General features: G+C 51.5%; 2 long non-coding RNA genes across 3 annotated transcripts; one reads left to right on the forward strand and one right to left on the reverse strand.

Moving 5' to 3' along the window:
• Positions 1–29,730: 29,730 nt before the first annotated feature.
• Positions 29,731–49,364, reverse strand: LOC306816340. Of its 2 annotated transcripts, XR_013777643.1 has the most exons (4): positions 49,274–49,364; positions 40,652–40,785; positions 33,628–33,724; positions 29,731–30,854 (listed from the first exon to the last, which is right to left on the reverse strand). It is a non-coding gene; the product is annotated as an uncharacterized lncRNA (long non-coding RNA). The 2 variants fall into 2 exon arrangements; XR_013777644.1 differs by lacking the exons at positions 40,652–40,785; positions 49,274–49,364 and adding an exon at positions 35,371–35,456.
• Positions 49,365–50,875: 1,511 nt separating this feature from the next.
• Positions 50,876–54,263, forward strand: LOC306816341. Its single transcript, XR_013777645.1, has 3 exons — positions 50,876–50,998; positions 51,981–52,083; positions 53,182–54,263. It is a non-coding gene; the product is annotated as an uncharacterized lncRNA (long non-coding RNA).
• The last annotated feature ends 9,682 nt before the right edge of the window (positions 54,264–63,945 follow it).

Genomic DNA, 63,945 nt, shown 5'->3' on the forward strand with positions numbered 1-63,945 from the left:
GGGCAGATCCTGTCCCTCCCTCATTGCTCAGGGCTCTTCCCGGGGCAGGTGCCAATATTTCTTTTTTAGGCTGTTTTATACAATGAAGAAAAGCTCCACCATGTGTAGACCCTCCCCTCAATCCCTCTCAGGCTACTCCTGTTCTGTCGTCAGTCTCCACTGAGCCCAGGACCCTCAGCCTCTGCCTGAGGCTGATGTGATGAGGCCTCCAAACCCAGTCTTGGGAGATTTTTGGGTCCTCTCCAAGGTCTTTGTAAATGGAAACATAGTGGTCAAAGTCCAAGAAATGTAGAGTGTTATTCTCTCCCAAAACTTGCAGTGACAGAACAAGGGTCTATATCCTGAAACTGAATCAGAGCAAATGTGCATTTGTTAGAAGAAGGAAATATTTTACAATGAGAGTGGCACAAAACTGCAAGTGCTTTTCCAGAGAAGTGGATGCCCCATGCCAGGAATGCTCCAAGAGCAGGAGCTTTGTGAAAGCTGACATGGTGAAACCCCTGCCCTCCCCAAGGATAGAATTTCTCTTGTGTGGGTTCTCTGATGTGCTGGGAGGCCTCACAGCACTTGTGGCCAGAATGTCTGCTGAGGGCCAGCCAGGCTGCTGCAGTGGCAGTGACCTCACAGCCATCACCATTGCAGCCATGTCCCTGGGTCTGGCTCTTCCCTTTCCTCTGTCCCTGTCCTGTCTCTGCAGGGATGAACAGTTTTGACATTAATATCTTGACCCCAGGGTGCTGGGGCCAATTGCTTCCCAGTCAGGTTCCTGGAGCACAAGTGGCTTTGCAGAGCCCAGCCAGAAATGCCCCTGAGGCAGCAGCTCTGCACTGGTGGCCACCAGGCCAGCTTGCCAAGGGAGGCTTCTGGCCATGCCCTGGAAGCAGCTGCTGCTGCCAAGGTGCCTTTGCTGTCTCAGGCTCTCCCTGGCACAGCTCCCACCCTGGTACTCTGTATTTGTGTTCTTCCCTGTGCTGGGGCTGCCTGGGGCTTTTCCTGCAGTGGGACCTGGCCTGGCCATGTGTCACGATCCGCCCAACCCGAGCGGGAGTCGTGACGGGTTCTTTTATGGATCTCAGAGCACAAAAGACACAGCAGGGGACAAAACCAGTTTACTTTTACAGAAATGCACTTTATTTAGTGCCAACCAAAATGTGATAGTGGGACAGAGAGAGAGAGAGAGAAAGGGGGGTCAGGATTATAGCTACCAAGACGGGCAGACGAATCCTCGTGGAGCAGCCAATAGATGTCTGTTGCCGTCTGGGGAGATCTCGGGGGTCTCCTCTGAGAAAGTCACTTTTATAGTCCTTTCCCAAAGCGAGTGGCTTCTGGCCAAAAGGTGGGAAGATTTATGGACTATTTTATGTGGAGCTCGTTACCCTGAGGAACAGGTGGAAACAGGACGCTTCAAGGCACACCAAACCATCTTTGTTGTTATGAACACATGCAGGGCAGCCCATACTGACCAGTCCATTGTTCTTCCATCTGTGGGAGCTTTGTTGAGTCAGCGCCCCGTGACTAGTTGTCATGAGAAACCAGTCCTGGTAGGCATCACCTGCGGAACAGTCACTTGGCATTCCTCCCATCCCTGGCCAGCGCAGGCCTCAGGCGAGGGTCGCTGGGCAGAAACAGACGAGAGGCTCAGACGGACTCTCACAGTCAGATAAGTGTATAAGTGGAAGATCTTTGTACCAAGTTACTGCTAGGTGAAGCTCCAAAGCTGGGATAAGGTTAAAAGGCATTGAGAGAAAAAGAATCTTCAGTATGGAGGCAAGTGAAAGCAAAGAGGTTCCTAAAGGTAGTCCTTTGGGATATGTTTTGGCATATTGGAAAGAGCTGGTGGACCATAGGGATACAGAAACTAAAAGAGAGCTTATTAAGTTATACACACAGTGGTGGCCACTTTATAAACTTGAGGAGGGGATGGAGTGGTCCCCATCAGGGACGTTGGACTATAACACTTTGGTACATCTGATGCTTTTCCTTAGGCATGAGCAGAAGTGACATGAAGTTACTTATGCTGACATGTTTTTCACCATTAGAAATCACCCTGAGTGGCAAATGGCTTGTGGAATTAGACCACCCTCTGACCCTTTAGTGTTGGCTCTTGAAAAAGATAATAAAGCTAATAAGAAAAAACCCAGGAGGTGTTGCAGCACATGCTCAATAAATCAAAGGTGTACACATCCTGACAAGGCATATTGTATGGTGTAGATGTTGTTACACTCCCTAAAGCATACCCCTGGGATGCCATCCCATGAAACAAAGAAATTCCTTCAAACGTAACTCCCCCCTCCCCTACTGAAAACCCCGTTCATTATCTCTTATGATTTCTATTGGCTCTTAAAGTTACAAGTCAATTGGTTCTTTTCTCACTTAGAATTTTAAGATAATTGGTTAGTTTGTACGTTGTAGTTTTTATTGGTTAGAAACTCAGTCCTCTGGAAACCTATAGAAAGAGTTTTCTTATCTGATATAATTAGACCATTGCTAGCATTTCCCTTCAAGGACAATAAAGTTATCCTTGGAACTTTGCAGCACGGTCTCAAGCCTTTTGTTCTTCGCTAGTGAGTAGCTCAGGGCTCTGCATCCAGGGTTCAGAAGTACCTGGACTCAAGGCTGCAGACCCTGGGGTTAGAAAACACCAACTCTAAAAGAAAAAACAGCTACAGTATGGAGACTCAGGAAGAGGAGACAGAAAAGTGCTCAGACCACCCCCTAAAAGACAAGGAAGAGAGAGGGTGGTAGGGGAAGTAGATTTGGAATTGCCATCAACTTCAGGTTTTACCTCTGCTTCATCCCCTGCTTCATCCTCACTTGAGAGAACAGTAATTAATATGGGAGTCCCTTCCCAATTCCTGAGTCACAAGAGCCAACCCAACAGTATCCACCCTATTTTATGTTATGCTGTTTTATGTTTATGTTATTAAACAGAATTCCGCTCAAACTGCTTCTGAATATCTAGACCAGTTGCGAGGAGCAATGTGTCAACACACCACTCTGGATCCTGAATTTGATAAGAGAATACAACAATTGGAAAACTTGTTTTTAGGGCAATCTACAGGTGACATCAAGTGAAAGCTCCAGAAGATGTGGGGCCTAGCAAGTTGGAACTTGGAGACTTTGCTAGATGAGGCCTGGAGAGTTTTCAGCTATTGAGGAGTGTAAACCAGAGACAAAAAAAAAAAAAAAAAAAAAAAAAAAAAAAAAAAAAAAAAACTACTAGCAATAATAAAGGAAAATGTAAAAGGCTACTGGTTGACCTGAAAAACCATATTTTTGTAAACCATAAAAGTATAAAGTGGGAAAAGACTGGGGAATTCACCGATTTTTGCATATGCCTAAAGCTCCATCTGCACTTTTAGGCAGGGATCTGCTAGAGCAGCTGGAAGCAAAAATAATATTTAAAAATGGGAAAATTAGTTTGGAGGTAAAAGATCAACAATATATGGAATTGTTAAGTTGAAAATGAAGAAGAAATTATTAAAATAAAATAAAATAAAATATAAAATAAAATAAAATAAAATAAAATAAAATAAAATAAAATAAAATAAAATAAAATAAAATAAAATAAAATAAAATAAAATAAAAATAGAATAAAATAAATAAATAATATAAATAAATAAAATAAAATAAGAGATCAGGTGTTCTCTGAAGCCTGGGCCTCTAATATAGCAGGGAAAGCAAAGAATGCTCTACCAGTACAAATCTGGCTTAAAGAAGGAGAACAATCAGTAAGGGTCAAACAATATCCCTTAAAAAGGGAAGACAGAGAAGGAATTAGCCTAATCGTTGAAAACTTTTTGCAAATAGGACTATTGAAAGAGTGCCAGTGCCCCTAAAAAAAGCCTGATTAATCATACAGGTTAGTACAAGACTTAAGAGCTGTTAATAAGATAACTGAAGATTTATGCCCAGTGTTGCTAACCCCTACACCTTGTTAACTTTTCTAACACCTGAACTAACCTGGTTTACGGTTTTAGATTTGAAAGATGTTTTGTTTTGCCTCCCTCTCCATAAAGCCAGCCAGAAAATTTTTGCATTTGAATGGGGAGAATCCCAAAACTGGACGTAAAACTCAGCTCACATGGTGTGTACTGTCCCAGGGGTTCAAGAACTCCCCTACTATATTTGGAGAACAGCTGGCAAAAGATTTGGAGTTTTGGGAACCCCCACCAGGAGAAGGACAGCTGCTTCAATATGTGGATGAACTCTTAACAGCCACCCGGACCCAGGAGGCATGTGTGGATTGGACGGTGAGCCTCCTAAACTTTTTGGGTTAGCAGGGGTACCGGGTATCCCAAAAGAAAGCCCAGATGGTGAAACAAACAGTGATTTACCTGGGCTATGAAGTCAGTGCTTGGACAAAGAACCTTAAGGCAAGACCATAAGGAAGCAATATGCCAAACCCCAAAACCCCAGACAGTGAAAGAACTGAGAACCTTTCTGGGCATGACGGGGTGGTGCAGACTTTGGATTTATAATTACGGATTGTTCATTAAACCCCTATATGCCTTAATCACGGAAGGGAGCAGGGATATTCAGTGGACAACAGAAGCAACACGAGCCTTCAACCATCTGAAGAAAGCTCTTATGTCAGCTCCAGCCCTGGGACTTCCAGATGTGAATAAACCATTCTTTCATCCATTCTCACGAAAAACAAGGGATTGCTCTGGGAGTACTAGCACAAGACCTGGGGCTGTACCAGAGGGCAGTCGCCTCCTCTCCAAACAGCTGGACACGGCAGCCAAGGGGTGGCCAGGGTGCCTCAGAGCTGTTGCAGCAGTAGCAGTGAGCATCCAAGAGACACACAAATTCACCCTAGGCCAGAAGATGACCGTGCTAGTATCCCACACACTGTCTGCAGTCCTGGAGGCAAAAGGGGGACATTGGCTTTCGCCACAAAGATTTCTAAAGTACCAGGCCATACTGGTAGAACAAGATGATGTTGAAATTGTGGTAACTAGCATTGTGAACCCAGCTTCTTTTCTCAACAGGAATGTGGGAGAACCAGTGATCCACGACTGCCTGGAGACTATCGAAGCCACCTACTGCAGTCACCTGGATCTGAAGGACACCCCTCTCAAGGACACTGAGAGCTGGTTCACTGATGGGAGCAACTATATCATCAGTGGAAAAAAACATGCTGGGTATGCAGTTACCACAAGCAGAGAGGTAATAGAATCTGGACCATTGCCCACAAACATCTCTGCACAAAAAGCTAAAATAATTGCCTTAACCCAGGTCTTAGAGCTGGCAAAAGGAAAAGAAATCAACATTTATACAGACTCAAGGTATGCATTTGGAGTGGTACAAGCACACAAAGCTATTTGGAAAGAAAGAGGACTGCTGAACTCACAAGGGAAAAATATTAAACACACACAAGAAATACTAAAACTATTAGATGCAGTTCAGTTAGCTGAAAAGGTAGCTATTATGCACATCAGGGCACACCAAAAAGTGAGCTCAGAATTGGAAGAAGGAAATATCCTGGTGGACAGAGAGGCAAAAGACGCAGCCAAAGGTGAGGTACCCAATGAAATAGTTGAGGCAGCATTAATTCCAGATGGAAAGATCTCTATTGAAGGAAGGTAAGCCACTATATAAGAAAAAGGAAAAATATCTTATTAAGGAAGAAGCAACTTACTGCCAGGAAGGCTGGGCTGTAACCAAAGAAGGAAAAGTTGTAGTACCTTCTTGCTTGTTGTGTTCATTAGTGCTAAGAGAACATGAGAAAACACATTGGAGAATAAATGCCCTATACAACTATTTAAAGGATAGAATTCTGGCTAGAAAATTACAAGGCACAGTAACAGAAGTAACTCGTCAGTGTGGTCTTTGCCTCCGAACTAATCCTAAAAACTTTCCAGAGCCTAAAGTTGGACAATTGCAAAAGGTTGTATTATAATAATTCAATTATATTATAATTTTGCTAATTGGATTAATTATTATACTTAAATAATATGATAAATGGGAAAGCCTGGGCAGCAATGGCAAATTAATTTTACGGAATTGCCCAGGAAAGGGGGGTATCATTACCAATTAGTTTTAGCAGATACCTTTTCAGGATGGCCAGAAACTTTCTCTACCCAGACAGCTAAGAGGTTACCAAGGCATTATTACAAGAAATAATACCACATTTTGGAGTCCCAGCTGCTATATCATCTATAGAGAGCCACATTTTATCTCCAAAATTGTACAGCAAATTAGTCACCACCTGGGGATAGACTGGGAATTGCATACCCCATATCACCGTCAATCCAATGGCCAAGTGGAGAAAATGAACCATTTGATCAAACAACAAATAGTTAGGCTGGGGCAAGAGGCAAATTTGCCTTGGCCCCAGGCTCTTCCTCTGGCATTAGTATAGATTAGAACAAAATCAAGAACAAAAGGGAAATTAAGCTCTTTTGAAATATTTTATAGGAGACCATATACAGTTTAAGACGGAATAACACCCATTCAAGTAGAGGAAGAAACTCTACACAAATACATGGTGGGCCTAAATAAACAACTTGGAGAAATCAGAAAATATGTGGCTGGGGCTCAAAGCAGAGAAATAGATGGGCTAATACATGATGTACAACCTGGGGATTATGTATATGTTAAGTCTTTTGCAAAGAAGACTTTGGAACCACAGTGGGAAAGACCATTCCAGGTACTCCTCACCACCTTCAAGGCAGTGAAGATCAAAGAACAGAAGGCGTGCATCCATCACTCCCAAGTGAAGAAGTCTCCTGAAGAAATTTGGAAAACTACACCAGGTGACGGAGACCTGAAGCTGAAATTCACCGAGAACAGTGAGTAATGGACTTATAGCTATCATGGACATAATGCAAATAGTTGTGACCCTTGTGGTCATTGTCACGACTATAATAAGAGTCAAAGCAACACCACGTCAGTACAATGTAACCAAGATTTATTAATGCCAAGGGAAAGCTTACGATCCCTACTCTCATAGGGCTTTGAGCAAAATGTTAGGGGTCACAAATGCAAATATGTGGGAAGGGAGAAATGTTTGGGGATGTGAATATGCATTTGTGCAAGATGGGTTCCATGAGGCTTACCATCCACCCATGGAACTCATCCAAGTTAGTCCTGGATGCTGTGACAAGTGCTTGACCGCTTGTCCTGAGTTTAGACTTAAAGTTGAAGGATGTGCAGCCAAAGGGATTGATCTTGATTTTAATGTTACTCATTACTGCATAGTTTCACAAAATGAAAGCCAAATCAACCCCACCAGTGTCAGAGAGGGCTGTAGCAATCCAGACTCCGAGTTATTCAGAGAAAAAGAAACAACCTATTATTCCCACAATTACTAAAATTAGACCATATGCTATCAAGAAAACAAGAATTCAGAGACTGCTAACTAACCCAAGAAAATCTCTGAAGTGAGTAGAAATGGGAATGCGCGTAAATGCTTCTGGCATTCGGCCAGAATGTGCCCCATTTCTCAAAACTCCGTTTATGGAATGGACTACTTGGCTTCAAAACCATATGCTGTCTAATTTTTAGAAAAAAGAGTGACCTCACTGAGATATTAGGAACAGGATTGGGAGTTTTAAACACAATGGATTCGGAGGTGTTAATGAACAAATTGACTGTGATAGGAAGTGATTCAGTTAAATTAGAGCAGCCTTGCAATCTTCATTGTTAGCACTAGGTAACAATCATTGGAAACTCATTAAAATATTACCAAAATGGGAAAATATAGAAGAGCAAGACCATGAGGTAAAATTAAAGCCCTAGGCACACCTAGTGCGAACGTTTGTCTGGCTCCTGGATGTATTCAAGCACAAATGTGGATGCAGTCAGTGGCTGCTGAAATTCACAAAATTGTTTGGGATAATGCCTCTGAAATGAAAAGAGAGCTTCAATCTTGGTGGTTTTTTGTTAATTTTGCCAATTACCCTGACACAAATAGACTGACAGCTTTTAACTATACATAGTGCATCTGTGAGCTTAATATATCCAATAGTTTCTCTAGGACTAAATCATGAAGGGACTGTATTGTATCCTTCTGAACATAGAATGTGGGCACAAGAAGTTGAAGGAAAATGGCAGACCATTAACTTAGAGCCCTGATCTATAAGACAACAACTGGGATATATATGTGAGGGAACTTTAGAAGATGACAAAGATACTTGCCTGGACACGGACCAAAGCATTTGCCACTATGAAATGCATCTAACCAACCAGACAACTTCACTTGTGTATATAGGACAAGGTTGTGTCTGTCTCAGAACAGCGTGTCTCACCATAATAATAGACAATCAAATTGTGGATAAGACTCAATTCAATTGATGTGTTTGCAATTTTGCTGAAATCAAAGGATGTGACTTTTCTTATTAGGCACCTGTAATATCATACCAGTACATAAAAGCAAACCTGGTTACTGTGCAAGAAATATTGCCTGTATCTATAGGAATGAATTTAACCCTGTGAGAGTCCGTCTGAGCCTCTCGTCTGTTTCTGCCCAACGACCCTCGCCTGAGGCCTGCGCTGGCCAGGGATGGGAGGGACGCCAAGTGACTGTTCCGCAGGTGATTCCTACCAGGACTGGTTTCTCATGACAACTAGTCACGGGGCGCTGACTCAACAAAGCTCCCACAGATGGAAGAACAATGGACTGGTCAGTATGGGCTACCCTGAGTGTGTTCATAACAACAAAGATGGTTTGGTGTGCCTTGAAGCGTCCTGTTTCCACCTGTTCCTCAGCGTAACGAGCTCCATATACAATAGCCCATAAATCTTCCCACCTTTTGGCCAGAAGCCACTCGCTTTGGGAAAGGACTATAAAAGTGACTTTCTCAGAGGAGACCCCCGAGATCTCCCCAGATGGCAACAGACATCAATTGGCTGCTCCACGAGGATTCGTCTGCCCATCTTGGTAGCTATAATCCCAAGTCCCCTTTCTGTCTGTCTGTCTCTCTCTCTCTCTCTGTCCCACTATCGCATTTTGGTTGGCACTAAATAAAGTGCATTTCTCTAATTTCTGTAGAAGTAAACTGGTTTTGTACCCTGCTGTGTCTTTTGTGCTCTGAGGTCACTAAAAGAACCAGTCACAACTCAACCTGGTGTACCGCGCCATTATTTGGCATAGTCGGCAATTGGATTCCCGACACTGGAGGAGTCGTGGTTTCTGTGCACTTTGTACCAGGGTAAGACCTGTGCCATTTCAGCTGCACCTAGCCTGTCAGTGCCATAAGGACTGAACAGTGTTAGAAAGCAAGGGAGGTGGTTTTGGGTTCTTCCTGCAATCTGCACACAGATCCAGGTGGATAATCAACTCCATTCCAGTTATTAGAAAATTTTTTAAAAGGATCTCAACTGAGCAAAAGACGGGACTTGTGTTTTTTGTTGTTTGCTGCTTGGTGTAGTTGAAGAGACAACCATTGTACAACTAAAGAGAAACCTCCCAAGCGCTTTGGTACCCTCAGCCACCCAGGGAAGAGAGAGGGTTGTCCCCAGCAGAAGTCTGGGTGTTAAGTCTTGACCTCCCTGAACTGATTTTTCCCCCTCGCACATAATCGTAACTCACAGAATATTGTTATTGTTGTTATTTAGTTGTTGTATTTGACTGCTTGGGATCGTGAAGAGACAAGTGGTTTTTGTAGTTAAGTTTGTACCTCCCAAGTAGTGTGTCTCTTCACCCGCTCCAGGGACGAGAAGGGATTCACAGTTTCAGCTGTGCTTTTTGCGTAACTTTAAGTGTGTCTCCCTGAGAGTGGTTTTAGGCCCTTCGTAAAAATGTCTGAAAATGATAAAGCTGCATTTTACGCTTTACTAGCTAAGTATAATGCCAGACCCTCCCAAAGGGGGGAAGACTGGGCACAAAGTAATTGGTTTAATTTAGAAAATGTGATTGATTGGATACATTGTTTGCAACATGAAACAAAATTCAAACTGAGCAAGAAAAATAAAACTACACTTTGCTCAGTTCTAGGCACTTGTCTTTCAGCTGCTGTAGAATCTCATTTTAAACGAGTGAGTGAGGAAAATGCAGTGATAGACTCCTTGCAAAACCTGGTGGAAGCTTTGCAAAAACTATTACAGGAGAAAACGAATCAGATAGAAACTCTGGAAAACCAACTAGAACAGAAAGAAAATCAGGTAGAAACTCTACAAAACCAACTAGAGCAGGAAAGAAATCACAACTCTTTGCTACAACTATCACATGCCTCACAACATGCAGATACACCTAATGAAAAAGAAGAAAAGGAAACATATCACATAAAGCAGATATACCCACAGAGAGAACTAGTACATGTACAAAACAGTGGGGAAAATTGCTGCTCTAAAATGAGACCTCTCATTAAAACGGAATATAGATACCTGAACGAGGACGATTTTGACCCCCACATAACCTCCAAAGAAATGACATACACTGCTACTGAATTGGCCAAATTAAAGAAAGAATGCTCACGTCTCCCTCAAGAGTCTGAGACCGAGTATGTTTTTAGAGTTTCACTCACTGGAGGAGATCAAATTAAATTAAGTGAACAAGAAGCCAGTGGGTACTGGGGGCCTGGAGTTTTCTTAACAACTGGGAACACTCGTGTCCCATGGTCTCTGACACAGCGTGCAGCCTACTGGGCTGGGGGACTTAGCCCCCTAGAGACAGGTGATCCTCTAGCCATAACTGGCACCCCAGACCAACTCTTAGAAAACATTTAAAAACCTGCCTGCTTGCAAATTATACATGAAATAAAATTCACTGCAGGCCGTAAATCACCCATGCAATTACCTGTAAATCTAAAACAATACCCTCTTCTCTCTGGTGCCAAAGAAGAGATCAAACCGGTTATACAGGATTTGCAAAACTTCCCTGTATGGCAAATCCAAAAACCCAAACTTGACACTGTAGCTGTGTACCAATACATAGATGATGCATTGATAGGAGGAGAAGAAAAAGAGGAAGTGAGGGATGTGCAACAGAAAATAATTTCACACCTAGAAAGCCCTAACTTGCAAATTGCCTCAGAGAAAATTCAAAACCCTTCTCAGGAAGTGAAGTTTTTGAAGACAGCCACTACTGGGACTGCCCCACCCCTGACGGGGTGGCCCAGAAATTCTCAGTAACAGAAGGAACTGTAAAAAGTCTGGCAATAACAGAAACTGAGAACTTGGGCAACAGCGATGACAAACCTCCCTTGGTAATTAAAGTAGCCTCTGCTTTCTCCCCCAAACAATCTTTGTTCACTAATTCTTTGTTCACTAAAGCTTCTGCTGAACAAATTATTGTTGGGGGACAGGGTGACTCTTGGGTTGGGGCGCTGATGGTTATTTGGGGTGTTTTCCAGCTTGAAGTGCAGAGTGCCTCCTTTGTTTGCAACTACACTGACTCTTATGCTGTGTTTAAAGGAGGTACAGAGTGGCTTCCTTCTGGGCAGCAAAATGATTGGGAAGTTAATAGAATTTCTGTCTGCATAGATCCATCATTTTAACTTCCTGCCTCTTTGTGGCAGATTCTGTTGTGTTTACTTTTCACAGAATAATACCATGGAATGTGAAGATTAATTGCTGAATCCCTCATCGAACCTGTATACAGTTACAGCACAGACCTTACAGTTGTGTTTTATTTTGTGAAAATTAAAAATCAAAATTGAACTGTTGTATAATTTTCCCATAAAATTATGTGTGGTGAGAGCAACACTAAAAACAGGGGAACTCAATATTATGTTGTAACACCTACTACCCAACCACTGGCTATACTGAGCCTGAAAATTTTTGAAATTGGACCTTCGGTAATTCAGAAAACTGGCCAACAGCAAATATTGTTTAATTCAGCGTGGTCTTTTAAACAAGTCAAATTGCCAAGGCAAAACAATCTCTCAGTAATTCAGCCAGCTTGTTTACCTTTTCTTGGTGTGGACAAACAACCTGGTTGCAAAACCAGGAGGATCCTTTCAAGAAACAAACAAAAGACATAACCGGTGTTGTGGGAACAGGACTGGGAATTTTAAATAGCATTGATTCAGAGGTATTAATGAACAAATTGGTTGCCACCACCAGAAACCTGACCAAATTGAAACAACCTCTGCAGTCCTCTTTAACAGTCCTGGGGACGCAACAGTGGTTATTATCAAACATTTTACCAAATTGAGAAAAGGCAAATGTAAATGATCACAAATTGATAATTGATGCTCTTGGTACTGCTCAAAACCACATCTCCTTAGCCCTCAGCTGTATCCAGGCACAGCTTTGAATGCAAACAGTTGTTGCCTCAATTATAAGGGAAGGGGAAGAAGGCATCTTCCCTACTGAAATCCGGACAATAATTTGGGACAATGCTAATGATTTTGAAAGGAGGTTACAGTGCTGGTGGAATTTGGTAAACTTTACCTACAACCCCAGCACAAACACAGCCACAGCCTTTGTGTTGACAATACGCAACGCTTCAGTGCATTTGATACACCCCATCATTGCATTAGGATTGAATCACGATGGAACTATTCTCTATCATTTCGAGCATAGAGAATGGGCCCGTCAAATTGGTAAAAAATGGCAAACTGTTAATTTGGAATCTTGTGTTGTTCGGGAGCAACAGGGTTTCATTTGTGAAAGCAATGCCATTGTGGCCCAAGACATCAGTTTAGACACAGAGCAAAATATTTGTCATTTTGAAATACACCTCGATGAGACTCCTGCAACAGTGCTGGTGTACATAGGAAATGGATGTGTGTGTGTAAGAACTGCTTGCAACTCAGTGTTTGTAGAAAATGTAACAGTGAATCTAAAAAATCATTTAAATTTTTGTGTTTGTAATTTTACCACAATCATAGGCTGTGACTTTTCTTATACTGTTCCAGTTATGTCTCATCACCTTTTGCAATCCAATTTTACACTGATTCATCAGTTAGTGCCTGCTCCCATCGGGATGAACCTCACTTTGATTAAACAATTGTTGCTTCACCAGGACTTAATTGGGATCTTGGAAAAAATCAAGAAAAATGGGCAAAAGACCCTGGTGACAGTTCATCACGATGTGAGAGAAATTAATTGGGTTTTAGAAAGGGTAAAAGGGGATGCTGAACTCAGGTGGTGGGATACTCTTCTTGGGTGGTCACCTACTGCTACCGGCATCCTAAACAAATTGTGTCATCCCATCGTTGTGCTTTTGATTTTGGTTTTAATCAGTTTTGTTTTGTCAGTCATTTTATACATCCTGAATTGGAGAATGGTAAAACGGCTGACACAATTGGCATCAACAATGGAAGCGCATAATTTGATCACTACTCCATCTGCTAAAGATACCCCTGAAGTTATTGATACCAGACAAATTACACGAGCAGTGAAAGTCAGGCCTTTAACAACAAACTGATTAAAATTGTTTGTTACTGGTTATAATTGGTATAATCAGTTTTAGTAATGTTAAGCTTCTGATTAAGATGGTTTTGGAAAATAATTGTTTTAATCATAAAAACATTTTATAATAGATACTAATTTGTTTTAATTGTTTAAATGTTATTTTATTAATTAATTTTGATTCTAATTGTTAGAATTTTTTAATTGTTTGAATGTCATTTTATTGATTTGGTTTTGATCCTAATTGTTTGAATTTTAATTGTTTAAATATCATTTCATTGATTTTGTTTTAATTGTTTGAATTTTAATTGTTTAAATATTATTTCATTGATTAATTTTGATTGTTTAAAGCTAGTATCATTGTGATTTGTTTGAAAATTTATTATAATCAATTTTGTAGTTTTCCTGTTCATTTTCCTTTTCCTTTTCCTTTTCCCTTTCCTTCTTATCCCCGGTTTTTTGTTTTCCCTTTTCCTATTCCTGGGATGTGCTACCAAGGGCGGGTCCTGAAGATGCTGCAAGATCACAACATCATGCTGATGGAGTTTCTCAGCGACGCTCGTTGGTCAGGGGTGAGTCCGTCTGAGCCTCTCGTCTGTTTCTGCCCAACGACCCTCGCCTGAGGCCTGCGCTGGCCAGGGATGGGAGGAACACCAAGTGACTGTTCCGCAGGTGATGCCTACCAGGGCTGATTTCACATGACAACTAGTCACGGGGAGTTTACACAACAAGCTCCCACAGATGAGAGACAATGGACTGGTCAGTATGGGCTGACCCGTGTGTGTTCATGACGACAAAGGTGGTCTGAGCGTCCTGTTTCTACCTGTTCCCCCGCGTAATGAGCTCCACATACAATAGTCCATAAATCTTCCCACCTTTTGGCTAGAAGCCACTCGCTTTGGGAAAGGACTATAAAAGTGACTTTCGCAAAAGAGACCCCCGAGATCTCCCCAGACGGCAACGGACACCTACCAGCTGGCTCCACGAGGATTCATCTGCCCGTCTTGGTAGCTATAATCCCGACTCCCCTTTCTCTCTCTCTCTCTCTCTCTCTCTCTCTGTCCCACTATCGCATTTTTTGGTTGGCACTAAATAAATTGCATTTCTGTAGAAGTAAACTGGTTTTGTCCCCTGCTGTGTCTTTTGCGCTCCAAGATCTATAAAAGAACCAGTCGCAACTCGCTCTTGATTTGGGCGGACCGTGACAGGTGTTTCTAAGGCTGTTCTTGAAATGGGTCCTGTTGTCTGACGATTCTCTCAGGGGTGCTGTGTCTTTATAGGACTTGCTTTTTTGGGCTTCAGACGGTGTTTTGAGTAGTAGTGTGAGGTACAGTGTGGGTTTCTAATGATCTAGTGGTGGCTTCTACAATTGTGATCACGTAGCACTTGCCTTGGGGGGTTTGAGGCAGTGTGATGTAGTTCATTTGCTGGGCTTCTTTATACTTATATTTGGAATACTGCCCCCCATATGAGAGACGCCTTATGAGCTTGGCTTGTTTGATTTTACCAGGTCTTACAGTTATGGATAACTTGAGAAATGCAATTTATAGTAAAATCTGCTTTTCAGTTTTGTGCCTACTTATAGGTGGCATTTTTGCCTTGATGGCTTGAGGCAGTGTGGGCCTGTTGAGCTAGGAACAGCTCTCCCTTATGTTGCTAATTTAAATTTATTGGTAACATCTCTATTTTTGCAGCTCGATCTAGTTGCTCCTAGTTTTAGTGTTCTTTATTAACCTGACTTTTGGGGAAGTGACCATCTACATGATGGACTTTTGCAGATAGTTTGTCTGAGTGGCAATGTTTTTGCACTCATCAGCAGCCTCAATTAGTTTTCCTTTATGTTGCTAGCTGGCCTTTTTCTTCTCAGAGCCTTGGTCACTATTTATGATTCAGTATAAAGGTAGAGCTGTGGCCAGTTCTCTGTTTCAGCAGTGTCCAGGGCCAGCTGAATGGCTTTGAGTTCAACAAGTGCACTTGATTCACCTTCTCCTTCAGTAGCTTGTGTGACTCGTCGTGTGGGGCTCCCTGCAGCCACTTTCCACTTCTGGTTCATCTCAACCATGAGACAGAAACTGTCAGTGACAAGAGCACAGCGTGTTTCTTGTGCTGGTAGTTGGTTGTATGGTGGAGCTTTTTAGCCTGGGTTACTTGTTTCTGCTCCTTTTTGTTAGTGAGACTAAAGTTTTTATCTTGTGGCCGGTTTTAAGTGTTTTTAAGATTTCAGGGTGATTTGTGTTTCTAATCTGGCCGTGCTGTGTGATGAGAGCAATCCATGGGCTCCATGTGGTGTGGGTGGCGTGGTGGGTAGAGGAGCCTTTTCTTTAAACATCCACCCCAGCACCGAGAGTCAGGGTGCCAGGAGGAGTTGTGCTTTTGTGATAATTTCTTTTGAGGTGGCTTCAACTTTCCTATAATAGGCAGATAAGATTTTGTTAGGTTTTTGGGTTGTTTTTTTTTTTTTGAGTGTATTATGCTTTAGACTCTCTGTAACTTTGGCTCTAGATTTCCAGGGCTTGTCCTCGAGTCTCCCCAGGCACCTTCTCCTAAAGGCTCCAGGACAAGCCATTGTTCTTGGCTGCAGAGTAAAGCACATTCCTTACCTCTGGTCCCGTCCTGACTGGGCCAAGGGCACTGCATGAGCAATTTTCTGCTTGGTCTGGGTGAAGGTTTGTTGTTGTTCAGGGCCACAGCTGGAATTGTTCTTCTTAGGGTAACCAGGCAGAGAGGGCTCACAATGTGGCTGCACTCAGGAATGCATTCTCTACAAAGCTATGGCCCCTAGGAAAGCTTGTGTTTCCTTCTTGCTGGTTGGTGGAGACACTGTGATGATCTCATTGATCATTTCAGTGGGGATCTGGCTCTGTCCATCTTGCTACTCTACTCCCAGGAACTGGATCTCTCAGGCAGGTCCCTTGACTTTGCCCTTCTCGATGGCAAAACCTCCTTCCAGCAGAATCTGGATGATCCTCTCTCCTTTCTCAAATACTTTTATTGCCGTGTTCATCCACACAATGATGTTATTGATGTATTGCAGATGTTTTGGAGCTTTACCCTTTTCCAGTGCAGCCTGGATCAGCCCGTGGCAGATGGTGGGGCTGTGTTTCCACCCCTGGGGCAGTCGGTTCCAGGTGTGCTGCACGTCCCTCCAGGTGAAAGCAAAGTGAAGCCTGCACTCTGCTGCCAAAGGAATGGAGAAAAATGCATTGGCAATGTCAATGGAGCCACTTTGCTGCCTTGGACTCCAGCTCCTCCTGGAGATCCAGCGTGTCCGGCATGGCAGCGCTCAGCACTGGAGAATCAGCGACTGGGAGAGAGAGGGGGTCTACTGACTGCTGATCAGAATCCAAATTTACTCTCAGCTACATGTGCTTATATTCCATTTCTAGGAAAGCTGGTAATTTTTTACCGCATTCATTGGGTTAAACATCATGCAATCAAGCTTACACATTTGCAACATTTGTACTTGATTCATTCTTCTTTCCTGTCACCAGTCTTGGTCCAATCTTCATGGAGTCTTCAAAGCTCTGTTTGCTCTTGCCAGGGCATCTTGGTTATCAAGCTGCTTATGCTCATTAAATCCACAGCACTCTGTCTTAGCTCCCACAGTGGAGTCCCTTCATTCAAGGCACAATAGCCTGCAGTCAATTTCTATTGTCTGTCAGACTTGCCCACAGGCAAACTGGGGCTGTTGAAGGGAGAGTGGGTTTTACTGAGCACCCTTTGACTTTCTAGCCAAAATTTTATGGGTGGGGATAATGGCACCTTGATTCATCTGATGCTGCTGGCTGTGTGCTGTTGAGGTGGCAGTTGGTGATTGTTGCATTTTCACCTGCAGGTACCTACTGTAGATGGGTTTTCTGATAGTCTAGGCAAGGTATTTAATTTCTCAATGCCCTCTGCCTCTACAGCAGCTGTTTCAAAAGCCCACCTGAGTCCCTTTGGGTCTTTGTAATAGCCATTCCAGAGGAAGAGTATGCCCAGAATTCATGGAGCCTCTGGGCCAGTCACACTGGGATGTTTCTGCCACCCCTTCCCAGTCAGGCTCATTTCAGCCTCCAGCAGAGTCAATTCCTGTGATCCCCCATCACCCCAGCAATGGAAACAGGTTCTGCCCCCACATGTCCCAGTGGCATTAGGGTACACTGTGCACCAGGATCAACTAAAGGCTCTGATGTGCCAGGCCATTGGATCTGCTCCATCCAAAAGACCTGGCTGTCCTGTGCCTCTCCCTGGCTAGAGGCAGGGCCCCTCTAACCCTGGTTATCATTTCCTTCCTGGGCACTAAAGTGAAGCACTTCCCACACTGGGAGCACTCACAGGGCCTCTCCCCAGTGTGGATGCGCAGGTGGGAGACAAGGCAGCAGTTGTATTTGAAGCCTGAGCAGGTGCCGACACCCAAAAGCAGCCGCGCTGTGCCCTGAGGGGTTCCCAAGTGGCTGCGCCCCGCGCGGCGCTGGGACCGATCCTGGGAGCACTGGGAGCGATCCTGGGAGCACTGGGAGCGATTCTGAGAGCACCTGGAAGCAACTGGGAGTGCTTTTCCTCCCAGTTCGGCTCTCGCTGGGAGGAAACAGAGCCCAGACCCGGCTGCAGCCGCTGGTGGGCGGGACCAAGCTCGAGGGCGTGGTTATGCAAATCTAGGAGCGGTCGCGCGCTATGATTGGTGCGCGAGAGGAACGCGATGTTTCCCTGTCACGTGAGGGCCGCTGAGGTCCGGAGCGATGGCGGCGGCGGCTGGTGAGAGGGGAGAGGGACGGGAATAGGGACAGGGGCTGGGAATACGGGCCGGGGATAGGGACAGGGACCGAGAATGGGGACGGGGACTGAGATAGGGACAGGGTCAGGGCTGTCGCACCTGATCTTGCTGACTGGGAGCTCGGGGAGGGGGAGGTCTCATTTTCGGAGCTCCCCGCCCCAATCCGGGGGTTCCTCGTCCTGTTCTAGGGGGGAGCAGTCAGCACCCCCAGTACCCCTCCAATAGCTCCCAGTACTGCCAGACCAGACAAGGGGCTTTATCTTCATCCTGGTTTGGTGTCCAGCTCCAATCCCAGTGCCAGTGTCCACTCCCAGTGCCCAGCCTCAGTCCCAGTGTCCATTGTCCAGTCCCAATCCCCACCCGGTGTCCAGCTGCTGTGCCATGATGCCAAGCACTGTCCCAGGTGGCTTCCACAGGTAATCCCCAAACCCTCCAAAAATCCCACCCAGGGACATTTCCCATCCCTAAAATCCCAGTCTGGGATTTGCAGTCCTATTTCCAAATTGCTGTGTGGGATTTTGGAGTGGAATTTTCCCTTTTCTAGGATTCCCTTTACCCTTTCCCAGGATTTTTAGGGGGATTTTGTGGCCCAGTTTTCCCTTTCCTTTTGTTTTTTTTGGAGATTTTGGTGGTAGTATTTTTCCTTTTCTAGGGTTTTTTGGGGGATTTTGGGAACTCCTGGGGCTTTCAGGGATTTCAAGTGAAATTTTCCATTCCCGTTGGACTTTTGAGATTTTGGTGTGGAAATTTTCCTTTTCACCTTGTTTTTTTAGGATTTTGGGGTGGAATTCTAATTCTTGGGGGATTTTGGGGTTGAATTTTTCCTTTTCCAAGTGTTTCTTTGGGACTTCAGGAACTCATGAGGTTTTTGGGGCTTTTTGGAGCAGATTTGTTCCCTTTCCTGTTTTTTTTGGGGGGGATTTTTTGGGGCAGAGTTTTCCCTTTTTCATTGGTTTCTTTGGGATTTTGAGGTGGATTTTTTTCCTTTCGTTTGGTGATTTTGAGGCCTCTTGCAGTGTTTTTGTCCCCTCAGACTGATCAATGTCATTGTGATGTTCCCAGCTCAAGGCCATCAACATCAAAATGCTGCTGAACCACGAAATCCCCGACTGCTACACCTTCAGTGATACTCTGAGTGTCCCTAAATGTCCCAAAGGGTCCCCAGTGTCCCCTGAGTGTCCTTCTTGTATCCTCTCCTGTCCCTTTTGTGTACTTCATGTCTCTCCTGGTGTCCAATTCATGTCCCCCTTGTGTTCCTCTTGAGTATCCTTCAGTCCCTTATCTGTCCCTCTGTCCCTTGGCTGTTCCCTGGTACCCCTGCATTCCCTGGGGGGCAGCCAGTGAGTGCTTGGACAGTGACTGTGATGATGGCAGTGACAGTGACAGTGATGGTGGCAATGATGGTGACAGTGACATACCAGTGACAGTGCCATCCAGTGTCCCCAGGTCACATTTGACAACTGCTCCCATGGCAGGCGAATGCAGATCCACCTGGTCACCCATCTGGGAGTGCCACCATCCCTCCTGCCCAGCAGAGGAGACAGTGGGTTACAGTGGATGACCAGAGACAGGGTGACAGGGGACAAGGCAACAGAGGAACACAGTGACAGAGTAAGAGGTGCCCTGCCACCCCCGTGCTCTGGGCACAGGCTGGATTGGAGGCATTTCTGTCGAGCCCCAACCACACTTCCCCACCAAACCCACTCCCCTCTCACCTTGGGAACACCCCTGACCCCCCCTTTGTCACCCTAGGGTGCCCCTCAGTTGGAGGGGAACTTGCTGGCACCACAGGACCCCTTCTCTGTACTATCCCCAAGGTGGCACCTGTGCTTTTTGTCACCTCCACCTGCCAATTTGTCACCTACTGTGGGTCATTCCTCAGAGGGACTGTGTGATCACGGTGGCTCCTGGAGTCCCCCCAGTGTGACAGCTGGGGTTCTCAAGATGCTGCAGTGACAATTTGAGGGTGTGAATGCTTGTTTTGGTCTCCAGGATGGGTCCTGAGGTCCCTCCCATCACCACAAAGTCACCTCTCCAGCTCGTGCCTCAGTTTCCCACTCACTCTGCAGGAATCACCCAGAGCTGATCTTCTGGAACTGGGTTTATTTTGGGCAGTTTTGGGGTTAGGGCTACTGGGATGGGCTGGTGGGCCAGTGGGCCGGGCCAGGGTGTGTCCAGACTGGTGGTCATCTGGGCTGGGAGCTGCCTGGGCCGGGGGACTGCAGGGCCAAGGGCTGTCCAGACCAGTGTCCAGCTGAGATCTGTGACTCTGGTGTCTCTCCAGACCAGTGTCCATCCAGAGTGGGATCCACGGCTCTGGTGTCCATCTGGACCAGTGTCCAACCTCTCCTGCCCCCATCCATCCCAGGCTCCCTGGCCCTGGCTGCTCTTCACTGCAGAGTAGACAAGACCCACAGTCAGTCCCAAGATGACCCGAAACCCTCCCACCAACCTCACCAGGCCACTTACCTGGAGTCCCGGGGCCACCAGTGTCTCCTGGCAGCTGGGCCAGCTCTGGATCACCTGGAAGAGGAGGTCCACAGCCCCGGGCTGGGGTCTCAAGGGCATCCAGGATGGCAAGAACCGAGTCCATGTAGCATGGGAGGATAATTGGGGACACAGCTGGGGAAACATCTGTGGGGAAGGGGGCTGGGGTGGAGGGGAACAAGGGCGGCTAAGGGGTGCGGAGGGGGTTGGAGGGGAGGGGTGCACCCAAAAATGTGCCAAAGTCAAGGGGAGGATGCCCATAACAGGGGGAAAGGATGGAAAGGATCCAAACAAGCACAGAAAAGGCCAAAACCAGGGGGCAATGAACCCAAAAGAGGGGGAAAGAACCTAAAATCAGAGGACAAAGGATATTGTGGGGTGTTATAGGGTGTCACAGGGTTTCCCTACCTGTGCCATGGTGTGCCCCTGCCTGTGCCGGGGCAAGTGCAGATGCTCAGAGCCAGGAGCAGCCGTGAGAACATCCTGAGGGACACAGGAACACCCTGCATGACATAGGGGCACCTTGAGGGACATGGGGACACTCTGCAGGACATGGGGACACTGCAGGATGACTCCCCTCGGAGAGCCCAGGACCTCAGGGACTTTGGCTGCAGGAACAAACTGGACTTTGAACAGCACATCAATATGATTTTGCAGAAGCCAATTTATTGTTTACAATTCACCCCAATTATACATTTCTGCAACCATCACCCACGTGGGGATACACTTCACAATTGGTAATTTTAGGATATTGATCCACCCCTTCAACCCCTCAAAAGTCTGTCATTGGTGGTCTTCAAGATCCTTGCTGTCCCCTGCTGTCTTGAATCTTCTAATCTTGGTATTCGATGTTTTCAACATCTTCTCTCCCAATTTAACATAGTTTATGTTCCAGGGGCCTTGGGGTGTTTCAAACAAGTTATCGAAAAACTCCTTAAATTTTTTCATGCTGTGCACCTGTTGTCAATACTAGTCTAAACAATGAAATACACAGAAACAGCTAGTGTGTGAAAGAAGCATGTGAACGAACAGCAAAACACAGCAACTAAATATAGTTTTTGGCTGGTGCACACACAGAAGGCCCAGATTTGTATGGAGATTCCATTGGGGTCCCAACCCCGTTCAGCCTTATAACATTTGGCCCTGCTGGGGGCTGGGGACAGGGACATAGAGGGAGGGCCGGGGACACATGGAAGGGGACAGGGAGACATGGCAGGGGATGGGGACATACAGAGGGGAGGCAACACAATGCCACCAAGACACACAGCAGGGGACGATGTCACCACACCTGTGGGGACGCTGCCACCAGGACACATCTCCCCATCCATGCATTACTTCAACATCTTTATTTTTACTCTAATTTCAGGACTTACAAAGGGATGAACAGAAACCTTTTTGTTTCAAGGCCAAAACAAAAGATTTACGTGTCCCTGCTGGCAGAGCATCCACATGCTTGGCTGGGTGGGAAGAACCCTTTTTGGAGGGGTTTCCACCCCACTGTCTCCAAAATCATGGGATTTGCCCCAGTCTGTTCCCATTTGGATGTGGAAGATGTGCATTGGCCAGAGAGGATTAAAACGATTTTTTTTTAATTGTAGAAGACCTCCAAGGCCACCCAGTGTTGCTTGATGCCACCAGAAGATGCAACAAATGATATTTTTCTGGGGTCAGAAGTCGACAAATGTGCTCTCCACAATGGATTTGTGATGTTGGTCTGTGGATGTATCCAGGTACCCAAGGGAAGCCAGGAGAATGTGGAGCCCCCCCAGCCAGGTGTCTTCCCAACACAGACCACTGGGGCTCTGCCCACTGGGAGACACTGGGATCATCCAGCACGGATCCTGTAACGGAGAACGGAGCTGGAGCGGCACATGAAGCTCTTCCCACATTCAAGGCACTCACAGGGCTTCCCTTAGTGGTACCTCCGTTGGTGCATGGTCAAGTGTGAGCTCTGTGAGAAGCTCTTCCCACACTCAGAACACTCATAAGGCCTCTCCCTGGTGTGGATGCGCCGGTGGGTGACGAGGTTGGACTTGTACCTGAAGCCCTTCCCACACTGGGGACAACAGAAGGGCTTCTCCTCTATGTGAATGTGCTGGTGCTGGAGGAGACTGGAGCTGGTTGGAAACCTCTTGCTGCATTTATCACACTCGTAGGGCTGTTCACCCGTGTGGCTCCTTTGGTGGACAATCAGATCAGAGCTGGTCCTGAAGCACTTGCCACACTGGGAGCACTCATAGGGCCTCTCCCCAGTGTGGATACGCAGGTGGGAGACAAGGCAGCAGTTGTATTTGAAGCCCTTCCCACAGCTGGGGCAGCGGAAGGGCCTCTCCTCTGTGTGAATGCGCTGATGCCTGAGGAGATTGGAGCTGGTCTGAAACCTCATCCTGCATTTGTCACACTCGTAGGGCCTCTCCCCAGTGTGGATCATCTGGTGGCGGATCAGTTTGTATCTCGTACTGAAGCCCTTCCCACACGCTCCACACTCGTAGGGCCGTTCCCCCACATGGACTCTGCAGTGGCAGATCAGGGAGGATCTCTTGCTGAAGCCCTTCCCACAATTCGAACACTCGTGGGGCTTCTTCTCATCATGATGCTGCTCATGGACCCCAAACTCTGAGCTCTGGCTGCAGCTCTGCGCACTTCTCTGGCCCAGGCTGGATCTTTCCTCCTCAGATACCCAAGATCTGTGTTTGCAGCCCACCCTCGTGAGGGATCTCCGGGGCTTTTCCTCCTCATTGGTTTCCTGTGCTGTGGAGCCACTCCAAATGGCCTCTTCCACAGTGTTCTGGAAACAGCGATTTTTGGAGGAGTTTCTACCCACTGTCTCCAAAGTCATGGGATTTCCCCCAATCTCTTCCCAATTGGGTGTGGAAGATGCACATGGGCCAGAGAGCATTAAAACAATGGATTTATGTTGGAGAAGACCTCCAAGGCAGGTGCCTGTGCAGGCGCTGCCGCAGCAGGGCGGCCGGCAGGTAGGGCGTGAGGAACAGCACCTGGCTCAGGGCCCTCTGTGGGGACAAGAGAGCACCTGGGACACGCCCAGCCCCTCCCAAAACAGCCTGGGAGCCCTTCAGGTACTTCCACCAAGCCTGGTAGCACCTGAAGGGTTCCAGGGATAGGGAAATCCCTCCTCCACCCGCTGCCTTCACACCTGCACAGGTGGAAATTGCTGCCCCAAACCCTCCCTGGGGTCATTCACACCCTCCAGGTGTTGGGGGGGCACAGCTGGAGGCAGCACTGCAGGTGGGGTCTTACCTGAGCCCCCCTCAGCTGCTGCCACAGTGTGGGGATGGGCCCAGGGCTTCTCTGCAGCTTTTTACCTGCACCTGGGCTGGTTTGGGGCTCACCTGGGCTGAGCTGAACTCACCACGTGATGCACACGGAGCCTGTTGAGCGCCAGCACAGAGCCAGAGAACAAAGCCCTGAGAGCCAAGAGCTGGGCCAGCTGGGGCTGGGCACCCCCCTGCACCTGGGGACAGCCAGCAGGGCAGGTGACAGCCCTGGCAGGGGACAGCAGCTCCCACTGCCCCCAGGGGTGGGGAGGGGCACAGAGCTGAGGGGGGGTGATGCTGGGGGCACACACCTGGGCACACACCTGGGCAGGGCAGGGGGAATTCAGGGCAGGGCAGGGGGCTCCAGGGGGGACTCAGGCAAGGCTGGAGAGGGGTGGGCAAGGAAAGGAGAATCAGAGGAAGAGAAGGCAAGGCAAAGCAAAGCCGGGGGAAATGGAGTGGGGAGCCAAGGTGGTGAGAAAGGCAATGCAGGGCATGGAGTCAAAGGAAGGGGGTTGGTAAAATAGCACAAGGGGGGTTGGGAAAGGCCAGGCAAGGCACAGGAGGGGCAGGAAAAGTCCCGTGGAGCCGCCCACCCGCCCTGGGATCTGCATTTCCTCCTCAGCTCCGTGAGCCCTCACGAGCCTTCGGTCACACGGAACCAGGATCCGAAGCGAGCGGCACCAGGGACACTCCCAACTAAAGGGACCAGGAGAAAAAGCTCGACAGCCCCAGGTGTCGAATTCCCACTGCAGCAGTTCCACAGCTGATGGAGCTGCCGATCGGGAAAAGCCACGACATTCACCAACGTGTGGATCCCAAAGTTTCTTTGCCAAAGAGAGGAACTCTGAGCCCATCTCAATAGGAGGGCACTAAAGCAGGAGTGGGGCTGGGGGCAGCGGGCTCAGGGAGACCCCTGGGGAGGGCAGGGGGGCTCATGGGCGGTGGGGGATTCCCCTTACAAACCTCTGACTGTGATCTTGTGATTTCAACAAGGACACATCCCAATAATCCTTTAATTCGAGCTCTGCCAGTCCCCCCTCTCCCTCACCTTTACCCTCAGGGTTGGGGGGGGTCACAGGTGTCAGAATCGGGTGGGGGCACAAGGAGCAGCCGAAGGGGGGGCAGGACGGAGCCTTCGGGGCTGCTGGTGCTGGCTGCAGCCCAAGCTCTGAGCTCTGGGGGTCCCCCCGCACCCCCGAGCTCCATCCGCGGCTCTGGGGGTCCCCGGGCTCCATCCGCGGCTCTGGGGGTCCCGGGGGGCGGCGGGACGGGGCGAGCCGTGATCTCCGCCGTGCTCTTGCCCCTCTTTCTTTTCCACGCGTTGCTTTTTCATCTTTTCTGCGCTCCTGCTCTTCCAAAATCCTCTCATCTGTCTCTCTCCTGAGCCGCACAAGCTGCGACTCCTGCACGGGCTGGGGGCTTCGAGGAGTGAGGGATGCCGGGGGCTGGGCGCTGCCCCCCGCACACCCCCCCGCTCCAAAGGAGCCCGTTTGGCGCCCGTTCGAGGAAATGCCCGTTCGTGGCACTGGCGACCCGCGCGCCCCCCGCCCCAAACGGCGGCGTCCCCCGCGCGCCCGGGGTTCCGCAGTTCTCGCCGCCACCGCCGGGCCAGCGGCTGCTCTCCGCCCGCTCTGCCCCTCTCTTGGCGTCTCTCCTTCTCTCTCTCCTGCCTCAAAAGCCACCAGCCCGCACCCGAGCCAGCCCCGCATCCCCCGCCCGGCGCTGCCCAGAGCCCGGAGCTGCCGGCTCGCCTGGAGACGCGCCGCGCTTGGGGCGCTGCCGGCGCTCGCCGCTGCTGCAGGTTGGTTTTGGGGGCCGGGGGAAGGGAGGAATGGCCAACAAACAGCATCGAAGCGAAGGAAGTTGGTGGCAGGGATGGGATAGGGATGGACGAGTGTTTTAGAGTCTTTAGGGGTGATGGGCTCTGAGTTCCCGTCCTCAGTCCCGGGGCAGGTGCGAGAAACAGCTTTGCTTGGTGGCTGCAGGACTGGATTTGTGTTGTTTAAGCGCGGGGAGGGGATGCTGATTGATTTCTTTCATTCTCTCTGTGGCTAAACCCTCGCTGGGCAGTGCCAGCCCCAGGCAGTGCCAGCCCCGCACGGGGCACGGGGGTTGGAGGGAATGTCCCCGCGGCTCGGGGCTGCTGCAGCCCCCGGGGGCACCGGGAACACCCGGGCTGGCCCTGCCGGTGCCGGGCACTGAACTGAGCGTGGAAAATTTATCTAGCGCGAGATATTTAGCATTTAGATGGATGCTGTGTTCCGGGCAGAAAGGTCCCTTTCCAGGCGATGACCAGACGGGCTTTTCTTTTCACCCCTGCAAGCTATTCTAGGGAGAATCCCGGGTTGACCCATTCTTGAGACGCTGGTGCCGAGTAAAATGGGTCTAACACGTTGGGAAGTTGTAATAGAATAGATTGCGGGTGGAAAGAAAGTTGAGTCTGGTAGGCCTGGGAAAGGAAACTTTGTCTGCACCTGCGTAATCATCATATGATAAATACTAAATATCTCGAAATAAATATATATAATAATAAATTATAATATATAGGATATAAATATATTATAATCAAATATATAACATATAATAAAATATAATATAAAATATAATATAAAATATAATATAATATATAAATTGAATTATTGTTTAACCGTAACAAGAATCATGAGAAAGGATATTTGCGGGTCCTGATGAAAATTACAATACATACTCGGATAAGATCAATGTATACAATAGAACAATATGGGTTTAATAATTAATATACAGTTATGTAATGAAAAGGGTATAAAAACAATTCCATCTCGAATCCATGTCGGGGTCAGATTTGGGGTTGTGCCCCTGATTCCCAGAGCTCTTCAATACAAACCCCTGCATTTAATGCCCCTGTGCTGATGCGTTTCCACGCTCAGTTCAGTGCCCGGCACCGGCAGGGCCAGCCCCGGGTGTTCCCGGTGCCCCCGGGGGCTGCAGCAGCCCCGAGCCGCGGGGACATTCCCTCCAACCCCCGTGCCCCGTGCGGGGCTGGCACTGCCTGGGGCTGGCACTGCCCAGCGAGGGTTTAGCCACAGAGAGAATGAAAGAAATCAATCAGCATCCCCTCCCCGCGCTTAAACAACACAAATCCAGTCCTGCAGCCACCAAGCAAAGCTGTTTCTCGCACCTGCCCCGGGATTGAGGACGGGAACTCAGAGCCCATCACCCCTAAAGACTCTAAAACACTCGTCCATCCCTATCCCATCCCTGCCACCAACTTCCTTCGCTTCGATGCTGTTTGTTGGCCATTCCTCCCTTCCCCCGGCCCCCAAAACCAACCTGCAGCAGCGGCGAGCGCCGGCAGCGCCCCAAGCGCGGCGCGTCTCCAGGCGAGCCGGCAGCTCCGGGCTCTGGGCAGCGCCGGGCGGGGGATGCGGGGCTGGCTCGGGTGCGGGCTGGTGGCTTTTGAGGCAGGAGAGAGAGAAGGAGAGACGCCAAGAGAGGGGCAGAGCGGGCGGAGAGCAGCCGCTGGCCCGGCGGTGGCGGCGAGAACTGCGGAACCCCGGGCGCGCGGGGGACGCCGCCGTTTGGGGCGGGGGGCGCGCGGGTCGCCAGTGCCACGAACGGGCATTTCCTCGAACGGGCGCCAAACGGGCTCCTTTGGAGCGGGGGGTGTGCGGGGGGCAGCGCCCAGCCCCCGGCATCCCTCACTCCTCGAAGCCCCCAGCCCGTGCAGGAGTCGCAGCTTGTGCGGCTCAGGAGAGAGAGAGATGAGTGGATTTTGGAAGAGCAGGAGCGCAGAAAAGATGAAAAAGCAACGCGTGGAAAAGAAGAAGGGGCAAGAGCAGGGCGGAGATCACGGCTCGCCCCGTCCTGCCGCCCTCCGGGACCCCCAGAGCCGCGGATGGAGCCCGGGGACCCCCAGAGCCGCGGATGGAGCCCGGGGGTGCGGGGGGACCCCCAGAGCTCAGAGCTTGGGCTGCAGCCAGCACCAGCAGCCCCGAAGGCTCCGTCCTGCCCCCCCTTCGGCTGCTCCTTGTGCCCCCACCCGATTCTGACACCTGTGACCCCCCCCAGCCCTGAGGGTAAAGGTGAGGGAGAGGGGGGACTGGCAGAGCACGAATTAAAGGATTAAAGGGATGTGTCCTTGTTGAAATCACAAGATCACAGTCAGAGGTTTGTAAGGGGAATCCCCCACCGCCCCTGAGCCCCCCTGCCCTCCCCAGGGGTCTCCCTGAGCCCGCTGCCCCCAGCCCCAATCCTGCTTTAGTGCCCTCCTATTGAGATGGGCTCAGAGTTCCTCTCTTTGGCAAAGAAACTTTGGGATCCACACGTTGGTGAATGTCGTGGCTTTTCCCGATCGGCAGCTCCATCAGCTGTGGAACTGCTGCAGTGGGAATTCGACACCTGGGGCTGTCGAGCTTTTTCTCCTGGTCCCTTTAGTTGGGAGTGTCCCTGGTGCCGCTCGCTTCGGATCCTGGTTCCGTGTGACCGAAGGCTCGTGAGGGCGCACGGAGCTGAGGAGGAAATGCAGATCCCAGGGTGGGTGGGCGGCTCCACGGGACTTTTCCTGCCCCTCCTGTGCCTTGCCTGGCCTTTCCCAACCCCCCTTGTGCTATTTTACCGACCCCCTTCCTTCGACTCCATGCCCTGCATTGCCTTTCTCACCACCTTGGCTCCCCACTCCATTTCCCCCGGCTTTGCTTTGCCTTGCCTTCTCTTCCTCTGATTCTCCTTTCCTTGCCCACCCCTCTCCAGCCTTGCCTGAGTCCCCCCTGGAGCCCCCTGCCCTGCCCTGAATTCCCCCTGCCCTGCCCAGGTGTGTGCCCAGGTGTGTGCCCCCAGCATCACCCCCCCTCAGCTCTGTGCCCCTCCCCACCCCTGGGGGCAGTGGGAGCTGCTGTCCCCTGCCAGGGCTGTCACCTGCCCTGCTGGCTGTCCCCAGGTGCAGGGGGGTGCCCAGCCCCAGCTGGCCCAGCTCTTGGCTCTCAGGGCTTTGTTCTCTGGCTCTGTGCTGGCGCTCAACAGGCTCCGTGTGGATCACGTGGTGAGTTCAGCTCAGCCCAGGTGAGCCCCAAACCAGCCCAGGTGCAGGTAAAAAGCTGCAGAGAAGCCCTGGGCCCATCCCCACACTGTGGCAGCAGCTGAGGGGGGCTCAGGTAAGACCCCACCTGCAGTGCTGCCTCCAGCTGTGACCCCCCAACACCTGGAGGGTGTGAATGACCCCAGGGAGGGTTTGGGGCAGCAATTTCCACCTGTGCAGGTGTGAAGGCAGCAGGTGGGAGAGGGATTTCCCCATCCCTGGAACCCTTCAGGTGCTACCAGGCTTGGTGGAAGTACCTGAAGGGCTCCCAGGCTGTTTTGGGAGGGGCTGGGCGTGTCCCAGGTGCTCTCTTGTCCCCACAGAGGGCCCTGAGCCAGGTGCTGTTCCTCACGCCCTACCTGCCGGCCGCCCTGCTGCGGCAGCGCCTGCACAGGCACCTGCCTTGGAGGTCTTCTCCAACATAAATCCATTGTTTTAATGCTCTCTGGCCCATGTGCATCTTCCACACCCAATTGGGAAGAGATTGGGGGAAATCCCATGACTTTGGAGACAGTGGGTAGAAACTCCTCCAAAAATCGCTGTTTCCAGAACACCGTGGAAGAGGCCATTTGGAGTGGCTCCACAGCACAGGAAACCAATGAGGAGGAAAAGCCCCTGAGATCCCTCACGAGGGTGGGCTGCAAACACAGATCTTGGGTATCTGAGGAGGAAAGATCCAGCCTGGGCCAGAGAAGTGCACAGAGCTGCAGCCAGAGCTCAGAGTTTGGGGTCCATGAGCAGCATCATGATGAGAAGAAGCCCCACGAGTGTTCGAATTGTGGGAAGAGCTTCAGCAAGAGATCCTCCCTGATCTGCCACTGCAGAGTCCATGTGGGGGAAGAGCCCTACGAGTGTGGAGCGTGTGGGAAGGGCTTCAGTACGAGATACAAACTGATCCGCCACCAGATGATCCACACTGGGGAGAGGCCCTACGAGTGTGACAAATGCAGGATGAGGTTTCAGACCAGCTCCAATCTCCTCAGGCATCAGCGCATTCACACAGAGGAGAGGCCCTTCCGCTGCCCCAGCTGTGGGAAGGGCTTCAAATACAACTGCTGCCTTGTCTCCCACCTGCGTATCCACACTGGGGAGAGGCCCTATGAGTGCTCCCAGTGTGGCAAGTGCTTCAGGACCAGCTCTGATCTGATTGTCCACCAAAGGAGCCACACGGCTGAACAGCCCTACGAGTGTGATAAATGCAGCAAGAGGTTTCCAACCAGCTCCAGTCTCCTCCAGCACCAGCACATTCACATAGAGGAGAAGCCCTTCTGTTGTCCCGAATGTGGGAAGGGCTTCAGGTACAAGTCCAACCTCGTCACCCACCGGCGCATCCACACCAGGGAGAGGCCTTATGAGTGTTCTGAGTGTGGGAAGAGCTTCTCACAGAGCTCACACTTGACCACGCACCAACGGAGGTACCACTAAGGGAAGCCCTGTGAGTGCCTTGAATGTGGGAAGAGCTTCATGTGCCGCTCCAGCTCCGTTCTCCGTTACAGGATCCGTGCTGGATGATCCCAGTGTCTCCCAGTGGGCAGAGCCCCAGTGATCTGTGTTGGGAAGACACCTGGCTGGGGGGGCTCCACATTCTCCTGGCTTCCCTTGGGTACCTGGATACATCCACAGACCAACATCACAAATCCATTGTGGAGAGCACATTTGTCGACTTCTGACCCCAGAAAAATATCATTTGTTGCATCTTCTGGTGGCATCAAGCAACACTGGGTGGCCTTGGAGGTCTTCTACAATAAAAAAAAAATCGTTTTAATCCTCTCTGGCCAATGCACATCTTCCACATCCAAATGGGAACAGACTGGGGCAAATCCCATGATTTTGGAGACAGTGGGGTGGAAACCCCTCCAAAAAGGGTTCTTCCCACCCAGCCAAGCATGTGGATGCTCTGCCAGCAGGGACACGTAAATCTTTTTGTTTTGGCCTTGAAACAAAAAGGTTTCTGTTCATCCCTTTGTAAGTCCTGAAATTAGAGTAAAAATAAAGATGTTGAAGTAATGCATGGATGGGGAGATGTGTCCTGGTGGCAGCGTCCCCACAGGTGTGGTGACATCGTCCCCTGCTGTGTGTCTTGGTGGCATTGTGTTGCCTCCCCTCTGTATGTCCCCATCCCCTGCCATGTCTCCCTGTCCCCTTCCATGTGTCCCCGGCCCTCCCTCTATGTCCCTGTCCCCAGCCCCCAGCAGGGCCAAATGTTGTAAGGCTGAACGGGGTTGGGACCCCAATGGAATCTCCATACAAATCTGGGCCTTCTGTGTGTGCACCAGCCAAAAACTATATTTAGTTGCTGTGTTTTGCTGTTCGTTCACATGCTTCTTTCACACACTAGCTGTTTCTGTGTATTTCATTGTTTAGACTAGTATTGACAACAGGTGCACAGCATGAAAAAATTTAAGGAGTTTTTCGATAACTTGTTTGAAACACCCCAAGGCCCCTGGAACATAAACTATGTTAAATTGGGAGAGAAGATGTTGAAAACATCGAATACCAAGATTAGAAGATTCAAGACAGCAGGGGACAGCAAGGATCTTGAAGACCACCAATGACAGACTTTTGAGGGGTTGAAGGGGTGGATCAATATCCTAAAATTACCAATTGTGAAGTGTATCCCCACGTGGGTGATGGTTGCAGAAATGTATAATTGGGGTGAATTGTAAACAATAAATTGGCTTCCGCAAAATCATATTGATGTGCTGTTCAAAGTCCAGTTTGTTCCTGCAGCCAAAGTCCCTGAGGTCCTGGGCTCTCCGAGGGGAGTCATCCTGCAGTGTCCCCATGTCCTGCAGAGTGTCCCCATGTCCCTCAAGGTGCCCCTATGTCATGCAGGGTGTTCCTGTGTCCCTCAGGATGTTCTCATGGCTGCTCCTGGCTCTGAGCATCTGCACTTGCCCTGGCACAGGCAGGGGCACACCATGGCACAGGTAGGGAAACCCTGTGACACCCTATAACACCCCACAATATCCTTTGTCCTCTGATTTTAGGTTCTTTCCCCCTCTTTTGGGTTCATTGCCCCCTGGTTTTGGCCTTTTCTGTGCTTGTTTGGATCCTTTCCATCCTTTCCCCCTGTTATGGGCATCCTCCCCTTGACTTTGGCACATTTTTGGGTGCACCCCTCCCCTCCAACCCCCTCCGCACCTCTTAGCCGCCCTTGTTCCCCTCCACCCCAGCCCCCTTCCCCACAGATGTTTCCCCAGCTGTGTCCCCAATTATCCTCCCATGCTACATGGACTCGGTTCTTGCCATCCTGGATGCCCTTGAGACCCCAGCCCGGGGCTGTGGACCTCCTCTTCCAGTGATCCAGAGCTGGCCCAGCCGCCAGGGGACACTGGTGGCCCCGGGACTCCAGGTGAGTGGCCTGGTGAGGTTGGTGGGAGGGTTTCGGGTCATCTTGGGACTGACTGTGGGTCTTGTCCACTCTGCAGTGAAGAGCAGCCAGGGCCAGGGAGCCTGGGATGGATGGGGGCAGGAGAGGTTGGACACTGGTCCAGATGGACACCAGAGCCGTGGATCCCACTCTGGATGGACACTGGTCTGGAGAGACACCAGAGTCACAGATCTCAGCTGGACACTGGTCTGGACAGCCCTTGGCCCTGCAGCCCCCCGGCCTAGGCAGCTCCCAGCCCAGATGACCACCAGTCTGGACACACCCTGGCCCAGCCCACTGGCCCACCAGCCCATCCCAGTAGCCCTAACCCCAAAACTGCCCAAAATAAACCCAGTTCCAGAAGATTAGCTCTGGGCGATTCCTGCAGAGTGAGTGGGAAACTGAGGCACGAGCTGGAGAGGTGACTTTGTGGTGACGGGAGGGACCTCAGGACCCATCCTGGAGACCAAAACAAGCATTCACACCCTCAAATTGTCACTGCAGCATCTTGAGAACCCCAGCTGTCACACTGGGGGGACTCCAGGAGCCACCATGACCACACAGTCCCTTCGAGGAATGACCCGCAGTAGGTGACAAATTGGCAGGTGGAGGTGACAAAAAGCACAGGTGCCACCTTGGGGATAGTACAGAGAAGGGGTCCTGTGGTGCCAGCAAGTTCCCCTCCAACTGAGGGGCACCCTAGGGTGACAAAGGGGGGGTCAGGGGTGTTCCCAAGGTGAGAGGGGAGTGGGTTTGGTGGGGAAGTGTGGTTGGGGCTCGACAGAAATGCCTCCAGTCCAGTCTGTGCCCAGAGCACGGGGGTGGCAGGGCACCTCTTACTCTGTCACTGTGTTCCCCTGTTACCTTGTCCCCTGTCACCCTGTCTCTGGTCATCCACTGTAACCCACTGTCTCCTCTGCTGGGCAGGAGGGATGGTGGCACTCCCAGATGGGTGACCAGGTGGATCTGCACTCGCCTGCCATGGGAGCAGTTGTCAAATGTGACCTGGGGACACTGGATGGCACTGTCATTGGTATGTCACTGTCACCATCATTGCCACCATCACTGTCATTGTCACTGTCATTAGCACTCTCACTGCCACCATCACTGTCACTGTCACTGCCATCATCACAGTCACTGTCCAAGCACTCACTGGCTGCCCCCCAGGGAATGCAGGGGTACCAGGGAACAGCCAAGGGACAGAGGGACAGATAAGGGACTGAAGGATACTCAAGAGGAACACAAGGGGGACATGAATTGGACACCAGGAGAGACATGAAGTACACAAAAGGGACAGGAGAGGATACAAGAAGGACACTCAGGGGACACTGGGGACACTTTGGGACATTTAGGGACACTCAGGGACACTCACAGTATCAGTGAAGGTGTAGCAGTCGGGGATTTTGTGGTTCAGCAGCATTTTGATGTTGATGGCCTTGAGTGGGAACATCACAATGACATTGATCAGTCTGAGGGGATAAAAACACTGCAAGAGGCCTCAAAATCACCAAACAAAAGGAAAAAAATCCACCTCAAAATCCCAAAGAAACCAATGAAAAAGGGAAAACTCTGCCCCAAAAAATCCCCCAAAAAAACAACAGGAAAGGGAACAAATCTGCTCCAAAAAGTCCCAAAAACCTCGTGAGTTCCTGAAGTCCCAAAAAAACACTTGGAAAAGGAAAAATTCGACACCAAAATCCCCCAAGAATTAGAATTCCACCCCAAAATCCTTACAAAACAAGATGAAAAGGAAAATTGCCACACCAAAATCTCAAAAGTCCAACGAGAATGGAAAATTTCACTTGAAATCCCTAAAAGCCCCAGGAGTCCCCAAAATCCCCCCAAAAACCCTAGAAAAGGAAAAATACTGCCCCAAAATCTCCAAAAAAACAAAAGGAAAGGGAAAACTGGGCCACAAAATCCCCCTAAAAAATCCTGCGAAAGGGTAAAGGGAATCCTAGGAAAGGGAAAATTCCACTCCAAAATCCCACACAAGAATTTGGAAATAGGACTGCAAATCTCACACTGGGATTTTAGGGATGGGAAATGTCCCTGGGTGGGATTTTTGGAGGGTTTGGGGATTACCTGTGGAAGCCACCTGGGACAGTGCTTGGCATCATGGCACAGCAGCTGGACACCGGGTGGGGATTGGGACTGGACAATGGACACTGGGACTGAGGCTGGACACTGGGAGTGGACACTGGCACTGGGATTGGAGCTGGACACCAAACCAGGATGAAGATAAAGCCCCTTGCCTGGTACTGGGAGCTATTGGAGGGGTACTGGGGGTGCTGACTGCTCCCCCCTAGAACAGGACGAGGAACCCCCGGATTGGGGCGGGGAGCTCCGAAAATGAGACCTCCCCCTCCCCGAGCTCCCAGTCAGCAAGATCAGGTGCGACAGCCCTGACCCTGTCCCTATCTCAGTCCCCGTCCCCATTCTCGGTCCCTGTCCCTATCCCGGGCCCGTATTCCCAGCCCCTGTCCCTATTCCCGTCCCTCTCCCCTCTCACCAGACGCCGCCGCCATCGCTCCGGACCTCAGCGGCCCTCACGTGACAGGGAAACATCGCGTTCCTCTCGCGCACCAATCATAGCGCGCGACCGCTCCTAGATTTGCATAACCACGCCCTCGAGCTTGGTCCCGCCCACCAGCGGCTGCAGCCGGATCTGGGCTCTGTTTCCTCCCAGTGAGAGCCGAACTGGGAGGAAAAGCACTCCCAGTTGCTTCCAGGTGCTCCCAGGATCGCTCCCAGTGCTCCCAGTATCGGTCCCAGCGCCGCGCGGGGCGCAGCCACTTGGGAACCCCTCAGGGCACAGCGCGGCTGCTTTTGGGTGTCGGCACCTGCTCGGGCCGAGCTGGGAGCGGAGGAGGAGCGAGAGGAAGAGGAGGAGCGGGAGGAAGAGCAGCAGCAGCAGCAGCGCGGCTCCCCCGCCCGCCCGCTCAGGCTCCCCCGGCTCCGTCGGCATCACCCTCCCCCTGGAAGCCGCAGGTGAGCTGGCAGGGGGAGCTCGCCCCATATCAGTTGGGGGAAGGGGGAATCCAGGAAGGGTTTTTTGCGGGGCAGGGGATGTTTGAGCCGGAAATGGCCCGGGAGGGATCGTGCCGGGTCCCACGTTGCGATCGCCCGGTACCGGCGGGGAAGGGGCGATATTGGGTCTGGAGATACCCGGGAGAGCTGCGGGGGAAGGCGGGAGCCCCGAGCAGGGAGAGCACAGAGGGGCGATCCCGGAGCCGAGGGACCCAGTGGCCATCCGGAGGGGTGGGGGAGGTTGGTGATGAGCGGGCTCCGGGTGCCCGAGGCTGAAAGGGACTTCTCCAGCTCCACTCGGGTAGCGGGAACATCAAAACCAACGCGCACAGCCCTTGTTTTCGCCCAAAACTGGATTTCCGCTTCCCAAACATTGCCCTGATGGAGGAGGAGGAGGCCGTGAGGAAGGGGAACCTGCCACCGGAGCCTCAGGCAGGTGAGGAGGAAGTCACTGCCCCTTTCCCCTCTGTCCTGCTCCATCTCCCAGCCCAGCATGGCCCCTGGCTGCAGGACAGCCCCACTGCTGATGCTGTCCTTCCCCTTCCCTCTGGCACGGAGGCAAATCTCACCCTCTCCTTGTCCTTCCTCGCCCAGAGAAGGAGCTGAGCACAGAGACCAGCGAGGACACATCCCTGTGCCAGAACCCCATGGAAGAGGCCATTTGGAGTGGCTCCACAGCACAGGAAACCAATGAGGAAGAAAAGCCCCGGAGATCCCTCACGAGGGTGGGCTGCAAACACAGATCTTGGGTATCCGAGGAGGAAAGATCCAGCCTGGGCCAGAGAAGTGCACAGCGCTCGGGCTTCAAACACAACTGCTGCCTTGTCTCCCACCTGCGCATCCACACTGGGGAGAGGCCCTGTGAGTGCTCCCAGTGTGGCAAGTGCTTCAGGACCAGCTCTGATCTGATTGTCCACCAAAGGAGCCACACGGCTGAACAGCCCTACGAGTGTGATAAATGCAGCAAGAGGTTTCCAACCAGCTCCAGTCTCCTCCAGCACCAGCGCATTCACATAGAGGAGAAGCCCTTCTGCTGTCCCGAGTGTGGGAAGGGCTTCAGGTACAAGTCCAACCTCGTCACCCACCGGCGCATCCACACCAGGGAGAGGCCTTATGAGTGTTCTGAGTGTGGCAAGAGCTTCTCACAGAGCTCTCACTTGACCACGCACCAACGGAGGTACCACTAAGGGAAGCCCTGTGAGTGCCTTGAATGTGGGAAGAGCTTCATGTGCTGCTCCAGCTCCGTTCTCCGTTACAGGTTCTGTGCTGGATGATCCCAGTGTCTCCCAGTGGGCAGAGCCCCAGTGATCTGTGTTGGGAAGACACCTGGCTGGGGGGGCTCCATATTCTCCTGGCTTCCCTTGGGTACCTGGATACATCCACAGACCAACATCACAAATCCATTGTGGAGAGCACTTTTGTCGACTTCTGACCCCAGAAAAATATCATTTGTTGCATCTTCTGGTGGCATCAAGAAACACTGGGTGGCCTTGGAGCAATTTCCAGCTGTGCAGGTGTGAAGGCAGCAGCGGGGAGGGAAGAATTTCCCCATCCCTGGAACCCTTCAGGTGCTACCAGGCTTGGTGAAAGTACCTAAAGGGCTCCCAGGCTGTTTTGGGAGGGGCTGGGCGTGTCCCAGGTGCTCTCTTGTCCCCACAGAGGGCCCTGAGCCAGGTGCTGTTCCTCACGCCCTACCTGCCGGCCGCCCTGCTGCGGCAGCGCCTGCACAGGCACCTGCTGGAGATGCAGCAGCTGGACAGAGCCCTGCTGCACCTGGGGCTGGGGCAGCTCTCTGGGGAGGAGCTGCGAGGGTGAGGGCACCCCCACACCTGTGCAGGGCACCCCCACACCTGTTCAGGGCAGCTGGCTCACCTGGCACCTGCACGGCCTGGGGCCACCAGGCTGGCACCTGGCAAAGGGGTTTCTGCTCCTTGGGGGGGGGTGGGGTTCTGTGTGTTCCTGACTTTGTTGAGTGTGGGAAGAGCTTCTCACAGAGCTCACACTTGACCACGCACCAACGGAGGTACCACTAAGGGAAGCCCTGTGAGTGCCTTGAATGTGGGAAGAGCTTCATGTGCCGCTCCAGCTCCGTTCTCCGTTACAGGATCCGTGCTGGATGATCCCAGTGTCTCCCAGTGGGCAGAGCCCCAGTGATCTGTGTTGGGAAGACACCTGGCTGGGGGGGCTCCACATTCTCCTGGCTTCCCTTGGGTACCTGGATACATCCACAGACCAACATCACAAATCCATTGTGGAGAGCACATTTGTCGACTTCTGACCCCAGAAAAATATCATTTGTTGCATCTTCTGGTGGCATCAAGCAACACTGGGTGGCCTTGGAGGTCTTCTCCAATAAAAAACCATCGTTTTAATCCTCTCTGGCCAATGCACATCTTCCACATCCAAATGGGAACAGACTGGGGCAAATCCCATGATTTTGGAGACAGTGGGGTGGAAACCCCTCCAGAAAGGGTTCTTCCCACCCAGCCAAGCATGTGGATGCTCTGCCAGCAGGGACACGTAAATCTTTTTGTTTTGGCCTTGAAACAAAAAGGTTTCTGTTCATCCCTTTGAAAGTCCTGAAATTAGAGTAAAAATAAAGATGTTGAAGTAATGCATGGATGGGGAGATGTGGTAGACAATGACACAGGTGAGGTCATGGATGGGGACATGAGGGGACACAGCCTTTCATGGGGACATAGACATGGATGGAGACACAGGCCTAGCTGTGGACATAAGGGGACGTGGACATGGGTGGGGACATGAACTGCAACAGCATCAATGCCACAACCTGTGCCACCACAGTGTCACCTGCACCTCATCTCAGCCATGGCTAAGATGGTTGCCCAATGCACCACATCCCCACTGTCACTACTGCAATATCCCAGCCAAATGTCACCACCCACCAGGGTGGGAGGGTTGTTGACAAGTTGTTGTCAGGGCTTGTTCAGCTGGTGAAAAGCAGTGTGGAAGCAAGTGACAGCCACCAGGGTGTCCCAGGGCCACCACGTTCAGGGGACCCCTGGGGGACAGGGCAAGGATCAGTGCCACGCGGGGTGTCACTAGAGGTGTCCTAGTGGCAGTGTCCCCACAGGTGTGGCGACATTGTCCCCTGCTGTGTGTCCTGGTAGCATTGTGTCCCCTCCCCTCTGTCCCCATCCTCCACCATGGTTCCCTGTCACCCCTCTGTGTGTCTCAGTCCCCTTCCATGTGCCCCTGTCTCTCGTCCTGTGTTCCTGTCCCCCACCCCCAGCGTGGCCTAAGTACCTGAGGTCCCAGGCCCGTGTCCTTCAGGGTGTCCCCATGTCCCTCAGGATGTTTCTGTGGCTGCTCCTGGCACTGAGTGTCTGCACTTGCCCCAGCACAGGTAGGGACAAGCCGTGACACCCTGTGACACCCCATGAAAACCTTTCTCCTCTGATTTTGGGTCTTTTCCCCCTATTCTGGATACTTGCTCCCCTATTTTGTGTCTTCCCCTCTTTTGGGTCTTTCCCACTTATTTTGTTTCCTTTCCCCTTATTTTGGTTCCCTTCCTCTTTTTTTGGATCATTTCCTCCCTTTTCCACCCTTTCCCCCATATTCAGGCACCTTCCTGCTTCTGGTACTTTTGTGGATGCCTTTCCCCTCCTCCAGTCCTCTCCCCACCCCTTAGTCCTCCTCACCCCCCCACTGGTTGCCCCCCAGTTGTTGCCCCACACCACATGGACTCGGTGCTCACCATCCTGGACACACTTGAGACTCAGGCCTGGGGCAACTCCCCCAGCACCGCCACGGCCTTGGGGAGGGGGTTGGGGGTCTGCAGCACCCCGGGGTGCTGAGCGGTGCTGGGTGAACGCCCCCCGGCTCTCACTGCAGACCAGTGGCAGCTCCTGGCCGAGCTCCTCCGCCACGACCCGGTGACCCCGGAACTGGGGGCGGTGCTGGCCCCCGACAGCTGCCCAGCTGTTGGTGTCCCAGTGTTCTGCCCTCCTCCGGGAATAAACAACCTCCTGGGACACCCCCCCAAATCTCCCCAAAGGGCATTTGTGGCTTAGCTTTGGAGTCCTTCAAGCTCCAAAAATCTTCCCCTACACCCTCAAAAACTCCCTCTGATGGAGACCCCAGGGGCGAGCTGCCCCTCTGCGGTCACTGTGAGATGGGGGGACAATGTCCCAGGGGCGGGAGGGCTGCGGACACAGCGAGGGCTGGACTGCGTGGTCCCTCTGCTTCCAGTTCCTGCTCCTCATCCTCTATCCCAGCTCTTCCTCCCACTCCTCCTCCTCTTCCTCCTCATCTTAATCCCTCCACCTCTTCTCCCGCTGTTTCTCCATCACCGCTCCCCCATCCCCACTGCTCCTGCCCCGTTCCCGAGCCCTTGCAGCCCGTGGCAGGAGCAGGGATGGAGCCGGGACAGGTCGGGATGGGCAGCGCGGAGCTCTCGGCTGCTCCCACCCACTGGGGGTGGGGGAAACCCGGCCTGGGGAAAAGGAGAGGGAAACTGGGAAAACTGGGGGACAGCAGATCCAAAGTGGGGCTTGCTGGGGACCCTGGGTGGGAAATTCCATCCCTTTGGACTCTTCCCAGACACCTGGAGATGCTGGAGCAGGGACTGCAGAGATGGGTGAGGGATCCCAAGAGTGGGATTTTGGGGACAGGATCTGTGGGAATGGGAATGTCCTGCTCCTTTCCCAGGGCAGGGTCACACCTGAGCCAGGTGTGCAGGGCAGGACCTTGCCCTGAGCCTTAGCACTGTCCCACCTGCAGTATCTGCTTCCCCTCGGCCTCTTCCTCCTGTGGCCACAAGCCCAGCTTGGTGTTGAACAAAGGGGCTGGGGTCATCCCATGGTGGGGGCTGCCCACCCCCTCTGCCCCCTCTCCAAATTCCCTCCCGGGGGCTGCAGGAGCTGGGGCAGGAGCCCTGTGGGGAGGGAAAAGGGGGTGACACCAGGATTGGGTTATAGTGGAGTTGTAACTGTGGCCAGGGAAGAGCAGGGTGAGAACATGTGAGAGGAACAATTGTGCACACAGGCAGGGCAGGGCAGGAGGAGGGGCAGGAGCTGCTCCAGGGGCTGGAGCTGATTGCCCTGACATTCCATGGTGCAGCCCGTGCTGAGGCAGCCGGGCCCCTGCAGCCCATGGAGGGCACGGAGTGCAGAGATGCACCTGCAGCGCCTGGAGGAGCCCGTGCCGGAGCAGGGGGATGCCTGAGAGGAGACTGGGACCCCATGAGAAACCTGTGCTGGAGCAGGGACCTGGCAGGGACCTGCAAACCCGTGCAGAGAGGAGCCCACGCTGGAGCAGGGTCCTGGCAGGACTTGTGAGCCCATGCAAGTGTGACCCACGCTGCAGCAGTTAGTGAAGAACTGCTGTCTGTGAGATGAACTCACCTTGGGGAAGTTCATGGAGAAGCATCTCCAGAAGGAACCTCATGGTGCAGCAGAGCAACCACTCCTCTCCCCGAGCAGCAGGAGAAACAACACATCATGAACTGACCCTGCACCCACTGAGGCAGGAGGTAGAGCTGGGAAGGAGGGAGAGATGGGCAGAAGGTGTTTTTAAAGCTTCATTTTACTTCTCACTATGCTGCTCTGATTCAATTCATTTAAATTCAATTAATATCTCTAATTTCAAACCTGTTTTTCCCATTATGGCATTTGCTGCGTGATCTGTTCCAGTCCTTATCTCAACCCATGAAGCCATCATTATGTTTTCTCTCTCCTGTCTATCTCTGGAGGGGAGTGAGAGAGCAGCTTTGGTGGGTGTCTGGCATCCAGCCAGGGTCATCTGACAACACTTCCTTTCTCTCATTCTTTCTTTCTTTCCAGAGGTCACAGTGCAGAGGCTGAGTGGGGCTTTGATGGGGGCAGTGAAGGTGTTGGGGAGCAGCAGGGACAGGAGCCCCAGGGATGTGGGACAGGCATGAGAGGGGCCCAGGCAGCTGGCAGGGGGCAAGGCCTGTCCCCCTGGGCCAGCAGCAGCCCCGTGCCCTGCCCAAGGCGCTGCCACCAGGGGCTGGGCCCAGAGGCAGGGGGAGACCCCAGTCCCGGGGGCGGCGTTTCTGCCCCGAGCCCCGTCCAGCCCAGCCTGCCCCGAGTGCGCAGTGACCGCTGGCACGGCTGCACTGGACAGCGTGACCTGCTGGGGACACTGAGAGCTGCCCTGGGACACTGCCCTGGGGATGGCACAGGCACCAAACAAACCACAGCCAGCCCCCTCCTTGGGATGGCACAGGCACCAGAGCACAGCACAGCCCCGCTCCTTGGGATGGCTCAGCCCTGTGAGTGTCCCAAGTGTGGGAAGAGCTTCTCACAGAGCTCTCATTGCACCAGATACCAACGGAGGCACCACTGAGGGAAGCCCTGGGAGTGCCCTGAGTGTGGGAAGAGCTTTGTGCCAGTCTTAGGTTGCAATGCAAGATGTAACCAGAAGTATATATTCTATCACCATCTGTTAAAACCAGGTAGAGCAGTGTTCCTTATCTTTTCCATGACTCATCCCTCATAACTGTGGGGGGGATGGGATGTGGGGGAGGGGGGGAATATCCTCTGTTAATAGGCCAGCTGTTAAAGCCAGGTGCAGCTGTTTTCTTTACCTCTTCCAGGACCCATGCTCTGTCTATGAAGATATCTTTGGCTAATAAGCCACTAAATCTCACTGCAGGACTGATCAAATTACATCCTCAATTTGAGATGCCACCCTCATCCATGAGGAAGTGCCAAAAAAAGTCTGAAAATTTGAAACATCAGAGAAGCCTTTTTCCATTAAATTTCCAGAGGAAGACCAAGTCCATCTTCATCACCACTAGACTTAAAAAAGAAACTACACCTTTCTCCAAAATCATTGTTTCAACAAAACCACATCTGTCACTCCAAGAAAACTATAGTCAGCATTTAATCACACTGCTAACAACACCCTGACCAACAGGGCGTCAGGCTGTATTCTGACTCTATCAGGGTTCTGGTTTTTATACTACTATATTTTTATTTTAATTTTCCTAGAAAACACTGTTATTCCTATTCCCATATGCTGAAGGAAAGCACTGCTTCAGCTAGTGAGAAACCCTCCCCTGCCTCACACAGGGACAGTCTGATGATGCAGCAGTGGAACACACAACGTTACAACCCTCCAGGCTCCAGCTGAGCTGCAGGGGCAGGCACAGCCAGCAGCAGTCACCCTTGTAAAAACTAAAAAGTCTAAGATGAAATGAGAGCACCCAGTTAATAAAGATAAGAAAGGAGGGTCCTCACAACCTGTAGGGGAGTCAGAGGTTGAGATTATCACTGATTCCCTGTAGTATAAAAGTCTCTGTAATTTGCAAAAAGACATTGTATGATGGGGGCATAAGGTTTATACAATCTGATTACTTCAGGTCTGGGACCTTTTGGGTACAGGTGTACAACTGGATGGTACTGAGGCAAGGAATTTGGGATCCTTGACCCAGGACTCAGGTGTGGATCAGGTAAGGGAGCCAGACCCCCTTTCCCTCTGGGAGTAGTTTTTAATGAGTGTAAGAGAGAGGTTTTTCCACAGAGAGAATGCAGGAGCACCACCATAGAATGCACTGGAAGAGCCTTGAGGAAGGGATCCAGCAGCTGAGAGAAGTGGCAGCACTGGAGGTGCTCTCTGGGAGGGGTGGACAGCAGGACAATGGCCATGACAAAGTCAGGTGCACAGGGCAGATGTGGAATTTCACAAATCTAGGACCATCTCAATATACCACCTTCATTGCAATGATTAATGCTGGTAACAACCAAGAGACTGGGTTCTGTCACCAACAAGCTCAGAAATTACAAGAGTATGATCAACAGCCCGATGCAGACTCATGTCTCTGCTCTGGTTAAGGAACTCAAAGAGGAGTTTAAGAGACGAGGGAGACAAGGGAAGAGATGAGGAAGATCAATGCAGCATGAGTACGAGTCACAGGCCCCAAAGTCAGAGCCCAACACCCCCCAGCTAGGGAGAGAGGGTACACCCCACAAGCTGACCAGTGGTTCTTTTTGCACAACCATGGGGAAAACAGGAAAAGGTGAGATGAGAAACCCACCTCTGTGCTGGCAGCACGGGTGTGTCAACTCAGGGAGGGAAATGTTAACAGAGGGAGCTCCACTAAAGTGAAGGGAGCCTCCCATGACCAAGCTGCCAGGTATTACAGAAAGGAGGATAACCTGTGAGATCCCCTTAAAAGAACCTCTAGTATGTATGCCCAAAAAAGAAATAATAACCAGGGCTAGAGGGGCTCTGCCTCGAGCCAGGGAGAGGCATGGGAAAGCCAGGTCTTTTGGATGGAGTAGATCCAATGCCCTGGCACATCAGAGCCACAGAAACATGAGGCGTTAGTTGATACTGGTTCACAGTGTACCCTAATGGCATCAGGACATGTGGGGGAAGAACCTGTTGCCATTGTTGGGGTGACAAGAGGATCACAGGAAATGACTTTGCTGGAGGCTGAGGTGAGCCTGACTGGGAAGGAGTGGCAGAAACATCCAATTGTGACTGGCCCAGTGTTGCATCTGGTTGTTAATTAGGGTGGTAGCTAATAAAGGAGCAGGAAAGGCCTTTGCAAGGGTTTTATAGAGATGTTTATTTCAGCCACAGATCTGCATCATCCAGAGTTCAGGGAACAAAGGCAATGGGGCTTGTGGGGGCTTCAGGTTTGGTACATGGGATCAGCAGGCGGGGAAAACTTTAGGGGCCAATTACCAGGGGACAGGGGGTGTCCAAGGGTGGGGTTAGGGCAAAAAGGCCAACAGGGGAACAGAGTGGGAGTGACCAAAAGGCTGACAGACAGGGAGAGGGGCACAGGGTTGACCCAGGGAATAAAACAGGGGTTGCTTTCCCTAATTGGGAATGCCTTTGGTCTCCACAGCCCAGATGCTCCGTGTATTCTAGGCACAGACTTTCTCAGGAACAGCTATTACAAAGATCCAAAGGGACTCAGGTGGGCTTTTGGAATAGCTGCTGTAGAGGCAGAGGGCATTAAGCAATTGAACACCTTGCCTGGACGATCAGAAAACCCATCTGCAGTAGGACTCTTGAAGGTAGGAGAGCAACAAGTGCCAATTGCCATCACGATGGTGCACTGCCAGCAGTATCAGATGAATCAAGATGCCATGATCCCCATCCATAAAATTTTGGCTAGAAACCCAAAGGGTGGTCAGTAAAACCCACTCATCCTTCAACAGCTGCAATTAGCCTGTGGGCAAGTCTGACAGAAAATAGAAATTGACTGTAGGCTATTGTGCCTTGAATGGAGTGACTCCACTGTGGGAGCAGACAGAGAGTACCATGGATTTAATTAGCATAAGCAGCTGGATAACCAAGAGGCCTTGGTAAGAACACAGAGAGCTTTGAAGATTGCATGAAGATTGGATCAAGACTGGTGACAGGAAAGAAGACTGAATTAAGTAGAAAAGTTGCAATATGTGTGATGGTTAACCCAATCAATGCACTAAAAAAAAATACTAGCCTTCCTAAAAATAGTATATAAGCATATGTAGCTCACAGTAAATTTGGATTCTGATCACCAGTCAGTAGTTCCTGTCTCTCTCTCAATAGTTGCTGAGTGCTGCTGTGCCAGACATGCTGGAACTCCAGTACGAGCTGGAGTCCAAGGCAGCAAAGTGGCACCACTGACATTGCAATTTTTCAATGCATTTTTCTCCATTCCTTTGGCAGCAGAGTGCAGGCCTCAGTTTGCTTTCACCTGGAGGGGTGTCCAGCACACCTGGAACCCACTGCCCCAGGGCTGGAAACACAGCCCCACCATCTGCCATAAACTAACCCAAACTGCACTAGAAAGGGGAAAAGCTCCAAAACATCTACAGTATACCAGTAACATCATTGTGTGGACAAACACAGCAATAAAAGTGTGTGAGAAAGGAGAGAAGATCATCCAGATTCTGCAGGAAGCTGGCTTCACCATCAAGAAGAGCAAAGCCAAGGGACCTGCCCGAGAGATCCAGTTCCTGGGAGTGAAGTGGCAGGATGGACGGCGTCAGATTCCCTCTGAAGTTATCAATAAGATCACTGCAATATCTCCACCAACCAGCAAGAAGGAAACACAAGCTTTCCTAGGCACCATAGGTTTTTAGAGAATGCACATTCCTGAGTACAGCCAGACTGTGAGCCCTCTCTACCTGGTTACCTTCAAGAAGAACAATTCCAACTCCAGCTCTGAACAGTAACAAGCCTTTGCCCACATTAAGCAGAAAATCGCTCATACAGTAGCCTTTAGCCCAGTCAGGACAGGACCAAAAGTGAGGAATGTGCTTTACTCTGCAGCCAGGAACAATGGCTTGTCCTGGAGCCTTTAGCAGAAGGTGCCTGGGGAGACTCGAGGCCGAGCATTAAAATTCTAGAGCCAAAGTTACAGGAAAGACCGAAGCCAACTACACTCCCACAAAAATAAGAAAGTTCAACCCACCTCAGAAGTAATTAGTACAAAAGCACAACTCCTCTTGGCACCCCAACTACCCCGGTTCTGGAGTGGATGTTTAAAGAAAAGGATCCCTCTACCCACCACACCACCAACACTACATAGAATAAATGGATTGCCTTCATCACACAGTGAGCCTGTATTGGAAATCTGAATTGCCCTGAAATTTTAAAAATAATTACAAACTGGCCACAAGATTAAAACTTTAGTCTCACTAACAAAAAGGAGCAGAAACAAGTAACCCAGGCTAAAAAGCTCCACCATACAACCAACTACCAGCACAAGAAACACGCTGTGCTCTTGTCACTGACAGTTTCTGTCTCATGGTTGAGATGAACCAGAAGTGGAAAGTGGCCGCAGGGAGCCCCACACGACGAGTCACACAAGCTACTGAAGGAGAAGGTGAATCAAGTGCACTTGCTGAACTCAAAGCCATTCAGCTGGCCCTGGACACTGCTGAAAGAGAGAACTGGCCAAAGCTCTACCTTTATACTGAATCATAAATAGTAACCAATGCTCTGTGGAGTTAGCTAGAAAGGTAAAAAAAGGCCAGCTAGCAACATAAAGGAAAACCAATTGAGGCTGCTGATGAGTGGAAAAACATTGCCACTCAGACAAACTCTCTGTAAAAGTCCATTTTGTAGATAGGCATGTCCCCAAAAGGTAGGTAATAAAAAACACCAAAAGAACAAACAAGTAGATCAAGCTGCAAAAATAGAGATGTCACAAATAAATTTAAATTACAAACATAGGGGAGAGTTGTTCCTAACTCAATAGGCCCATAGTGCCTCAAGCCATCAAGGCAAAAATGCCACCTCTAAGTAGGCACAAAACTGAAAAGTAGATTTAACCATAAATAGCATTTCTCAAGTTATCCATAACTGTAAGACATGTGCTAAAATCAAGCAAGCCAAGACGATAAAGCCTCTCTAATATGGGGGGCAGTATTCCAAATATAAGTATAAAGAAGCCCAGCAAATGAACTACATCACACTGCCTCAAACCCCCCAAGGCAAGTGCTACGTGATCACAATTGTAGAAGCCACCACTAGATCATTAGAAACCCACCCTGTACCTCACACTACTACTCAAAACACCGTCTGAAGCCCAAAAAAGCAAGTCCTATAAAGACACAGCACCCCTGAGAGAATCGTCAGACAACAGGACCCATTTCAAGAACAGCCTTAGAAACACCTCAGCCAAAAACCAGGATATTGAATAAATATATCATATCCCTTATCACACAGTAGCTGCCAGAAAAGTTGAACTGTACAACAGACTACTTAAAATCACCCTAAAGGCACTTGGTGGGGAGGCCTTCAAAAATTGAGAAATGAACTTAACAAAAGCCACCTCAATAGTTAACACCCTAAGTCCATCACTCAAGCAAGTCCTGCCCAGTCTGAAGCCTTGCACACAGTGGAAGGGGATAAAGTCCCTGTAGTACATAAAAAAGGTATTTTAAGGACTGTTTAGATTAGTCTAACCTCAAGCAAAGGCAATTTTGCTCAAGAACCTGGTTACACTTGGTAGCTAATGCAGAAAGATAAAGAAACCCATTGAGTACCACAGAAAAACCTAATCTTAAGTGAGAACTGTGTGTAAAGTCTCATTGTGTATATATATATAGAGTACAGTTTAAAGAAGGTATGAATTTAGCTATGATGCAGATGGTAATAGAATAAGGAGTAGATAATGTCTTAGGCTGCAATGCCAGATGTAACAAGAAGTATATATTCTATCACCATCTGTTAAAACCAGGCAGAGCAGTGTTCCTTATCTTTTCCATGACTCATCCCTCATAACTGTGGGGGGGATGGGATGTGGGTGAGGGGGGGAATATCCTCTGTTAATAGGCCAGCTGTTAAAGGCAGGTGGAGCTGTTTTCTTTATCTCTTCCAGGACCCACCCTTTGTCCAGGAAGATATCTTCTGTTAATAACCATTAAATCTCACTGCAGGACTGATCAAATTACTTCATCCCATTGTGAGATGATGTAATTCTTCCCAAGGGAAGAATCAAGCATATCCTACCTAAATAAAATCCAAAATTTGAAACATCAGAGCAACCTTTTCCCACTAAATTCCCAGTGGAAGACCAGGCCCATCTTCATCACCACTAGACCTTAAAAAAGAAACTACACCCTTCTCCGAAATCATGTTTCAACAAACCACATCTGTCACTCCAGGAAAGCTGTAGTCAGCATTTAATCACACTGCTAGCAACACCCTGACCAACAGGGCGTCAGGTTGTATTACAACTCTGTCAGTGTTTTGCTTGTTATATTACTATATTTTTATTTTTATTTTCCCAATAAAGAACTTTCATTCCAATTCCCATCTTTGCCTGAGAGCTCATTAATTTCGAAGTTACATTAATTTAGAGGGAGGGAGTTTACATTTTCTGTTTCAAGAGAGGCTCCCGCCCTCCTTAGCAGACACCTGTCTTTCAAACCAAGACACTGCACTGCTCCATCTCCATCCCCCATGGCAGGATGATCCCCAGTGACCCCCAGTGGGCAGAGCCCCAGTGGTCCCAGGTGATCCATGTTGGGAAGACACCTGGCTGGGGCTCCACATCCTCCTGGCTCCCCGTGGCCTTTTCTTTCTGGATTTTCTTTGCCCTTCCCAAACACACAAAACTGGGGTAAAAATAAATAAGTTGAACTAAGATGTGGAAGGGGACATGGGGGGATCTTCCCAGGGATAAGAGAGATGCTGGGTCCGAGGGAGTTGAGGGTTCCTGGGAGGGACTGGGGGGTTGCACAGGGCTTTGGGCACCCCAGTCCCAGCAGCTCCAGCTGCACTGGGAGATCCTGGTGGATGTTCTGGGACAGTTGATCAAGGACCCCCTGCCCTGGAACTGTCCCCATGTCCCCCTGCCCATTCCCCTGTCACCTCACTCCCAGTCCCATCCTGCTCCCATTCCAGTCTGGATCCCATTCCCTCTTTCATTCCCTGTCCCTGTCCCATATTCTGTTTGGTTGCCTTTCCCATATTTCCAGGTCCATATTCCTTGTCCTGTTCCTATTCTCATATTCCTGCTCTCATTCCCATACTTCCATTTCTATAATCCCTGTCCCATTTCATAGTTCCCACTCCCAGTTCTACTCCCGTATTCCCATTTCCAATCCTGGTCCCATCTTCCTAATCCTCATCCCATATTCTCTCTCTGGTTGCTGTTTTCACATTCACCGTCCCATTCCATGTTCCTTTGGGCATTGCTCATGGCCCCCAGCTGGCCCCAGCAGCCCATCCTGCCAGCAGCCCTGGGCTCAGAGCCCTCCCTCCTGCTGGGGCCGTGCAGGGGCCACGGGCCTGCCCCAGGCTCCTGTTCTGCCCCAGGAGCAAGGCTGCAGCTCCAGCCTTTGTGCCCTGGGCCGCAGCAGCCCAGGGCAGGCCCAGCTGCAGAGCTCCCAGCCCCGATGGGTTCCACTGCAGCACTGCTGAACACTGATCCCCATCCCAGATTCTCTCTCCGCTTGCTGGTTGCACACTCCCTGTCCTGTTCCCATATTCCCATCCCAGCTCCCATTCCCGGTCTCTATCCCCATTCCAGGCCCCGTTCCCGGTACCTCTGCCGTATTCTCGGCCCTGTCCCTACTCCCGGTCCCTGTTCCCTCCTACCAGACGCCGCCGCCATCGCTCTGGCTCCCCTCGGCTCTCACATGACCGGGAAAACCGCGCGCTGCTCGAGCCCACCAATCACAGCGCGCGATCGCTCCTTTATTTGCATAACCACGCCCTTGTGCTTGGCCCCGCCCACCGCCGCCTGCAGCCGCGTCCCGGCGCTCCTTGCTCTCAATGCTCCCAGTAAGAGCGGTACTGGGGGGGAAAGCGCTCCCAATTCCTTCCCAGGGCTCTCAGGATCGCCTGCGGTGCTCCCAGTACCGCTCCCAGTGCTCCCACTATCATTCCCATCGCCGCGCGGGGCGAGGCCGCTTTGGAACCTCCCAGAGCAGAGCGCGGCTGCTTTTGGGTGTCGACACCTGCCCGGGCCGAGCGGGGAACGGAGGGGGAGCGGGAGGAAGAGGAGGAGAGGGAGGAAAAGCAGGGACCCAGGAGAAGCAAGAGCAGAAGCAGGAACAGAAAGAGGGGGAGTGGGGGGAAAAGGAGGAGCCGCAGAACCTCGCGCGTAGCCCGGCCGCCCCCTCAGGCGGCAGCTCAGCGGGTACGGCAGCATCGGCCCTCCCCTGGGAGAGGAGGTTAGCGGGGAGGGGGCGCTGGCCACAAATCCATCGCGGGACTCTAGGGGACGGCTTTTTCCAGGGCAGGGGATGTTTGGATCTTGCAGGAGCCAAAAGCTGAGCTGGAAATGCCCCTGAATGGATCGTGCCGGGTCCCATGTGGCGGTCACTTTTTACCGGCGGGGAGGGGGCGATATCGGCTGTGGGGGTCCCCGGGAGAGCTGGAGGGGAAGGCGGGAGCCCCGGAGCGGGGAGAGCGCAGATGGGCGATCCCGGAGCCGGGGGACCCCCGGCAGCCTGGAGGGGTGCGGGAGGTTGGTGCTGAGCGGGCTCCGGGCCCCCGAGGCTGAAAGGGGCGCTGACTGCTCCAGCTGCCCTTGGGCAGCGCCACCATCAAACCCAACGTGCTCAGCCCTTGTTTTCCCCCCCAAACCAGGATTTCCCATTCCCAAACCTTGGCCGAAGGAGGAAGATGAAGCCGTGAGGAAGATGGTCCGGGAACCCGAGGCAGGTGAGCAGAAAGTCACTGCCTCTTTCCCCCTCTGTCCTGCTTCATCTCCCAGCCCAGCACGGCCCCGGCTGCAGGACAGCCCCACTGTGTGCGCTGTCCTGACGGGGACGCAATGGGGGAATCTCCTTCCCTCTGGTACGAAGGCAAATCCCATCCTCTCCTTGTCCTTCCTCGCCCAGACAAGGAGCAGAGGATGGAGACTAGGGAGGACAAATCCCCGCAGCAGTGTGTCCTCAACTGTCCCCCCGTACTACATGGACTCGGTGCTCGCCATCCTGGATGCCCTCGTGTCCCTGCCCCGGGCCTGTGGATCTCCACTTCCAAGAGATTCAGAGCTGGCCCGGCTGCCAGGGGACACTGGCACTCCGGTTGGGTGGCCTGGTGATGTTGGTGGGAGGGGGTTTGGTGTCATCTTCGGACTGAATGTGGGTCTTGTCCACTCTGCAGTGAAGAGCAGCCAGGGCCAGGGAGCCTGGGATGGACACCAGAGCCATGGATCCCATTCTGGATGGACACTGGTCTGGATAGACATCAGAGCCATGGATCCCATTCTGGATGGACACTGATCCAGATGGACACCAGAGCCATGAATCTGCAACGTGGTGGGTGCGGGGTTGCGCAGAATCCTCAGGGGGATGATGGGGGGTGGAAGTGGCCAGGGCTGACCCCAAAAATGCTGTCACCCGCCGTCCTGTAGGATGTGGGCCACGCCCTGCTTTGGGGCACTGGTGACAAACTGGTGGGTGGCGGTGACAAAAAGCGCAGGTGCCACCTCGGAGATGGCACAGCGAGGGGGTCCTGTGCACCAAGCCCCCGCCCCTGAGGGTGACAAAGGGGGATCAGTGGCGTTCCCGAGGGGAGTCCCCCTGTGCCCACGGCATGGGTTGGGGGGCACCCATCACCCTGTCCCCCTGTCACTCTGTTCCTCTGTCACCAGAAGGGGTGGGGCCTCAGGGGGGCTGGTGTGGGCACTCACTGGGTGGGGACCTCTTCCCTGGGTGGGCAGGGACATCTCGAGAATTTGGGACTCCACAAATTAGGACCCTTCAAGGTGGGGATGCCAGGCTGGGAGTGCACCCCCACCACTCCCGAATCCACCCCATGGACCTCTCCAAATTATTTTCTCTATCTCATCATTCCAAATTCAGCCCCCTCAAATGCCTCCCCTGTTCCATTGACCCCAAATCCAAGCCCAAAATTCTTCTCCCCATCCCACCACCCCCAAATCCAACCCCTGGACCTTCCAAAATTACTCCCTCCATCCCACCGCCATGTAATGCAGGCCCTGGACCTCCTAAAATGGACTCCCCCCCACCACACATGGAGGTGGAAGCCCCGCCGGACACTCCCGAGCCCCCTGCCCTACCGAAGACCTGCAAATGGCACACCGTGACCACTGCCACACCCAGAAGGACTCTGAAAGGGATGGGGGATCCCCGGGGAGCCGGGCTGGGTGCGGCTGCAGGGCTGGAAACGCTCCTACAGCCACTCTGACACCGACAGCAACAGGGCTGGTGACAGGGGTGTCCCCAAGGCCAGCATGTGCTGGTCACTGTTCCAGAGGGCATTTTCCACCCCTCCAAGGCACCCAAGAAGCCACGGGGATGTGAGGGGATGAGGCCACATGAATTTCAGCAGTACCTGCACTCCGTGGGCAGGAGGAGTAGACGTGCTGTCCCCGGGGCAGGTGAGAGGGTACAAGGGTGGGAGAGTGGGGGAAATTTTGGGGTGATGGGTGGGGGGTGATGATTTTTGGGGTGATTACAATGGGTGGGGGGTGATGATGGGTGGGGGATGATGAGGATGATTTTGGGGGTGGTGGGTGATGGGGTGATGATGATAGGTGGGGTTGATGAATTTTGGAGTGATGATGGGTGGGTGGTGATGATGATGGTGGGTGGGGGGTGATGAATTTCGGGGTGACAAGGATGGCTGGGGGGTGATGGGGATGGTTTGGGGTCATGGTTTGGGGAAGTGATGACTTTTAGGGTGATGATGATGATGGTTGGGAGGTGATGGATTTTGGGGCATGGGGTGGGAGGTGCTGGCCTGGCACAGCCACCTGGAGTGCCTTGTCCCCCCCTCGTCACTCCCATGTCCCCACATGTCCCCATGCCAGGGGACAGTGGCACCGGGCCAGGTCCTGCGGCTCCGGCACCAGAACCTGGCCAAACTGACTTGGCACTTGTGGGGCCACCCATGGGGTGGGCATGGAGCCACCCTAGCCTAGCCCCACACCTGGCCTGTCACTGTCACACTGCCACACCTGCCAGCATTTGCAACCCATGGACACGTGTCCCCTGGCCCTGCCATGCTCGTGGTGGCACCTCCATGAGCATCACGACACCTGTGGTGCCACCTCCATGGCCACCTTGGTGTCATCATACCCATGGTGGCTGCTCCATAGCCACATGTGCCCTTGTGTCACCACAGTCATGGTAGCACCTCTTTGGCCATGTGTCCCCTCGTGGTTGGACCTCCATGGATGCCTGTCCCCTGGTGTCACCACATCCTTTGTGGCACCTCCATGGCCACCTGTCCCCCATCCTAGCACCCCTGGTGGCACGGCCAGGCCACATGTCCTCTGTCACTGCCACACCCCTCGTGGGTGGCAGGCACACAGGGGCACCCCTGCCCTGTTCTGCCCCCTCCCATGGCCAGGGCACACCATGGCCCCTGCCGAGCAGCCCTGTAAATGGCCTCTGTTACAAGCAGCCAGTAAGGAAGGGCAGGGAATTGTTACCGTGACACTTAAATGCAGTTTATTTCTTTTGTTCATCCAAAGAAGTTGAGGGATATTGTAGGTGCTGTACTTAGGAGGAGTGGAATGACTGAGTTCACCAGGCTGGAACAGCTTTATTCTTGAGTGAAAGCTGAGTGCTGGATGTTGAAGTAATTTCAGAGAAGCTCAGAATCTGCTGAGTTGGAAGGACTCCATCAGGATCATTGAGTCCAACTCCTGTCCCTGCACAGAACACCACAATTCCACCGTGAGCCTGAGAGCACTGTCCAAATGCTTCTTGTCCCAAGACAGACTTGGGGCTGGGACTGACCGCTTCCCTGGGGACCCTGTTCAATTGCTCAAGCTCCCTCTAGGTGAAAAACTTTTCCCTGATATCCAACCTAAGCCTCCCTGACTCAGCTCCAGCCATTTCCTTGAGTCCTGTCCCTGCTCATGAGAGTGAAGAGATTGGTGCTGGTCCCTGCACTGCCCCTTGGGAAGATGTTGAAGAGCTCAGTGAGGTCTGACCTGAGTCTCCTCCTCTCCAGCTGAACAAACCAAGTGTCCTCAGCTGTTCCTCACAGAGCCCCTGCAGATCCTTCCCCATCCTAGTGACCTCCTCTGGACACTGTGCAATGGCTTCATGTCTTTTCTATGTTGTGTTGTCACTCAAGGTGAGGCCACCCCAGTGCAGAGCAGAGTGTGACAATCCCCTCCCTGGCCCAGCTGCTGGTGCTGGGCCTGCTGCCCCAGGACACGGTGGCACTTTGGGCTGCCAGGGCACTGCTGACTCATGTTCAACTTGCCCTTGGCCAGGACCCCCAGGTGCCTCCCTGCAGCTGCTCTCCAGCCTCTCCTTCCCAGTCCATACACCAAGGCAGGGGTGCCCCATCCCAGGGGCAGAATCTGGCACTGCCCTTGTTGAACTCCACACAGTTGGTGATTGCCCATCTCTAGTTGTGAGGTCTCTCTGCACAGCTTCTCTGCCCTCCAGGCAGATGACAGCTCCTCCCAATTTAGTGCCATCAGTTAATTTACTGACTATCCCTTCAAGTCCCATGTTCAGGTCCTTAATGAAGATGTTGAAGAGCTGGGGCTGACAGTGGAGTCCTGCAGAACCCACTGGTGACCACTGCCAGTGTGGTGCCACCCTCAGTGCCTGACCCCTGAGCCAGTTGCTCACGCCATGTGTTTATCCTGCTGTGTGCTGGACACTTTGTCCAGAAGCATTCTGGGAGACACAGGAACAAAACCTCTGCTGAAATCCAGAAAGATTCCATCTGCTGGTTTTCCTGCATCAACCGAGTGGGTTTTACCCTGTCGTAGAAAGAAATCAGACTTCAGAAGCAGAACCTTCCCCTCATGAAGCCATGCTGACTCTGACTGATGCCTGTATTGTCCTCCAAGTGTTTTTCAATACTACCCAGAATAAACTTTTCCATGATTTTATCAGGTATCGAAGTGAGACTGACTGGCCTGGAGTATCTGGTGTCCTTCTTGTCCTCCTTGACAATCAGGACAGCATTTGCCAGCTTTCAACCAACTGGGACCCCTCAAATCCCATATGTGAGCTCTGTGTTTGCTCTGATTTCTCCAGGGGAAGCAGACTGCTCACACTCGCATGTCTGAGCTTCTATTCTCCTCAGGCAAACCCACTCTGAGGGCAGCAATAGTTAAAAGAATAATTAAAAATAATTCCTGATTACAGGCACAAAGTCATTGCAGTTAAAGCAATCTCTTCAAAAGCTCTTTAAGGTGGGATTCACAGGGCACAAGTGAACTGCCATGAAAGTCAGGTTGGGAAAAAAAGTCTTAATCATGTCTGCATTTAGTACAAAATCCCAGCTTCAGGGGAAGTTGAGGAATGTGTTATTCTAGAAAGAATTGTCTTAAGTGGACACACTGTACTTGTTGCTCTTTGCAAAGCAAAGATAAGGAGTCTGTCACATTCTGCTGTTTAAATTAAATTATCTGGTTACATTTCAGGGATTTTTGGTGGCTTGGAAACAGTTTGGTGACATTTTGTGAGCATTTTCTTCTTTGTGCATTTCAGCTCTATGTTTGAGGAAGTGTCTCCTGTGATTTCCTGTAGAAAGCAGAGTTCTTTACTTGGCTGGATGTGTGGGGCATAACTCCACCAAGCTCACTCACTGATAATAGAAAATGCATCTGTTTCTATACTCCATTTTATATACATATTCACTGATTTTCCTGGAATAAGCATACATATGATAATTATTTCTCCCAAAATCATTAATATACTTTGTCTTCCCTTTCTGCATGCGTTCTTCTGTCCTGGGGGTCTCTGGTGGTCCCTGGTGGTTGGCAACCCCAAAGTCACACCTGAGCTGGTAAAAGTTGGCACAACTGGGCTGGTTGCTTTCCAGTTCTTCCTATGGAAAAGGCATCATGCGGTTCCATAGGCCAGTGAGTTTTTAAAAATAAGCATTGTATTAACCTAATGCCTTTTCCGACACTACCTAAATACAGAGGCCAGACAAAATTAAGGGAACAAAAAGCGGTTGTTATTTATTGAAGGGCCTTCAGGTGCATCTTGGGCAGACAAGCTGTAGATTTGATGGTAGATAAAGTTAGCACCTAGAGATAAAAGAAACAGTGGGAGGGATTATACTGATTGATGAATGGGAAAAGAGATTTGCCTTTACTAACAAACTGGAGGTTTGCTGGTAAATGAAATTGGATATCGGAAGATGAAAGAAGCAACGGGGAAAAACTATGAATTGTATAAGAATTAAAAATTAAAAGGAAGGGTTATACATTAGAGGGGAATGTCAGGTGTCAGGCATTCCGGGAAGTCTGTTCCTCTCAAGTACCTCAGCCAATGGAGAAAGAGAGGGAAAAGCGGCCGGGAAATTGGGATAAAAGGAGGCTGCGTCCTCCAAAAATTGGACAGATCCCAGGGGAATGCCCGTGGCCTCTCCCTTTATTCGAATAAAGCAAAAAGGACTCCTCTGTCTCCCTTTTGGACATAAACCTCCGGTGTTTGTGGATTAATTTTCCTTACAAACTTACAGGAACTCCTCCCGGTTATTACAATTTTTGAATCAGGGACTCTCAGGCAGAGATATGGGAGTAGGAATAAGAGCTCTTTATTAATATATCTAGCCAGACAAACAGAAACAACAGCAGCTATGAAAATTAACAACAAAACAGAACAAATAACTCAGTTGCAGTCCCTTTTCAGCCGCAGACACGCTCTGCCTGCGTTTGATCCCGGTGGTGGAAAGTGGGGCAGGACACACACGGAGCTGCGGAGGCTGCAGGTGGGACCGGGGGGGGCAAAGCTGCAGCTCCGTGTCCCAGGTGGGAGAAGAGTGGAGGAAGGTCCCCTCCCTTCTCACCGTGCGGGTCCTGGTGCTCAGCTGTGTGCTCAGAGACAGGAGGCTGGAGCGGAGAGATGGCAGTGCAGGGTCCGGCAGCAGAGAACCTGGCTCCTGATGCTCGGATGGTGAGGGCTGGAAGGGTGCAGTCCCCGGACTCCCCTCAGACCCCTCCGGTGAGTGAAAAGCAGGGAGACAGCCCCCGCCCATCCCTTTGTATTGAGCCATGAAGAGCTTGGGTGCAGCCCGGCAGGGTTTCTTAGCATAATAATGGGAAAAATTCTCCAAAAAGGAGGAAAAGTAAGGGAACAAACCCTAACCCCACACAGAGCCCCACTCCTGGCAGAGAAAGGGAGTGAGGAGGGGAACCCAGCTGGGGATGATCAAGACTGGGAATAGCACACCCAGACAGAGCTTTCCCAAGAGTGCCAAGGTGAGGCAGAACCAGAGCTATCCCAAGGAGAGGCCAGCAGCTGCCAAGACCTCTCTGACTGGGAAGACTGCTTCAATCCAGAGCTGTGCCATGAAGTAGCTGTGAACAGGGACTCCATCAGCCAAGTTCCCATGGAGCAAGACAACAGCAGCAAACACCTTTCACATGTCACCTCTGACTCACAGCTAAACCTCTTCAGCTTCAGGACCACTGCCTTGCCACAGGAGGAGGAGGATGACTGGGACAAACTCAGCATCCCTGAGCTGTATGAAGAAGGCAGCAGGGCCCAAAGAGCAGCCCTGGCAGGCTGACCATGCCTGTCCCTCGGGAGGCCTGGGGTTGAGGGCCAGGCACCAGAGACACTCCATGCCTCGCTTCCCTCCCTGCACGCCCAGGGCTCCGTGGCCCAGCTGGGGCCCAGGGCAGGGCCGTGGAGCCCCCCTGGCCCCTCGGCTGGGCAGGGCCCCTGGCAGCAGCCAGCTGCCCCCAGTGCATGGCCCGGCCACCTCAGACAGGCACTGCAGACACTGCGGTCACTGCGGGCACTATGGTCACTGCGGTCACTGTGGGGCACTGCGGCACTTGCAGTCACTACGGTCCACTGCACGGGCACTGCGGGCACTGTGGGGCACTGCAGACACTGAGGGCACTGTGGTCACTGCGGTCACTGTGGTCACTGTGGGCACTGCGGTCACTGTGTTCACTGTGGGCACTGCAGGCACTGCAGTCACTGAGGGCACTGCGGGCACTGCGGTCACTGTGGGCACTATGGTCACTGCGGTCACTGGGGCACTGCGGGCACTGCGGTCACTGTGGGCACTGCAGTCACTACGGTCACTGCGGTCACTGTGGTCACTGCGGTCACTGAGGGCACTGCGGGCACTGCGGTCACTGCAGTCACTGCGGTCACTGCGGGCACTGATGGTCACTGTGGTCACTGTGGTCACTGCGGGCACTGCGGTCACTGTGGTCACTGCGGGCACTGTGGGCACTGCGGACACTGCAGGCACTGCAGGCACTGTGGGCACTGCAGGCACTGCGGTCACTGCAGTCACTGCGGTCACTGCGGTCACTGCGCGCACTGCAGTCACTGTGGTCACTGCAGTCACTGTGGTCACTGTGGTCACTGTGGTCACCCCTGGTCACTGTGGTCACTGTGGGCACTGCAGGCACTGCGAGCACTGCGGTCACTGCGGGCACTGAGGTCAGTGTGGTCACTGTGGTCACTGCGAGCACTGTGGTCACTGCGGTCACTGTGGTCACTGCGGGCACAGCAGTCACTGTGGTCACTGCAGTCACTGCGGTCACTGCGGGCACTGTGGTCACTGCGGTCACTGTGGTCACTGCGGGCACTGTGGACACTGCGGGCAATGCAGGCACTGCAGGCACTGTGGTCACTGCGGTCACTGCGGTCACTGTGGTCACTGTGGTCACTGCGGGCACTGTGGTCACTGAGGTCACTGTGGTCACTGCGGGCACTGCAGGCACTGCGGGCACTGTGGGCACTGCGGACGCTGCTGGCATTGCAGGCACTGTGGGCACTGCGGTCACTGCGGTCCCTGCGGTCCCTGAGGTCCCTGCGGTCACTGCGGTCACTGTGGTCACTGCAGTCACTGTGGTCACTGTGGTCACTGCGGGCACTGTGGTCACTGCGGTCACTGTGGTCACTGCGGGCACTGCAGGCACTGCGGTCACTGCGGGCACTGCAGTCACTGTGGTCACTGCGGTCACTGCGGTCACTGCGGGCACTGTGGTCACTGCGGTCACTGTGGTCACTGCGGGCACTGCAGGCACTGCGGGCACTGCGGGCACTGTGGTCACTGTGGTCACTGCGGTCACTGCGGTCACTACGGTCACTGCGGGCACTGTGGTCACTGCGGGCACTGTGGTCACTGCGGTCACTGCAGGCACTGCGGTCACTGCGGTCCCTGCGGTCCCTGCAGTCACTGTGGTCACTGCGGGCACTGTGGTCACTGTGGTCACTGTGGTCACTGTGGTCACTGCGATCACTGCGGGCACTGTGGGCACTGCAGGCACTGAGGGCACTGTGGTCACTGCGGTCACTGTGGTCACTGTGGCACTGCAGACACTGCGGTCACTATGGTCACTGCGGTCACTGAGGGCACTGCGGGCACTGCGGCACTGCGGGCACTGCAGACACTGCGGGCACTGTGGGCACTGCGGGCACTGTGGTCACTGCGGCACTGCAGGCACTGCGGGCACTCGGTCACTGCGGGCACTGAGGTCACTGTGGTCCTGTGGTCACTGCGGGCACTGCGGTCACTACGGTCACTGTGGGCACTGTGGGCACTGCGGACACTGCGGGCATTGCAGGCACTGTGGGCACTGTGGGCACTGCGGGCACTGCGGTCCCTGCGGTCCCTGCGGTCACTGCGGTCACTGTGGTCACTGCGGTCACTGCGGGCACTGCGGTCACTGTGGTCACTGCGGGCACTGTGGGCACTGCGGTCACTGTGGTCACTGTGGTCACTGCGGTCACTGTGGGCACTGCGGGCACTGCTGTCACTGTGGTCACTGCGGTCACTGTGGTCACTGCGGTCACGTGGTCACTGCGCGGCACTGCGGGCACTGAGGTCACTGTGGTCAGCGGTCACTGCAGGGCACTGGACACTGCGGACACTGCGGTCACTGTGGTCACTGTGGTCACTTCGGGCACTTTGATCACTGCGATCACTGTGGTCACTGCGGGCACTGCGGGCACTGCGGGCACTGCGGTCACTGTGGGCACTGTGGTCACTGTGGTCACTGTGGTCACTGCGGTCACTGCGGGCACTGCAGGCACTGCGGTCACTGCGGTCCCTGCGGTCCCTGCGGTCACTGCGGGCACTGTGGTCACTGTGGTCACTGCGGTCACTGCAGGCACTGCAGTCACTGCGGTCACTGCGGTCCCTGCGGTCCCTGCAGTCACTGTGGTCACTGTGGTCACTGCGGTCACTGCAGGCACTGTGGTCACTGCGGTCCCTGCGGTCACTGTGGTCACTGCGAGCACTGTGGTCACTGCGATCACTGTTGTCACTGCGGCACTGCAGGCACTGCGGGCACTGAGGTCACTGTGGTCACTGCGGTCACTGCGTCACTGCGGGCACTGCGGTCACTGTGGTCACTACGGTCACTGCGGTCACTGAGGTCACTGAGGTCACTGCGGTCACTGTGGTCACTGCGGGCACTGCAGGCACTGCGGGCACTGCGGTCACTGTGGGCACTGAGGTCACTGCAGACACTGCTGGCATTGCAGGCACTGCGGGCACTGTGGGCACTGCGGTCCCTGCGGTCACTGTGGTCACTGCGGTCACTGCGGGCACTGTGGTCACTGCGGCCACTGCGGGCACTGTGGCACTGCGGACACTGCGGGCATTGCAGGCACTGCGGGCACTGCAGACACTGCGGGCACTGCGATCACTGTGGGCACTGCGGGCACTGTGGTCACTGTGGTCATGCGGGCACTGCAGGCACTGCGGGTCACTGTGGTCACTGGGTCACGGGTCACTGTGGGCACTGCGGGCACTGCGGTCACTGCGGTCACTGTGGTCACTGCGGGCACTGCGGGCACTGTGGTCACTACGGTCACTGTGGTCACTGCGGTCACTGTGGTCACTGTGGTCACTGCGGTCACTGCAGTGACTGCGGTCACTGCGGTCACTGTGGTCACTGGGTCAGTGTGGTCACTGTGGTCACTGCGGGCACTGCAGTCACTGTGGTCACTGCGGGTCACTGCGGTCACTGTGGTCACTGCGTCCTGCTGTGGGCACTGTGGTCACTGCGGTCACTCTGCTGCTGGCCCTGCCTGAGGCCACAGCGCAGGAGCAGTGTCTGTGCCAGCACCAAGCTGGCTGCAGACAGATGGTGGCTGGCCCGGGGACTGCACGGTGCCCCAGGGGGACACACAGGCGGCCTTGGCCTGGACATGGCCCGCAGCCTCAGCTGCCGAGGGGCATCTCCCCATCACCAAAGTCACCACTGTGCCCGGCCTCAAACAGCATCCATGGGCACACTGGGTGCCAGGGGGCTCAGAAGTGAATCCCGTGGAGTCATCAGGTGGGAAGAGACCCTGATGGTCACCCAGTGCCACTGGCACCCTGGCAGCACCACCATCACCAAAAGCCACATCCCCAAGGGCCACATCTGTAGAACTCTTCAAACTTGAGAGACAGTCACTCCACCACTTCCCTGGGGAACTTCTACCAATGCCTCATGCCTCTGTCAGGAAAACTTGCTTCTGATATTGAATGGAACAGGCACTTCCGTTCAGGAAGTGTGGTGTTACTCCATGGATGTGACCGCAGGACTTTGACTCGTATCATTCTTTCAAAAACAAATGGAAGTTGAGTTTAAGAAATAGTAGTAGTTACAAAAAAAAAAAAAAAAAAAAAAAAAAAAAAAAAAAAAAAAAAAAAAAAAAAAAAAAAAAAAAAAGAATAGAATAGGAATAAGAATAAGAAGATGATGGTGAAGAAGAAATAGTAGTAGTGGTAAATGAGAAAATAGTTATTAATATAAGAATACAAAAAGGGATAAGAATGACAGCAAGCATAACAAGATTAATCAGAAGAATAGAAGAATTAGAAGTATAAGAAGAATATGATTGATGGTGGTGGTAATGAAGAGACAAGGTTTTCTTATATGCTTGTATAAGCCATGCATCCATGAAGCAGTTTATTGATACACAAAGCAAAATTATATGCTTTTTCAGCTATTGCTAAAATACGCACCAATAATTCATGTTACTAAGCTATATTGCTTACTTGTAACTAAATAACATTGCTCAAGTCAATGCCTCATTTAAGCTAACCAGGGTACATGTAGTATTTCACATAAATCCCCATGAAACTGCATGGTAAGCACCCCATACCAAGCACTTTCTTATCTTTTACATTCCTCCTTTAAAATCCCGTTACTCTTGCCAAGGCTTGCAGCCTGCTATGGCTAACACCCTGTTGGTTGTGACAAGCTGAGCAGTGCTTGCAGTTCTGCTCTTAGTTCTATTCCCACATATGATAATGAAGAAGAAATAGGAGTAATAAATAAGAATAAAAAATAAATAGGAATAAGAAGAAGATGAAGAATGAAAGAGTAGTAGTAGCAGTTAAGAAGGAGAAAAGAAAAGAAGAAAAAGAAGAAGGGAAAGAAGAAGACTTAGATGATAATGAAAAAATAGTAAATATTTCTATGTTCCTAGCTCCCATTTTTCATTCATTAAAATCCATGTCCAATAAAATCTGTTTGTTGTCCTCCTATGGTCTCATTTGCACCTTCAGTGGGGCAGAAGCGCCTCTCCCTTATGGCATCCTAACCCATGGGCAGGCTTCCAGCCACAAGCATTCCAGCATTGTCAGGGACTCCCTTTTCTACTTCCCTCTGCTTCCAGCTGGAGGATGTGCAGCAAACCTTTGCTGTGTGCTCTAGGAGCCCACCCAGCTGCTGGACCTTGACCCTGGCCCTGCACAGCTCCCTTGAGAGGAGCAGCACCCTGGCAGCCTTGGTAATTGTCCTCTGAGACCCATGGCACATAGTCCAATGGACTGGAATTCCAGCTTCCAGCAAGGAAAAGTGTTCCTGCCCTTCAAAGCAAAGCTCTGAAGGGGCCAAGACCCAGGTGGCGAAAGGTCAGATTGTGACATTTCACTGTCATCCTCCATCACTTCATCCAGGGCTGTGTTTTAGCTTCTGGATTGGGAAAAATATTCAGAGTAGGGTCTTTGGCTGGGAGCTGCCTCCTGAGTTAAGAGAGACACTGGGAAGGAGAAAGAGCAGACAAAGAAAGGCAGGAGCAAAAGCAGGACACAAATGGCAACCAGCTGAGAAGGTGACATACTAAAACCAAAGCAGGACCTATGGAAAATGAATGGGACAGATACTAAGAATTCTGAAACTTTATTTACTATGCTTCTCTGGCCAACCTGTCCAGGACCTCACCACCCTCACAGGGAAGAAGTATTTTCTATATCAAACCTGATTTACTCTTTCAGTCTGAGCCCAGTGAAATCCAAGTAATTTGTGATAATTCTCATAATCTGCTGAGCTCTTTGTTCCAGTACATCCAGCAAGCAAGGCAGGATACTCCACCATCATGGGAACCCAGCTCACAGCTGAGGGACTTAGAAACTCTAAACACCAGCAGAACACCAACAGGCACATTTATCATTTTTATTACAATAGACAGCACTGAAAATGATAGGTAACTACAGCCTCCTAATCACCCCAATCCCTTCTCAATGTTGAACTTTCTCTGAAAGAACCAAAATAGCTCTTAAAATTCCTTTATCTTTGTCAATCAGATATTTTGAGAGCAGGCTCAAGGAAGAGAGAACAACATTAGCATGGTGTTATTCAGACATGACTTGTTGACTGTCTCTCCCTACTAAATTACAGCAGTAATATTGGGAATAAGCAGGTATCCTGAGGAATTTTTCTTGCAGCGTGGTCCGTCTGTAATTTTATTACTTATTAAAAGACCAATATAAATACAGTACAGCACCTTGCAGTTACTCTCCCTTATATTTATAAACCTCAAAGTCTTTCAGGTCTTAACAGGAAAAAACCCCTGTGTCACATTTCAGGAGATTAACATATTTAGGGTTTAGACACATCCTGTGCAGGACAAAGCAGGAAAACAGCTGAAGCTCCAGCAGATCCTTAATAAATATTTGCCTTTTGGGTATCAGGAATAAAACTTTGTTATTTCAGTGTCTTGATTTTTTATTAATCTAGTTATTATCTATTAATTTGTTTTCTCTTTTTGAATTTCAAAAGCTGGTGTTGCACAAAAAAGTGTGCTGTAGAAACTTGAACAAGCTGGGCAGTTAGGGCTGAACTGCTCCATCTGCTTCACAGAGAATTTTTATTCAGGAAAGCAGCTAAACAACTTGGATTTTCAGCATGTGAGGACTGGGATGTGCAGCTCCAGGCCAGGCTGGCAGGATTGAACAGGAATTCCCAAACAGAATTGGAGTCATGGTCCCTCAGCATCCCCTGTTCCACCCGGCCCAGCTGCCAGGAATCAGGCTCAGCAGTAAAAGCATGAATCCTGAATAT

Source organism: Erithacus rubecula (genome assembly GCF_903797595.1).
Source record: "Erithacus rubecula genome assembly, contig: scaffold_532_arrow_ctg1, whole genome shotgun sequence".
NCBI lineage: Eukaryota > Metazoa > Chordata > Aves > Passeriformes > Muscicapidae > Erithacus > Erithacus rubecula.